We start from the raw sequence: 72,089 nt of genomic DNA on the forward strand, positions 1-72,089 counted from the left end.
AAGACTATAGTGACAAAGGAAATTTCCTCATATAAAAACTAGAAAGAAATTTTCTGAGAAACTGTTTTGAGATGTGTGAATTCATCTCACAGAGCTACACCTTTCTTTTTACACAGCAGTTTGCTAACGCTGCTTTCATGGAATCTGCAGTTGGATTTTCGTGAGCACGTTGAGTCATATGGTGAGTAATTAAATATCCTCAGATAAAAACTGGAAGGAAACTTACTGATAAACTGCTTTGTGTAGTGTGAATTCATCTCACAGAGTTACGCGTTTCTTTTTGTTGAGTATTTTGCTAACACTGTTTTCGTGCAATCTGCAATGGGACATTTGGGAGCACTTTGAGGCTTATAGTCAAGAAGGAAATATCCTCAGAAAAAAGCTATAAAGAAGCTTTTTGATAAACTGCTTTGTGATGTGTCAGCTCATCTCACAGAGTTACACCTTTCCTTTCCTTGAGCAGTTTGCTAACAGTTTTTGTAAAATTTCCAATGAATATTCAGGAGTGCATTGAGGCCTATGGTGAAAAAGGAAACATCCTCAGATGAGAAGTAGCAGGAAGTTTTCTGAGCAACATTTTTGTGATGTGTGAATTCTTCTCACAGGGAAACACCACTCTTTTCATGGCGCTGTTTGATAGCACTCTTTTTGTGGAATCTGAGAAGGGATATTTTGGATCTCCTTGAAACCTATGGTGACAAAGGAAATATCCTCACATAAAAAATAGAAAGAGATTTTCTGAGAAACTGCATAGTGATGTGTGAATTCATCTCAAAGAGTAACACCTTTCTTTTCATTGAGCAGTTTGCTAAAACTCTTTTCGTCAAATTTGCAATTGTACATTCAGGAGCGCATTGAGGCCTAGGGTGAAAAAGAAAATATTCTCAGATAAAAACTAGAAAGAAGCTTTATGAGAAACTGCTTTGTGATGTGTGAACTCATCTCAGAGAGTCACATCTTTCTTTTCACATAGCAGTCTGCTAGCATTGTTTTCATGGAATCTGCACTGAGATATTCTGGAGTGCTTTGAGGAATTTGGTGAAAAAGAAAATATCATCAGATAAAAACTAGAAGGAAGATTTGTGAGAAAGTGCTTTGAGTGTGAATTCATGTCACAGAGTTGCAAAATTATTTTCCTGGAGCAACTTAGTAGCACTGTTTTTGGGGAATCTGAGAAAGGATATTTTGGATTGCATTGAAGACTATGGTGACAAAATAAATATAAAACCGGAAAGAACTTTCTGAGAAAATGCTTTGTGATATGTGAAATCATCTCACAGAGTTACACTTTTCCTTTCATTGAGCAGTTTGTTAACACTGTGTTGTCAAAAGGAATATCCTCAGATAAAAACTAGAAAGAAATTTTCTGAGAAACTGCTTTGTGATGTGTGAATTCATCACACAGATTTACAACTTTCTTTGCACATTACAGTTTGCTATCATTGTTTTCATGGAATCGGCAATTTAGTAGTTGGGAGAGCTTTGAGGCCTTTGGTGAAAAAGGAAATATCCTTAGATAAAAACTAGAAGGAAGCTTTCTGAGAAACTGCTTAGTGATGTGTGAATTCATCTCACAGAGTTACACTGTTCTTTTAATTGAGCAGTTTTCTAACACTGTTTTTGAGGAATCTGCAATAGGATAGTCTGTAGTGCAATGAGGTCTACGGTGAAAAAGAAAATATCCTCAGATAATAATTAGAAAGAGGCTTTCTGAAAACAAGTTTTGTGATTTGTGAATACATCTCACAGAGTTACAATTTTCTTTTCATTGAGCAACTTACTAACACTGTTTTCATGGAATCTGCAATCGGATATTCAGGAGTGAATTGAGGCCTATGGTGAAAAAGAAAATATCTTCAGATAAAAGGTAGAAAGAAGCATTATGAGGAATTCCGTTTTGATGTTTGAGTTCTTCTCACAGAGATACAGCGATTTTTTCATTGAGCACTTTGCTAATACTGTTTTCGTGGAATCTGAAATGGGATATTCGGGAGTGAATTGAGGCCTATGGTGTAAAAAGACATATCCTCAGATGATAACAGTAAAGAAGCTTTCTGAAAAACCACTTTGAGATGTGTGAATTCATCTCACTGAGATACACCTTACTTTTCACGTAGTACTTTGCTAACACTGTTTCTGTTGGATCTGCAATAGGGTATTCGGTAGAGCTTTCAGGCCTGTGGTGAAAAAGGAATATCCTCAGATAAAAACTAGCGTTAGACTTTCTGAGAAACTGCTTTGTAGTGTGTGAATTCATCTCACAAAGCTACACCTTTCTTTTCTTTGAGCAGTTTGCTAACAACGGTTTCTTGGAATCTGCAATGGGATATTCTGGAGCACCTTGAGTACTAGGTTGAAAAAGCAAATATCTTTTTTTTTTAATTTATTTATTATTATTATACTTTAAGTTGTAGGGTACTTGTGCATAACGTGCAGGTTTGTTACATATGTATACTTGTGCCATGTTGCTGTGCTGCACCCATCAACTTGTCATTTACATCAGGTATAACTCCCAATGCAATCCTACCCCCCTACCCCCTCCCCATGACAGGCCCCTGTGTGTGATGTTCCCCTTCCTGAGTCCAAGTGATCTCATTGTTCAATTCCCACCTATGAGTGAGAACGTGCGGTGTTTGGTTTTCTGTTCTTGTGATAGATTGCTAAGAATGATGGTTTCCAGCTGCATCCATGTCCCTACAAAGGACACAAACTCATCCTTTTTGATGGCTGCATAGTATTCCATGGTGTATATGTGCCACATTTTCTTAATCCAATCTGTCACTGATGGACATTTGGGTTGATTCCAAGTCTTTGCTATTGTGAATAGTGCTGCAATAAACATACGAGTGCATGTGTCTTTATAGCAGCATAATTTATAATCCTTTGGGTATATACCCAGTAATGGGATGGCTGGGTCATATGGTACATCTAGTTCTAGATCCTTGAGGAATCGTCATACTGTTTTCCATAATGGTTGAACTAGTTTACAGTCCCACCAACAGTGTAAAAGTGTTCCTATTTCTCCACATCCTCTCCAGCACCTGTTGTTTCCTGACTTTTTAATGATCGCCATTCTAACTGGTGTGAGATGGTATCTCATTGTGGTTTTGATTTGCATTTCTCTGATGGCCAGTGATGATGAGCATTTTTTCATGTGTCTGTTGGCTGTATGAATGTCTTCTTTTGAGAAATCTCTGTTCATATCCTTTGCCCACTTTTTGATGGGGTTGTTTGTTTTTTTCTTGTAAATTTGTTTGAGTTCTTTGTAGGTACTGGATATTAGCCCTTTGTCAGATGAGTAGATTGAAAAAATTTTCTCCCATTCTGTAGGTTGCCTGTTCACTCTGATGGTAGTTTCTTTTGCTGTGCAGAAGCTCTTTAGTTTAATGAGATCCCATTTGTCAATTTTGGCTTTTGCTGCCGTTGCTTTTGGTGTTTTAGACATGAAGTCTTTGCCCATGCCTATGTCCTGAATGGTACTACCTAGGTTTTCCTCTAGGATTTTTATGGTATTAGGTCTAACATTTAAGTCTCTAATCCATCTTGAATTAATTTTTGTATAAGGAGTAAGGAAAGGATCCAGTTTCTGCTTTTTACTTATGGCTAGCCAATTTTCCCAGCACCATTTTTTAATAGGGAATCCTTTCCCCATTTCTTGTTTCTCTCAGGTTTGTCAAAGATCAGATGGCTGTAGATGTGTGGTATTATTTCTGAGGACTCTGTTCTGTTCCATTGGTCTATATCTCTGTTTTGGTACCAGTACCATGCTGTTTTGGTTACTGTAGCCTTGTAGTATAGTTTGAAGTCAGGTAGTGTGATGCCTCCAGCTTTGTTCTTTTGACTTAGGATTGTCTCGGAGATGCGGGCTCTTTTTTGGTTCCATATGAACTTTAAAGCAGTTTTTTCCAATTCTGTGAAGAAACTCATTGGTAGCTTGATGGGGATGGCATTGAATCTATAAATGACCTTGGGCAGTATGGCCATTTTCACGATATTGATTCTTCCTATCCATGAGCATGGTATGTTCTTCCATTTGTTTGTGTCCTCTTTGATTTCACTGAGCAGTGGTTTGTAGTTCTCCTTGAAGAGGTCCTTTACATCCCTTGTAAGTTGGATTCCTAGGTATTTGATTCTCTTTGAAGCAATTGTGAATGGAAGTTCATTCCTGATTTGGCTCTCTGTTTGTCTGTTACTGGTGTATAAGAATGCTTGTGATTTTTGCACATTAATTTTGTATCCTGAGACTTTGCTGAAGTTGCTTATCAGCTTAAGGAGATTTTGGGCTGAGACAATGGGGTTTTCTAAATATACAATCATGTCATCTGCAAACAGGGACAGTTCGACTTCTTCTTTTCCTAACTGAATACCCTTGATTTCTTTCTCTTGCCTAATTGCCCTAGCCAGAACTTCCAACACTATGTTGAATAGGAGTGGTGAGAGAGGGCATCCCTGTCTTGTGCCAGTTTTCAAAGGGAATTTTTCCAGTTTTTGCCCATTCAGTATGATATTGGCTGTCGGTTTGTCATAAATAGCTGTTACTATTTTGAGGTACGTTCCATCAATACCGAATTTATTGAGCGTTTTTAGCATGAAGGGCTGTTGAATTTTGTCAAAAGCCTTTTCTGCATCTATTGAGATAATCATGTGGTTCTTGTCTTTGGTTCTGTTTATATGCTGGATTATGTTTATTGATTTGCGAATGTTGAACCAGCCTTGCATCCCAGGGATGAAGCCCACTTGATCATGTTGGATAAGCTTTTTGATGTGTTGCTGAATCCGGTTTGCCAGTATTTTATGGAGGATTTTTGCATCGATGTTCATCAGGGATATTGGTCTAAAATTCTCTTTTTTTGTTGTGTCTCTGCCAGGCTTTGGTATCAGGATGATGTTGGCCTCATAAAATGAGTTAGGGAGGATTCCCTCTTTTTCTATTGATTGGAATAGTTTCAGAAGGAATGGTACCAACTCCTCCTTGTACCTCTGGTAGAATTCAGCTGTGAATCCATCTGGTCCTGGACTTTTTTTGGTTGGTAGGCTATTAATTATTGCCTCAATTTCAGAGCCTGCTATTGGTCTATTCAGGGATTCAACTTCTTCCTGGTTTAGTCTTGGAAGAGTGTAAGTGTCCAGGAAATTATCCATTTCTTCTAGATTTTCCAGTTTATTTGCGTAGAGGTGTTTATAGAATTCTCTGATGGTAGTTTGTATTTCTGTGGGGTCGGTGGTGATATCCTCTTTATCATTTTTAATTGCATCGATTTGATTCTTCTCTCTTTTCTTCTTTATGAGTCTTGCTAGTGGTCTGTCAATTTTGTTGATCTTTTCAAAAAACCAACTCCTGGATTCATTGATTTTTTGGAGAGTTTTTTGTGTCTCTATCTCCTTCAGTTCTGCTCTGATCGTAGTTATTTCTAGCCTTCTGCTAGCTTTCGAATGTGTTTGCTCTTGCTTCTCTAGTTCTTTTAATTGCGATGTTAGAGTGTCAATTTTAGATCTTTCCTGCTTTCTCTTGTGGGCATTTAGTGCTATAAATTTCCCTCTACACACTGCTTTCAATGTGTCCCAGAGATTCTGGTATGTTGTATCTTTGTTCTCATTGGTTTCAAAGAACATCTTTATTTCTGCCTTCATTTCGTTCTGTACACAGTAGTCATTCATGAGCAGGTTGTTCAGTTTCCATGTAGTTGAGAGGTTTTGATGGAGTTTCTTAGTCCTGAGTTCTAGTTTGATTGCACTGTGGTCTGAGAGACAGTTTGTTATAATTTCTGTTCTTGTAAATTTGCTGAGGAGTGCTTTACTTCCAATTACGTGATCGATTTTGGAGTAAGTAAGATGTGGTGCTGAGAAGAATGTATATTCTGTTGATTTGGGGTGGAGAGTTCTATAGATGTCTATTAGGTCTGCTTGCTGCAGAGATGAGTTCAATTCCTGGATATCCTTGTTAACTTTCTGTCTCGTTGATCTGTCTAATGTTGACAATGGAGTGTTGAAGTCTCCCATTATGATTGTATGGGAGTCTAAGTCTCTTTGTAAGTCTCTAAGGACTTGCTTGATGAATCTGGGTGCTCCTGTATTGGGTGCATATATATTTAGGATAGTTAGCTCTTCCTGTTGAATTGATCCCTTTACCATTATGTAATGGCCTTCTTTGTCTCTTTTGATCTTTGATGGTTTAAAGTCTGTTTTATCAGAGACTAGGATTGCAACCCCCGCTTTTTTTTGTTCTCCATTTGCTTGGTAAATCTTCCTCCATCCCTTTATTTTGAGCCTATGTATGTCTCTGCGTGTGAGATGGGTCTCCTGAATACAGCAGACTGATGGGTCTTGACTCTTTATCCAGTTTGCCAGTCTGTGTCTTTTAATTGGAGCATTTAGTCCATTTACATTTAAGGTTAAGATTGTTATGTGTGAACTTGATCCTGCCATTATGATATTAACTGGTTATTTTGCTCGTTAGTTGATGCAGTTTCTTCCTAGCCTCGATGGTCTTTACATTTTGGCATGTTTTTGCAATGGCTGGTACCGGTTGTTCCTTTCCATGTTTAGTGCTTCCTTCAGGGTCTCTTGTAAGGCAGGCCTAGTGGTGACAAAATCTCTAAGCATTTGCTTATCTGTAAAGGATTGTATTTCTCCTTCACTTATGAAACTTAGTTTGGCTGGATATGAAATTCTGGGTTTACAATTCTTTTCTTTAAGAAGGTTGAATATTGGCCCCCATTCTCTTCTGGCTTGGAGAGTTTCTGCCGAGAGATCTGCTGTTAGTCTGATGGGCTTCCCTTTGTGGGTAACCCGACCTTTCTCTCTGGCTGCCCTTAAGATTTTTTCCTTCATTTCAACTTTGGTGAATCTGGCAATTATGTGTCTTGGAGTTGCTCTTCTTGAGGAGTATCTTTGTGGCGTTCTCTGTATTTCCTGGATTTGAATGTTGGCATGCCCTACTAGGTTGGGGAAGTTCTCCTGGATGATATCCTGAAGGGTGTTTTCCAACTTGGTTCCATCTTCCCCCTCACTTTCAGGCACCCCAGTCAGATGTAGATATGCTCTTTTTACATAATCCCATACTTCTTGCAGGCTTTGTTCATTTATTTTTCTTCTTTGTTCTTTTGGTTTCTCTTCTCGCTTCATTTCATTCATTTGATCCTCAATCGCAGATACTCTTTCTTCCAGTTGATCGAGTCGGTTACTGAAGCTTGTGCATTTGTCACGTATTTCTCGTGTCATGGTTTTCATCTCTTTCATTTCGTTTATGACCTTCTCTGCATTAAGTACTCTAGCCATCAATTCTTCCACTTTTTTTTCAAGATTTTTAGTTTCTTTGCTCTGGGTACGTAATTCCTCCTTTAGCTCTGAGAAATTTGATGGACTGAAGCCTTCTTCTCTCATCTCGTCAAAGTCATTCTCCGTCCAGCTTTGATCCATTGCTGGCGATGAGCTGCGCTCCTTTGCCGGGGGAGATGCGCTCTGATTTTTTGAATTTCCAGCTTTTCTGCCCTGCTTTTTCCCCATCTTTGGGGTCTTATCTGCCTCTGGTCTTTGATGATGGTGATGTACTGATGGGGTTTTGGTGTAGGTGTCCTTCCTGTTTGATAGTTTTCCTTCTAACAGTCAGGACCCTCAGCTGTAGGTCTGTTGGAGATTGCTTTAGGTCCACTCCAGACCCTGTTTGCCTGGGTATCAGCAGCAGAGGCAGCAGAAGATAGAATATTTCTGAACAGCGAGTGTACCTGTCTGATTCTTGCTTTGGAAGCTTCCTCTCAGGGGTGTACTCCACCCTGTGAGGTGTGGGGTGTCAGACTGCCCCTAGTGGGGGATGTCTCCCAGTTAGGCTACTCAGGGGTCAGGGACCCACTTGAGCAGGGAGTCTGTCCCTTCTCAGATCTCAACCTCCGTGTTGGGAGATCCACTGCTCTCTTCAAAGCTGTCAGACAGAGTCATTTGCGTCTGCAGAGGTTTCGGCTGTGTTTGTTATTGCCCTGTCCCCAGAGGTGGAGTCTACAGAGACAGGCAGGTTTCCTTGAGCTGCTGTGAGCTCCACCCAGTTCGAGCTTCCCAGCAGCTTTGTTCACCTACTTAAGCCTCAGCAATGGCGGGCGCCCCTCCCCCAGCCTCGCTGCTGCCTTGCCAGTAGATCACAGACTGCTGTGCTAGCAATGAGGGAGGCTCCGTGGGTGTGGGACCCTCCCGGCCAGGTGTGGGATATGATCTCCTGGTGTGCCTGTTTGCTTAAAGTGCAGTATTGGGGTGGGAGTTACCCGATTTTCCAGTTGTTGTGTGTCTCAGTTCCCCTGGCTAGGAAAAGGGATTCCCTTCCCCCTTGCACTTCCCAGGTGAGGCAATGCCTCGCACTGCTTCAGCTCTCGCTGGTTGGGCTGCAGCAGCTGACCAGCACCGATCGTCTGGCACTCCCCAGTGAGATGAACCCAGTACCTCAGTTGAAAATGCAGAAATCACCAGTCTTCTGTGTCACTCGCGCTGTGAGTTGGAGACTGGAGCTGTTCCTATTTGGCCATCTTTCTCCGCCCCTCTCGAAAAAGCAAATATCTTGAAATAAAAACTAGAAAGAAGTTTTCTGAGAAACTGCTTTGTGATGTGTGAATTCATCCCACAGAGTTACACTGTTCTTTTCATGGAGCAGTTTCGTAGCACTGTTTTTGGGGAATCTGAGAAAGGATATTTTGGATTGCATAGAAGTCTATGGTGACAAAGGAATTATAAAACTAGAAATAACTTTCTCCGAAAATGCTTTGTGATGTGTGAAATTATCTGAGAGAGTTACACCTTTCCTTTCATTGAGAAGTTTGTTAACACTGTGTTAATGAAATCTGCAAAGGGATATTTGGGAGTGCATTGAGGCCTATGGCAAAAATGGAAAGAAGCTTTCTGAAAACCTGCTTTGTTTTGTGTGAATTCATCTCACAGAGTTACACCTTTCTTTTCATTTAGCAATTTGCTAACACTCTTATCGTGGAATCTGCAATGGGATATTTGGGAGCGCATAGAGGCCTAAGGTGAAAACAAAATATCCTCAGATGAAAACGAGAAAGAAGCTTTCTGATAAACTGCTTTGTGATGTGTGACTTCATCTCACAGAGTTACATCTTCCTTTTCACATAGCAGTTTGCTAACACTGTATTCGTGGAATCTGCAATGGGATATTCGGAAGTGTATTGAGGTCTATGGTGATAAAGGAACTATCCTCAGATAAAAACTAGAAAGATGCTTTCTGAGAAACAGCTTTATAATGTGTGAATTGATCTCACATAGTTACACCTTACTTTTCATTGAGTAGTTTGCTAACACTGTTTTTGTGGAATCCACAATGGACTATTCAGGATTGCATTTATGCCTATGATGACAAAGGAAATATCCTCAGATAAAAACTAGAAAGAAGTTTTCTGAGAAACTGCTTTGCATTGTGTGAATTCTTCTCACAGAGTTACACCTTTCTTTTCACATAGCATCTTGCTAACACTGTTTTTGTGGAACCTGCAATGGAATATACTGGAACAAATTGAGGCTTCGGTGGGGGAAAAGGAAATATCCACAGAAGAAAACCAGAAAGAAGCTTTCTGAGGAATGACTTTGTGATGTGTGAATTCATCTCACAGAAGTACACCGTTCTTTTCATGCAGCAATTTGGTAGCACTGTTTTTGTGGAGTCTGCAATGGAAAATGTGGGAGTACATTGAAGTCCATGGTGAAAGAGGAAATATTCTCAGATAAAAATGAGAAAGAAGCTTTCTGAGAAACTGCTTTGTGATGAGTGAATTCATCTCACAGAGTTACACTTCTGTTTTCAAGGATTAGTTTGGTAGCCCTGTTTTTGGGGAATCTGAGAAGAGTTACTTTGGGTCGCACTAAAGCTTATGGTGACAAAAGAAATATCCTCAGATAAAAACTGGAAAGAATCTTTTTTAGTAACTGTATTGTGATGTGTTAGTTCATCTCACAGACTTACACACATCTTTTCATTGAGAAGTTTGCTAACACTGTTTTCCTGGAATCTGCTTTGTGATGTGTGAATTCATCCCAAAGAGTTACACCTGTCTTTTCTGTGCGCTGTTTTCTAAAACTGTTTTCATGGAATCTGCAATGGGATATTCGGGGTGGAATTAAGACATATGGTGAAAAAGGAAATATCCTCCAATGAAAAAGACAAAGAAGCCTTCTGAGAAACTGCTTTGTGATGTGTGAATTCATCTCACAGAGTTAAAGCATTCTTTTCATTAAGCAGTTTGCTAACATTGTTTTCGTGGAATCTGCAATGTGATATTTGGGAGCACTTTGACTCCTATTTTAAAATTGGAAATATCCTCATATTAAAACTAGAAAGAAGCTTTCTGAGAAACTGCTTTGTGATGTGTGACTTCATGTCACAGAGTTACAACAGTGTTGTCATTTAGCAGCTTACTAACACTGTTTCCTTGGAATCTACAATGGGATATTGGGTTGAGCTTTGAGGTCTATGGTGTAAATGGAAATATTCTTAGATAAAAAATAGAAAGCTACACCTCAGAGTTACACCATCAATTTCATGGATTAATTTGTTAGCACTGTTTATGGAGAACCTGAGAAGGGATATATTTGATCGCACTGAAGCCTAAGTAGAAAAAGGAAATATCCTCAGATAAAAAGTAGAAAGAAGCTTTCTGAGAAACTGCTTTGTGATGCTTTAATTCATCTCACAGAGTTACACCTTTCTTTTCATTTATCAGTTTGCTAACACTGTGTTCATGGAAACTTTAAAGGGATGTTTGGGAACACACTGAGGCCGATGGTGAAAAAGGAAATATGTCCAGATAAAACTAGAAGGAAGCTTTCTGAGAAACTGCTTTGTGATTTTTGAACTCACTCCACAGAGTTACACTACTCTTTTCTTCGATCAGTTTGGTAGTGCTGTTTTTGGGGAATCTGAGAAGGGATATTTTGGATTGCATTGAAGCCAATGGTGACAAAGGAAACATTCTCAGATAAAAACTAGAAATAAGCTTCTGAGAAACTGCTTTGTGGTGTGTTAAATCATCTCACAGAAGTACACCTTTCTTTTCATTGAGTAGTTTCCTAACACTGTGTTCATGGAACACGCAAAGCGATGTTTGGGAGGTCATTGAGGACTATGGTTAAAAAGGAAGTATCCTCAGATAAAAACTAGAAAGAAGCTCTCTGAAAAACTGATTTTTCATGTGTGAATTCATTCCACTGAGTTATACTCTTCTTTTCATGGAGCAGTTTGCTTGCACTGCTTTTGTGGAATCTGAGAAGGGATATTGTGGATCACATTGAAACTTATGCTGACAAAGAAAATATCCTAAGATAAAAACTATAAAGAAGCTGTCTGAAAAACTGCTTTGTAATGTGTGGATTCATCACAAAGAGTTACATCTTTCCTTTCAATGATCTGTTTTCTAAACTGTTTTCATGGAATCTGCAATGGGATATTTGGGAGTACCTTGAAGCATATGTCAAAAAATGAAATATCCTCAGACAAAAACTACGAAGAAGCTTTCCAAGACACTTATTTATGATGTGGGAATTCATCTCAGAGAGTTACACCATTCTTTTCTTGGAGCAGTGTGATAGCATTATTTTTGGGGAATCTGATCCATTGAAGCCTATGGTGACAAAGGAAATAACCTCAGATAAAAACTAGATAGAAACTTTCTGAGAAACTGCTTTGTAATGTGTAAATAAATCTCATAGACTTGCAACTTTCTTTTTATTGAGCAGTTTGCTAACACTGCTTTCGTGGAATCAGCTGTTGGATACTTGGGCATCCAAGTTATACTTGGATACTGCAAAGTGATATTTGAGAGCACATTGAGGCCTATGGTGAAAAAGGAAATATGTTCAGATAAAACCTGGAAAGAAGCCATTTTTTTAATTGAGCAGTTTGTTAACACTGTTTTGTAGGATCTGCAATGGGATATTTGGGAGTGCCTTGAGTCCTTTGTTGAGAAAGGAAATATCCTCAGATAAAAACTAGAAGTAAGCTTTCTCAGAAACTGCTTGGTGATATGTGAATTCATCCCACACAGTGGCACTATTCTTTCCATGGATCAGTTCGGTAGTACTGTTTTTGTGATATCTGAGAACGGATATTTTGGATCCCATTGAAGCCATTGGTGACAAAGGAAATATCCTCAGGTTAAAACTAGAAATAATCTTTCTGAGAAACTGCTTCCTGATTTATAAATTCATCTCACAGAGGTACACCAGTCTTTTGAACTAGCAATTTGGTAGCAATGTTGTTGTGGAATCTGAGAAGAGGTATTTTTTATCACATTTAAGCCTATGGTAACAAGGCAAATATCCTCAGATAAAAACTAGAAAGAAGCTTTCTGAGAAACTACTTTGTGATTTGTGAGTTCATCTCACAGAGGTACATCTTCCTTTTCATTCAGCAATTTACTAACACTGTTTTCACTTAACCTGAAATGGGATATTCGGGAGCTCATTGAGGCCTATGGTGAAAAAGGGTATATCCTCAGATAAGGACTACAAAGAAGTTTTGTGATAAACTGCTTTGTGATGCATGAATTCATCTCAGAGAGTTACACCATTCTTTTCTTGGATCAGTTTGGTAGCACTGTTTTTGGGGAATCTGAGAGGGTATATTTTGGATCACATTGAAGCTTATAATGGCAAAGGAAATATCCTCAGATAAAAGCTATTAAGAAGTTTTCTGAGAAACTGCTTTGTGATGCATTAATTCATCTCACTGAGTTACACCTTGCTTTTCTTTTTTTTTTTTTTTTTTTTTTTTTTGAGACGGAGTCTCGCTCTGCTGCCCAGGCTGGAGTGCAGTGGCCGGATCTCAGCTCACTGCAAGCTCCGCCTCCCGGGTTCACGCCATTCTCCTGCCTCAGCCTCCCGGTAGCTGGGACTACAGGCGCCCGCCACCGCGCCCGGCTAGTTTTTTGTATTTTTTAGTAGAGACGGGGTTTCACCGTGTTAGCCAGGATGGTCTCGATCTCCTGACCTCGTGATCCGCCCGTCTCGGCCTCCCAAAGTGCTGGGATTACAGGCTTGAGCCACCGCGCCCGGCTACACCTTGCTTTTCTATGATCAGTTTGCTAACACTGTATTCATGCAATCTGCAAAGGGATGTTTTGGAGTGCACGGGGGCCTAGGGTGAAAATGGAAATACTCTCAGATAAAAACTAAATAGAAGGTCTCTGAGAAACTGCTTTGCGATGGGTGAATTCAACTTGCAGAGGTACACCATTCTTTTCATGGAGCAGTTTGGTAGCACTGTTTTTGTGGTATCTCAGAAGGGATATTTTGGATCTCATTGAAGACTATGGTGACAAATGAAAAATCCTCAGATAAAAACTAGAAAGAAGCTCTCTGAGAAACTACTTTGTGATGTATCAATTCATCTCACAGAGTTACACCTTTCTTTTAATTGAGCAGTTTGCTAACAACGGTATCTTGGAATCTGCAAAAGGATTCTCATTAGCGCATAGAGGCCTATGATGAAACAGGAAACATCTTCTAATAAAAACTGGAGGGAATGCTTCTGAGAAACTGCTTTGTGATGTGACAATTCATTTCACAGAATTATACCATACTTTCCATGAAGCAGTTTGGTAGCATTATTTTTGGGAAATCTCAGAAGGAATATTTTGGATTTAATTGAAGCCTATGGTGGCAAAGGAAATATCAGATCAAAACTAGAAAGAAGCTCTCTGAGAAACTGTTTTGTGATATGTGAATTTATCTCAAAGAGTTACACCTTTCTTTTAATTTACCAGACAGCTAACAACTGTTTCTTGGAATTTGCAATGGGATACTTGGGAGCGCATCAATGCCTATGGTGAAAAAAGAAATATCCTCAGAAAAAACTGGAGAGAAGCTTTCTGAGAAACTGCTTTGTGATATGTGAAATTATGTCTCACAGTTAAATGGTTCTTTTCATTGAGCAGTTAGCTAACACTGTTTTTGAAGAATCTGCAATGGGATATTCTGGAGCACTTTGAGTCGTATGTTGAAAAAGGAAATATCCTCAGATAAAAACTAGAAAGAAGTTTTCTGAGAGACTGTTTTGGGATGTATGCATTCATCTCAGAGAGTTACACAATTCTTTTCATGGAGCACTTTGGTAGCACTGTTTTTGGGGAATCTGAGATGGGATATTTTGGATTGCCTTGAAGTTTATGGTGATAAAGGAAATACCTTCACATAAAAACTAGAAAGAAGCTTTCTGAGAAACCGCTTTGTGATGTGTGAATTCATCTCACAGAGATACACCATTCTTTTCATGCAGCAGTTTGGTAGCACTGTTTTTGTGGTATCTGAGAAGGGATATTTTGCATCTTATTGAAGCCTATGCTGTTAAAGAAAAAATCCTTAGTTAAAAACTGGAAAGAAACTCTCTGAGAATGTGCTTTGTGATGTGTCAATTCATCTCTCAGAGTTACACTTTTCTTTTAATTGATCAGTTTGCTAACAACAGTTTCTTGGAATCCACAATGGGATATTTTGGAGCACATAAAGGCCTATGGTGAAAAAGGAAATATCTTGCAATAAAAACTGGAGAGAAGACTTCTGAGAAACTTTTTGTGATTTGTGAGTTCATCTCACAGAGTTATAGCCTTATCTTAATGGAGCAGTTTGGTAACACTGGTTTTGTGGAATATGAGAAGGGATATTTTGCATCTCATTGAAGGTTCTTTCTAGTTTTTACCTGAGGATATTTCCGTTGTCTCAATCAGCTTCAATGAGATCCAAAATATCCCTTCTCAGATACCCCAAAAACAGTGTTATCAATCTGCTCCATTAAGACAAGGCTATAACTCTGTGAGATGAACTCACAAAACACAAAGCAGTTTCTCAGAAAACCTCTTTCTAGTTTTTATCTGATGATATTTCCCTTGTCACCATAGCCCTCAATGTGCTCCCACATCCCAAAGCAGTCTCAGAAAGCTTCTTTCTTGATTTTATCTGAGGATATTTCCTTTGTCACCGTAGGCTTCCTTGCACTAAGAAATCTCCCATTGCAGATTTCAAGAAAACAGTGTTGGCAAACTGATGAATGAAAAGAAAAGTGTAACTCTGTGGGTTACATCCACACATCACAATGCAGTTTCTCAGAACGCTTCTTTCCAGTTTTCATCTGAGGATATATCCTTTTTCAATATAGCCCTCAATATGCTCTCAAATATCGCTTTTCAGATTCCATGAAAACAGTGTTAGCAAACTGCATCATGAAGAGGAACGTGTAACTCTGTGAGATGAATTCACACATCACAAAGAAGTTTCTCAGAAAGCTTCTTTCTCGTTTTTATCTGAGAATATTTCAGTTATCAAAGCACTCCCATATATCTCATTGCAGATTCTGTGAAAACAGTGTAAGAAAACATCTCAATGAAGGCAATAGTGTAACTACATGAGGTGAATTTACACACCACAGAGCAGTTATTGAGAAGGCTTCTTCCCAGGTTTTATCTGTGGCTACTTCATTATTCACCATGGGATTCAAAGATATCCAAAACATCACTTCTGAGATTCCTCAAAAATAGAGATAGCAAACCACTCCATGAGAGAGTGGTGTAACATTGTGAGATTCATTCTTGCATCATAAAGCAGTTTCTCAAAAAGCTTCTTTCTGGTTTTTATGAGGATATTTCCTTTGTCTGAGGAGTCTTCATAGCGATCCAAAATATCACTTCTCAGATTGCATAAAAAGAGTGCTACCAAACTGCTCCATGAAAAGAATGGTGTAACTCTATGAAATCAATTCACACATCACAAGGTAGCTTCTCAAGAAGTTTCTTCTCGTTCTATCTGGGGATATTTCCTTCTTAACCATAGGTCTCAAAGCACTCCTGACTATCGTATTGCAGATTCCACGTAAACAGTGTTAACAAACTGTTAAGTGAAAAGAAAGGTGTAACTCTGTGAGGTGAATTCACACATCAGAAAGCAGTTTCTCAGAAAGCTTCCTGCTTGTTTTTATCTGAGGGTATTTTGGTTTTGGTCATAGGACTCAATGCGTTCCCGAATATCTCTTTGGAGATTCCACAAAAACAGTGCCAGCAAACTGCTCAATGAAAAGATAGGCATAACTCTGTGAGATGAATTCACAAGTCCCAAAGCAGTTTCTCAGAGACCTTTCTTCTAGTTTTTATCTGACAATATTTCATATGTCACCATAGGCTTCAATACAATCCAAAATATCCCTTCTCACGTTCCATACACACAGTGCTATCAAACTGCTCCATGAAAGGAATGGTGTAAAATTGTGAGATGAATTCACACATCACAAAGCAGTTTATCCCAAAGTGTATTCCCAGTTTTTATCTGAGGATATTTCCTTTATCACCATAGGCCTGAAAGCACCCTGAATATCTTTGTGCAGATTCTGTGCAAACAGTGTAAGCAAACTGCTGAATGAAAAGAAAGGTGTAACACTGTGAGATGAATTCACACATCACAAAACAGTTTCTCAGATAGCTTCTTTCTGGTTTTTATCTGATGATATTTCCTTCTTCATTATAGGCCTTATTGCATTCTGGAATATCCCATTGAAGATTCTACAAAAACAGTGGTAGAAAACAGCTCTATGGAAAGAAAGGTGTAACTCTGTGAGATGAATTCTTACATGACCAAACAGTTTCACAGAAAGCTTCTTTCTAGTTATTATCTGAGAATATATCCTTTTTCACCATATGCCTCAATGGAATCCTAAACATCTGTTTGCAGATTCCACGAACACAATTTTAGCAAAGTGCTAAGAGAAAAGAAACACTTAACTCTGTGAGATAAATTCACAGATCACAAAGAAGTTTCTCAGAAAGCATCTTCTGGTTTTTATCTGAAGATATTTCCTTTGTCACCATAAGTTTCTTTGCAATCCCAAATATAACTTCTCAGATTCCCCAAAAACAGTACTACCAAACAGCTCCATGAAAAGAACAGTGTATCTCTGTGAGATGAATTCACACATAACAAAGCAGTTTCTCAGAAAGTTTCTTGCTGATTTTTATCTGAAGACATTTCCTTTTACACCATGGGGCTCAATGTGCACTCGAATATCCCTCGAATATCTTTTTACAGATTCTACAAAAAGAGTGTTAGCAAACTTCTCAATGAAAAGAGTGGTGTAACTCTGTGAAATGAATTCACACATCAGAAAGCAGTTTACCACAATGCTTCTTTCTAGTTTTTATCTGAGGATATTTCATTTTTGACCATAGGCCTGAAAACACTCCAAATATCATATTGCAAATTCCACGAAAACAGTTTTAGCAAACTGCTCAATGAAAAAGAAACGTGTAACTCTATGTGATGAATTCACACATCACATAGCAGTTTCTCAGAGAGCTTCTTTCTGCCTTTTAACTGAGGATATTTCCTTTGTCACCATAGAATTCAAGGTGATCCAAAATATCCCTTCTCAGATAACACAAAAAGAGTGCTACCAAACTTCTTCATGATAATAATCATGTACTTCTGTGAGATGAATTCACTCATCACAAAGCAGTTTTTTCAGAAAGCTTCTTTCTTGTTTTTATCTGAAGATATTTCCTTTTTCACCATAAGCCTCAATGCGACCCCGAAAATCCCATTGCAGATTCCATGAAAACAGTGTTAGCAAACTGCTCAATGAAAAGAAAGATGTAACTCTCTGAGAGGAATTCACGCATCCCAAGGCAGTTTCTCAGAAAGCTTCTTTCTAGTTTTTATCTGAAAATATTTCCTTTTTCACCATAGGCCTCAAAGCACTCCTGAATATCATATTGCAGATTAAATGAAAAAAGTGTTAGCAATCAGCTCAATGAAAAGAAAGGTGTAACTCTGTGAGATGAATTCACGCATCACAAAGCAGCTTTTTAGAGAGCTTCTTTATACCTTTTACCTGAGGATATTTCCTTTGTCACCATAGAATACAATGTGATCCAAAATATCCCTTCTCAGGTAACACAGAAAGAGTGCTACCAAACTGCTCCATGATAATAATCATGTATCTCTGTGAGATGAAATCACACATCACAAAGAAGTTTCCCAGAAAGCTTCTTTTTTGTTTTTTTCTGAGTATATTTTCTTTTTTACCATAAGCCTCAATGCGACCCCGAATAATTCATTGCAAATTCCACAAAAACAGTGTTAGCAAACTGCTCTATGAAAAGAAAGATGTAATTCTCTGAGATGAATTCACACATCATAAAGACGTTTCTCAGAAAACTTCTTTCTACTTTTTGTCTGAGAATATTTCCTTTTTCACCATAGGGCTCAAAGCACTCCTGAATATCATATTGCAGATTAAATGAAAACAGTGTTAGCAAACAGCTCATTGAAAAGAAAGGTGTAACTCTGTGAGATGAATTCACGTATCACAGAGCAGTTTTTAAGAGCTTCTTTATAGTTTTTATCTGAGGATATTTTCTTTGTCATCTTAGAGTTCAATGCGATTCAAAATATCCCGTCTCAGATTCCACAAAAACAGTGTTTCCAAACTGCTCCTTGAAAAGAATTGTGTAACACTGTGAGATGAATTCACACATCACAAAGCAGTTTATCACAAACCTTCGTTCTAGTTTTTTTCAGAGGATATTTCCTTTTTCACAATAGGCCTGAAAGTGCTCTGAATATCCCATTGCAGATTCCACAAAAACAGTGTTAGCAAACTGCAGTATGAAAATAAAGGTGTAACTCTGTGAAATTAATTCACACATCACAAAGCAGTTTCTCAGAAATCTTCTTTCTAGATTTTATTTGAGGATATTTATTTCTCACCATAGGCCTCAATGTGCTCCGGAATATCACATTGTAGATTCCACGAAAACTGTGTTAGCGATCTGCTCCTTGAAAGGAAAGGTGTAACTCTGTGAGGTGAATTCACACATCACAGAGCAGTTTCTCAGAGTGCTTCTTTCTAGAATTTTTCTGAGGATATTTTCTTCATCCCGATGGGATTCAATGCATTCTAAAATATTGGTTCTCACATTCCCCAAAAACAGTGCTACTAAATTGCTCCATGAAAAGAATGCTATAGCTCTGTCAGATGAATTTACACATTGCAAAGAAGTTTCTCACAAAGCTTCTTTCTAGTTTTTATCTGAGGATATTTCCCTTTTCACAATATTCCTGAAAGCGCTCTGAATATCCCAATGCATATTCCATGAACAGTGCTAGAAAACTGATATATAAAAAGAAAGGTGTAACTGTGTGAGTTTAATTCACACATCATAAAGCAGTTTCTCAGAAAGCTTCTTTCTATTTTGTATCTGAGAATATTTCCTTTGTCACCACAGGCTTCAATGCCATTCAATATATCCTTTCTCAGGTAACACAAACACAGTGATATCAATCTGCTCCATGAAAAGAATGGTGGATTTCTGTGAGATGAATTCACACATCAACAAGCAGTTTCACAGAAATCTTATTTCTAGTTTTTATCTGAGAATATTTCCTTTTTCCCCATATGCCTCAATGAGCTCCAAAACAACCCTTTGACGTTTCCAGGAGCACAGTGTTAGCAAAGTGCTCAATGAAAAATAAAGTTGTAACTCTGTGATATGAATTCACACATCACAAAGAAGTTTCTCAGAAAGCTCTTTCTAGATTTTCTGAGGATATTTCCTTTGTCACCACAGGCTTCAATGTGATACAAAATATCCCATCTCATATTGTCCAAAAACAGTGCTAACCAAACTCCTCCATGAAAAGAATGATGTACCTCTGTGAGATGAATTGACATTTCACAAAGCAGTTTATCACAAAGCTGCTTTCTAGTTTTTATCTGAGGATATTTCCTTTTTCTCCATAGGCCTCAATGCGCTCTCGGATATCCCATTGCAGATTCCACGAAAGCAGGGTTAGCAAACTGCTATATGAAAAGAAAGGTGTAACTCTGTAAGATGCATTCACACATCACAAAGTTGTTTCTCTGAAAGCTTCATTCTAGGTTTTATCTGAGGAAAATTAATTTTTCACCATAGGCCTCAATGTTCTCCCAAATATCACATTGCAGATTCCATGAAAATAGTGTTTAAAAAACTGCTCTATGAAAAGAAAGGTGTAACTCCACGAGATGAATTCACATATCACATAGCGTTTTCTCAGAAAGCTTCTTTCTAGTTTTATATTACAATATTTCCTTTTCACCATAGGCCTGAAAGTGCTCCATATATCAAATTGCAGATTGCACTAAAACTTCCTGGTCAATGAACAGAAAGCTGTATCTCTGTGAGATAAATTTTCACATCACAAAGCAGAAAAGCAGATTCCATGAAAATAGTGTTAGAAAACTGTTCTATTAAAGTTGTAACTCCATGAGATGAATTCACACACCACAAAGCAGTTTCTAAGAAAGGTTCTTTCTACTTTTTATCTGAGGATATTTCCTTTTCACCATAGGCCTGAAAGCGCTCCATATAACAAATTGCAGATTACACTGAAAAAGTGTTAGTAAACGGCTATGTGAAAAAAAGATATAACACTGTGTATTGAGTTCACACATCCCAAATCAATTTCTCAGAAAGCTTCTTTCTAATTTTTATCTGAGGATATTTTGTTTTTCACTGTAGACCTCAAGGCATTCCTGAATATCAAAGTACAGATTCCACAAAAACTGTGGTAGCAAACTGCTCAAGAACAGAAAGGTGTAACTCTGTGACATGAATTCACACATCACAAAGCAGTTTCTCAGAGAGCTTCTTTCTACCTTTGAATTGAGGATATTTCCTTTGTCATCACAGGCTTCAATGAAATCCAAAATATCCCTTCTCATATTCTACAAAAACACTGCAACCACACTGATCCACGAAAAGGATGGTGTAACTCTGTGAGTTGAATTCACACATCACAAAACAATTTATCACAAAACTTCTTTCTATTTTTTATCTGAGGATATTTCCTTTTTCACCACAGCCCTCAATGCTCTGCCAAATATCCCTTTGCAGATTCCATGAAAACAGTGTTATCAAACTGCTATGTGAAAAGAAAAGTGAAACTCTCTGAGATGAATTCAAACAACACAAAGCAGTTTCTCAGAGAACTTTCTTCTACTATTTATCTCAGGATATTTCCTTTGTCACCATAGGCTTCCATGTGATGCAAAATATCCCATCTCAGATTCCACAAAAACAGTGCTACCAAACTGTTCCATGAAAAGAATGGTGTATCTCTGTGGGATGAATTCAGAAATCACAAATAAGATTCTCACAATGTTTCTTTCTAGTTTTTATCTGAGGATAATTCCTTTTTCACCATAGGACTGAAACCTCTCAAAATGTCCCATTGCAGATTCCATGAAAAGAGTGCTAACACACTGCTATTTGAAAAGAAAAGCGTAACTCTTGAGATGAATTGATCCATCAAAATCAGTTTCTCAGAAAATTTCTTTCTAGTTTTTACCTTTGTCACATAGGCATCAATGTGATTAAATACATCCCTTCTCAGTAACACGAAAACACTGTTACCAAACCACTAAATGAAAACAATGGTGTACTTCTGTGAGATGAATTCACACATCACCAAACAGTTTATCAGAAATATTTCTAGTGTTAATCTGAGAATATTTTCTTATTCACTATATGCCTCAATGTGCTCCCACATATCACTTTGAAGATTCCATGAGCACAGTGTTAGCAAACTGCTCAATAAACAGAATTGTGTAACTCAATGAGATGAATTCACACATCACAAAACAGTCTTGCAGAGATCTTCTTTCTAGCTTTTACCTCAGGATATTTCCTTTGTCACCATAGGCTTCAGTCTGATCCAAAATATCCCTTCACAGATTCCCGAAAAACAGTGCTACCAAACTGCTCCATGGAAAGACTGGTGTAACTCTGTGAGATGAATTCACACATCACAAAGCAATTTATCACAAGGCTTCTTTCCAGTATTTATCTGAGGATGCTTCTTTTTCACCATGGCCCTGAAAGCACTCCAAATATCCATTGCATATTGCACTAAAACAGTGTTAGCAAACTGATATGTGAAAAGAAACATGGAACTCTGTGAGATGAATTCACACATCACTAAGCAGTTTCTCACAAAGGTTCTTTCAAGTTTTTATCAGAGAATCTTTCCTTTTTAACCTTAGGCCTCAAAGTGCTCTCGAATATCCCATTGCAGATTCCATGTAAACACTGTTAACCAACTGGTATATGAAAAGAAACGTGTAACTCTATGAGATGAATTCACATATCACAAAAAAGTTTTTCAGAAAACTTCTTTCTAGTTTTTATCTGAGGATATTTCCTTTTTCAACCTAGGCCTCAATGTGCCCCCAAATATCCAAGTGCAGATTCCATGACAACAGTGTTAGCAAACTGCTCAATGAAAAGATAGGTGTAACTCTGTGAGATTAATTCACACATCACAAAATAGTTTCTCAGAAAGCTTCTTTCTAGTTTGTATCTGAGAATATTTCCTTTTTCACCATAGGCCTCCATGTGCTCCCAAACATCCCTTTGCAGATTCCTCGAATAAAGTGATAGTAAACTGCTCAAAGAAAAGAAAGGTGTAACCCTAAGATGAATTCGCACATCACAGAGAAGTTTCTCCAAAAGCTTCTTTCTAGTTTTCATCTGAGGATATTTCTTCTGTCACCACAGGCTTCAATGTGATCCAGAATATCCCTTCACAGATTCCCCAAAAACAGGGCTACCAAACTCCTCCATGAAAAGAATCGTGTAACTCTTTGAGATGAATTCACACATCCCAAAGCAAACTCTCAAAAAGCTTCTTTCTAGTGTTTATCTGAGTAGATTTCCTTTGTCACCATAGACTTCAATGTGATCCAAAATATCCCTTCTCAGATTAAACAAAAAGAGTGCTATCAAAATGCTCCATGAAAGGAATGGTGTACCTCTCTGAGAAGAGTTCACTCATCACAAAGCAGTTTCTCAGACAGCATCATTCTAGTTTTTATCTGTCGATATTTCCTTTTTCACCATAGGCCTCATTGCACTGGTGAATGTCCCATTGCAGACTCCATGAAAACAGTGTTAGCATACTGCTCATAAAAAAGAAAGGAGTAACTCTGTGAGATGAATTCACACATCATGAAGCAGTTTCTCAGAGAACTTCTTTCTAATATTTTTCCGAGGATACTTCCTTTGTCACTGTAGGCTTCAATGTGATCCAAAATATCCCTTCTCAGATTCCACAAAAGCAGTGCTTCCAAACTGCTCCAGGAAAAGAATGGTGTATCTCTGTTAGATGTATTCAAACATCATCAAGCAGTTTCTCACAAAGTTTCTTTCTAGTATTTATCTAAGGATATTTTCTTTTTCAGTATAGGCCTCAAAGCTCTCCCTAATATAACATTGAAGATTCCACAAAAACAGTGTTAGCAAACTGCTATGTGAAAGGAAGGAGTAACTCTGTGAAAGGAGTTCACACAACACAAAGTCGTTTGTCAGACAGCTTCGTTCTAGTTTTTATCTGAGGATATTTCCTCTTTCATCATAGGTTTCACTGCAATCCAAAATATCCCTTTTCAGATTCCACAAAAACAATGCCACCAAACGGTTCCAGGAAAAGAATCCTGTAATTCTGTGAGGTGAATTTACACATCACAAAACAGTTTATCACAAAGCTTCTCTCTAGTTTTTATCTGAGGATATTTCCTTTTTCACCATATGCCTCCATGCACTCCCAAGCATCCTCCCTTTGCAGATTCCACAAACACAGTGATACCAAAGTGTTGAAAGAGAAGAAAGGTGTAACTCTGAGATAAATTCACATATCATAAAGAAGTGTCTCAGGAAGCTTCTTTCTAATTTTTGTCTGAGGATATTTCCTCTGTCATCATATGTTTAATGCGATAGAAAATATCTCTTCTCAGATCCCCCAAAAACAATACTACCAAACTGCTCCAAGAAAAGAATTGTGTATCTCTGTGAGATGAATTCACTCATCACAAGTCAGTTTCTCAGAAAACTTCTTTTTACTTTTTATCTGAGGAGAGTTCCTTTGTCACCATAGGCCTCAAGGTGCTCCCGAATATTCCACTTCAGATTACACAAAAACAGTGTTACCAAACTGCTCAATGAATAAAAAACTGTAACTCTGTGAGATGAATTCACACATCACAAAGCAGTTTTTCTAAAAGTTTCTTTATAGTTTTTATCTGAGGATATTTCCTTTTTCACTACAGGCCTCAAAGTGCTCTTGAATACTCCACTGCAGATTCCATGAAAACAGTGTTAACAAATTGCTATGTGAAAAGAAAGTTTTAACACTGTGACATGAACTCACACATCACAAGGCTGTTTCTCAGAAAGCTTCTTTCTACTTTTTATCTGAGGATATTTCCATTTTCACCATAGGCCTCAATGAACTCTTGTATATCCAACTACAGATTCCACAAAAACAGAGTTATCAAACTGCTCAATGAATAGAAAGGTGTAACTCTTTGAGATGAATTCACAAGTCAAAGTAGGTTCTGAGAAAGCTTCTATCTAGTTTTTATATTAGTATATTTCCTTTTGCAGCATAGGCCTCAAAGCGCTCTGGAATATCCCATTGAATATTCCTCAAAAACAGTGTTAGCAAACTGCTATGTGAAAAGAAAGATGTATTTCTGTAAGATGAATTAACATATCACCAAGCAGTTTCTCAGAATGCTTATTTCCAGTTTTTATCTGAGGCTGTTTCCTTTGTCACCAAAGGCCACAATGCACCTCCGAATATCACAATGCAGATTCCACAAAAACAATTTTAGCAAACTTATCGATGAAAACAAAGATGTAACTCTGTGAGATGAATTCACACATCACAAAGCAGTTTCTCAGAGAGCTTTTTTCTAGTTTTTATCTGACGTTATTTCCTTTGTCACCATAGGTTTCAATGTCATCCAAAATATCCCCTCTCAGATTCCACAAAAACACACGACCAAACTGCTCCACGATAAGTATGGTGTATTTCTGTGAGATGAATTCACACATCACCAAGCAATTTCTCAGGAAGCTTATTTCTAGTTTTTATCTCAGAATATTTCCTTTTTCAGCACATGCCTCAAAGCGCTCCCAAACATCCCTTTACATATTAAAGGAACACAGTGTTAGCAAACTGCTCAATGAAAAGAAAGGTGTATATCTGTGAGACGAGTTCACACATCATAAAGCAGTTTCTCAGAAAACTTCTTTCCCATTTTTATCTGAGGATATTTTCTTTTTCACCATAGGCCTCAATGAGCTCCCGAATATCCCATTGGAGTTTCCACGAAAACAGTGTTAGTAAACTTCTCAATGAAAGCGAAGGCGTAATTCTGTGATATGAATTCACACATCGAAAACCACTTTGTCAAAAAGCTTCTTTCTAGTTTTTATCTGAGAATATTTCTGTTTTCACCATAGGCCTCAATGCACTGTGGAATACCATTGAAGATTCCACAAAAACAGTGTTAGCAAACTGCTATGTGAAAGGAAAAGGAGTAACTCTGTGAGAAGAGTTCACACATCACAAAACAGTTTCTCAGACAGCTTCTTTCTAGTTTTTATCTGAAGGTATTTACTTTTTCACCACAGGCGTCAATGGACTCCAGAATATCCCACTGCAGATTCCGTAAAAACAGTGTTAGCAAACTGCTCAATGAAAAAAGAGCTGTAACTCTGTAAGATGAATTCATACATCACAAAAGAGTTTTTCAGAAAGCTTCTTTCTAGTTTTATCTGAGGATATTTCCTTTTTCACCATAGGCCTCAATGAGCTCCCAAATATCCCATCAGAGATTCCATGAAAACAGAGTTAGGAAACTGCTCAATGGAGAGAAAGGTGTAACTCTTTGAGATGAATTCACACATCACAAAGCAGTTTACCAGAGTGCTTCTTTCTAGTTTTTATCTGAGCATATTTTCTTGTCACCATACACCTCAATGCGATTCAAAGTATCCCTTCTGAGATTTCACAAAAACAGTGCTAATAAACTGCTCCATGAAAAGAATAGTGTAACTGTGTGAGATGAATTCACACATCACAAAGAAGTTATCTGAAAGCTTCTTTCTACTATTTATCTGAGGATAATTCCTTTTTTGCATTAGGCCTGAAAGCATGTCGAATACCCATTGCAGATTCCACTAAAACAGTGTTAGCAAACTGCTGTGTGAAAAGAATGGTGTATCTCTGTGAGATGAATTCACATATTACAAAGCAGTTTTTTAGAAAGCTTCCTTCTAGTTTTTATCTGAGGATATTTCTTTTTTCACCATAGGCCTCAATGCGCTCCCAAATATCCAAGTGCAGATTCCACAAAAGCAGAGTTAGCAAACTGCTCAATGAATAGAAAGGTGTAACTCTTTGAGAGGAATTCACACATCACAAGCAGTTTCTCAGAAAGCTTCTTTCCAGTTTTTATCTGAGAATATTTCCTTTGTCACCATATGCCTCTATGTGGTCCCAAACATCACTCTGCAGAATGCACAAACACAGTGGTGGCAAACTGCTCAAAGAAAAGAAGGTTGTAATGCTAAGATGAATTCACACATCACAAAGAAGTTTCACAGAAAGCTTCTTTCCAGATTTTATCTGAGGATGTTTTCTCAGTCACTATAGGCTTCAATGAGAGCCAGAATATCCCTTCTCTGATTCCCCAAAACAGGTCTACCAAACTGCTCCATGAAAAGAATCGTGTATCTCTGTGAGAAGAGTTCACATGTCACAAAGAAGACTCTCAGACAGCTTCTTTCTAGGTTTTATCTGAGTTTATTTCCTTTGTCACGATAGGCCTCAATGCTTTCCTGAATATCCCATTGCAGATTCCACGAAAACAGAGTTCGAAGCTGCTCAATGAAAAGAAAGGAGTAACTCTGTGAGATGAATTCACATATCACAAAGGAGTTTCTCAGAGAGATTCTTTGTAGTTTTTAATCTAAGGATACTTCCATTGTCACCATAGGATTCAATGCGATCAAAAATATCCTTTCTCAGATTCCACAAAAACAGCACTACAAAACTGCTCCAGGTAAAGAATGGTGTATCTCTGTGAGATGTATTCAAACATCACAAATCAGTTTCTCAGAAAGCTTCTTTCTAGTTTTTAACTGAGAGTATTTCCTTTTTCACCATAGGCCTCAAAGCACTCCTGAATATCCCATTGAAGATACCATGAACACTGTGTCAGCAAACTGCTCAATGAGAAAAAAGTATCTCTGTGAGATGAATTCACATATCACAATACAGTTTGTCACGAAGCTTCTTTCTAGTTTAAATCTGAGGATATTTTCTTTTTTACCTTTGGCCTGAATGTGCTCCGAATATCTCATTGCACATTCCATGAAAACAGTGCTAGCAAACTGCTATGTAAAAAGAAAGGTTTAAATATGTGAGATGAATTCACACATCACAAAATAGTTTCTGAGAAAGCTTCTGTCTAGTTTTTATTTGAAGATATTTCCTTTTTCACCATAGGACTCAATGCACTCCAGAATATGTCATGGCAGATTCCACAAAAACAGTGTAAGCAAACTGCTCAATGAGAAGAAAAGAGTAACTCTGTGAGATGAATTCACACATCACAAAGCAATTTCTCAGAAAGATTCTTTCTAGTTTTTATTTCAGGATATTTCCTTTCTCACCATAGACTTCAAAGCATTCCAAAATATCCATTCTCAGATTCCACAAATACAGTGCTACCAAACTGCTCCATGAAAAGATGGTGTAACTCTTTGAGATGAATTCACACATCACAAGGAAGTTTCCCAGACATCTCCTTTCTGATTTTTATCTGAGGATATTTCCTTTTTCACCATAGGTCTCAATGAGCTCTGGAATATCCCTTTGCAGATTCCACAAAAACTGTGTTAGCGAACTTCTGAATGAAAAGAATGGTGTAACTCTCTGAAGTGAATTCACACATAACAAAGCAGTTTCTTCGAATGCTTCTTTCTAGTTTTTATCTGAGAATATTTCCTTTTTCACCATAGACCTCAATGTGCTTCTGAATATCCCATAACAGATTCTATGATAACAGTGTTAGCAAACTGCCCAATGAATAGAAAAGTGTAACTCTGTGAGATGAATTCATTCATCACAAAGAAATTTCTCAGAGAGCTTCTTTCTAGTTTTTATCTGAGGAAATTTCCTTTGTCACCGTAGGCTTCAATGCGATCCCAAATATCCCTTCTCAGATTCCACCAAAACAGTGCTACCACGCTGCTCCATGAAAACAATGGTGTATCTCTGAGATGAATTCACACTACCCAAAGTAGTCTCTCAAATAGCTTCTTTCTGTTGGGGTCCGTGCTGAGGGTGGTGGAGAATGAAAGAACACACAAAATACAAAGACATACAGAGAACATGGCGGCCACACTCAGAGCCTCTGCCTCACTTTATTTATACTCTATAAACCCTACATCAGCAGAAAGAATGCAATGCAAAACAAACTTTCTTTTTCCACATGTAACCTTCTACTAAGTTCCTTGTTTCTATGCTCTTTCTTATCTGCTCGTCTTCTTGGCGCCTACGGGAGTTCATTAAAAGTTTAATTGGAGATACTGTCCTTGAGCCCTATCCTCAGCATACTGTTTTCAAAGGCCCCTGCATTTCCCCCTTTTTGTTTTGTTTTGTCTCAATCCTAAAAAGGTAGCCTATATTTGTTCCTGTGTTTTCTTTTGTTTTTGGAGGCGACGGAGGGAGCATTGGATCACCAAAAGAAGTAGACCCAATCCGAGTGCCCAAAACAATATACTTCTAGAGATTGTAGAAATCTATGTTTTCATCTGGGTCCATGGGTTAAAAGCAGCAAGGCGCTGACCCAGCTCTTGCAGGGTTACGGTTCCGGACAACACATGTAATTGTTGTTTAAATGCTTTAGAAATGTTCTGAGTGAGCTCTTGGATGTCCAAACTAATATTTTTATGGCTTACTAATAATTTTCGGATTACGGTCCAATTTTGAGAGATGTTAAAAGGCACAGGCGTTACACAAAATTGAGTGGAGTTCCAATCACATTGTAATGTTATCTGAGTACTGAGTACAGTGAGCTGATCTCCAAGCCATGTCAATGCTTGCTTCATGTCTTCCAGTCTTTCAGCAAGTTGAGAATCAATGTTTCGTTGTTGAAGCCATAACTGGTGAGATTGCTCGTGCCATTGCTGCACAAATTCAGCATTTTGTATGCTTTGATGAAGAGCGAGTCCTGCTACGGTCGCAGTGGAGGCGATGGCAACAAGACTTATCACTGAGGCAATTATAAATCCAAAGGCACGGCGGGTTCACTGGAGAGAAGTCCAAATATAAGTTTCAAGAGGTGATGCCCCCCACAGTCGTGTAAGGTTAACAGGTAGCCAAATTTTTTTATGAGCCCTGAGGATACAAATATCTCCAGTAAAGTTGTGCCACCAGGAATGATTGAGGCAAGACAAAAATGTACACGTATCTGTACAATTAACAATCCTCGTATCATTATTCCATGTCAAATTCTCTAATAATAGGTAGGGCTTATGGACACAAGCAATAATATATCAGGAGGTATTTCGATATAACTGAATATGAAAGGAGTTAGTTGGGTTAGAAAGATTAAGGGACATATTCTCCACAAAAGTGCTAATGGCATCACCTGCAGCTAACAACTTTTAAAGATGACTCTGTACTTCAGGCCTCCTTCACGCCATACCAAGGTTTCATTACTGTTAGTGGCAATACTTTTATTTACCCAGTGTCATTTCAAAGGTATGTGACTAAATTTTATTTGAAAATCACCGTGCACACTTCAATCTGTTATTTACATTCCATTGTATTCTAATAAAATCTGGGGTTTAGTTCCCCGACATTGTTGTCACTCCAGCACCTCAATATTAGGAGAAACCTCTAGAATAGGACAAAAAAGTAAAGAACTAGGAATAGTTTCATTACTATATACAGTATGATTATATTAAAAGCTTCTAGTTACAATAATAACAGTATTAGCAGCCACATGACTATGATTATAACGAACAGCCCAGGCTTCATGTGATTTTCAGAGACAATGAGAACTATTTCCCATACATATTGGAAGTCCTTCCACTCCAAATTAATATGTGTTGTTCATAATTCCCGTTTCCTGTTCTATATTGTCCTTGTCTATATAGGGGGATGGCATCCAAGTAGTGTCATTGGTGAAAACCTTAATTTCTGCCTCCCACCAGGCGACTCCCTGATACAAGGGCGGAAAGGGAATATAATTCCAATATTCATACAAAGCCTCACTAAGAGAAATAAGTCCCCCGCCGTGGCACATCTAACAAAGGAAGAAATGCATGCTGAATCCAGTTTTCTTTTCAACAGGGTTTCAATCATCTTGTAGGAAACTACTCAGGTCCGCTCCCTGTAAGGACAAGAGCATAGCCCCGTCCCTGTTTTAGAACTTGCCCTTGAACATACTTACCTTCTTTATTAGGATACCAAACCTTTAAATTGTTAGCGGGGACTATCCCCGAGGGAGGTGAGGAAAGATGGGTTACGGCAGTGGAATCTTGCAATTGTCTCCATTGATTCAAAAAAATTGAGGTAAAAAGAACCTTCAAAATCTGGTTTCTGGGGGCCTCATTTCCCCCTTTTTGTTTTGTTTTAATAGCTGAGTTTTTAAAGTTAAATTTGCGCGCTCAATGATGGCTTGACCTTGACTGGTGCCCGGGATACTGATGATATGTTGAATATTGTATTGCTGTAAGAAAACTTGTAATTTATGAGAGACATAGGCAGGGGCATTATTAGTTTTAAGTATAAGAGGAATGCCCATGATGGCAAAACTAGTTAAGAGATGAGTAATAACAGAAATGAGAAAAGGTATCAATGGTATGATGAACATACTTTAATCGTCTAAAAGAAGGGACACTTCGTGGATTAACCCCAGGATGGAAGGATGGAATGCTCAAAGGAGTACAGGAAGGACAAGCTCGAATAAGAGAACGAGCTTGTTTATAAGTTAAATGAAACCGTCATTGAAGGCCAGAACTATTAGTGTGATGTAGAGTATATTTTTGTTTTGCAGCACGTAGGTGGCTTATTAAAAGGGAATCAGTCTGAGTATTACCATGAACTAATGATCCAGGAAGTTGAGAATGAGAACGAAGATGAGTGATGAATAAAGGAGCTCGACGTTGGCTCAAAGTAGAAGATAACAAGGAAAAGAGTTTTTGAAGAGAAGAAGTAGCACAAAGAGGTAAAGTGGCCTGAGAAATATAAGTAACATAAATGGTGTATTGAGAATCACTAACAATGTTACAACCAGTAGTAGGGAAATTAAGTAAGATCATCAGAACAGCAAACAATTCTCCCTGTTGCACTGAGGGATAAGGATAAACTGTAACTCGAGATTGGTGAACATTCTAATATCTAGCCTTATCATTGCTACTAGCATTAGTAAAAAAAGGTAGGACCTTGAACAGGAAATACAGAAATTGGTGAGAAAGGCAACACAGAATGTTGCCTAAAAAATGAAAAGATCGGAGACTTAGGATATTGGGTAGAAAATTGTCCAACAAAAGAAGCGCAAGCAACTTGCCAAGAATCAGAAGTTGCAAGAAGATAAGTGATCTGGCTATGAGTGAATTGAGAGATAATTAAGGAAGGATCTCTTCCCCAAAGTTGTCAACAGTGATGCCGTCCTTTGATGATCAGTTCAGCTAAACGATCGATATAAATAGCCAAGCATTTAGATATTTTATTGGACAAAAAGATCCATTTTAGTGGTCGATTAGTTTGATGAATCATTTCTGTGGGAGAAGGTAAAGTATGAAATAAACAAAATGAAGGGCCTTTTGAAGTTGCTCTTCAACAAGCTGGAGTTCCTGTAAAGCTAAAGGAGTTAAATGGCGTGAGTTGTCCAAGTGACTGTCTCTTTCTAGAATAGAAAAAAGATGTTATAACTGATATGTTGGTATTCCTAAAACAGGATGCAGCTAATTAATGTCTCTTAGAAGCTTTTGAAAATCATGTAATGTTTTTAAACGATCACGTTGAATTTGAATTTTTTTGGGTCGAATATTTTGTGCCCCCAAGGTATAACCTAAATATTGAATAGGAAAATATAGTTAAATTTTTTTCTGTGGCAATATTAAGTGAGTAGAAAGAAAGCTGAGTTTGTAATGATACAAAAGCATCTTGCTGCTTTTCTCTGGTGGGTGTAGCAAGAGGAATGTCATCCATATAATGATATAAAAGAACAGAAGGATGACGCTTTCAAACAGGATCTAAGGCCCTATGGACAAATTCTTGACACAAGGTAGGGCTGTTTAACATACCTTGAGGTAAAACTTTCCATTGATATTGAGAAAGTGGCTGAGAATTATTAAAAACAGGGACAGAGAAGATCCATATAATGATAAATTAACACAGTTGGAAACTAATTTTTTATAGGATTTAAAGTCTTATGTAAGAATTTTTGACATACAGTAGGGCTATTAAGTATACCCTGAGGAAGAAGCTTCTACTGATATTTTTGAATAGGTTGTCTATTATTATTTTTTAGGAAAAAACAATTTTTGAGATCTATGACCATTAATTTTTAACTTTGTGGGATAAGGGCAGGATTAGGAAGACCAGGCTGTAAACTTTCCCTAGGTTTAATGTAAACATTTATAGTTTTAAGACAAGACAATGACGGGAATTCCATGCAGAAATACATGGCTTTATATTCCTCTCGGCCATTTGTTTTTTGACTTACTCTTTTAAAGTTCTAAGTATTTCTTTAGATGATGGTCACTGTTTCACCTAAATAGGAGTGGTGGCTATGAGTTTAAAGGATTGTAGCCCATTTTGAACATTATATTTTTGGCAGCTGAGGAAATATGAGGAATGTTTAAAAAAGTAGCAAATTGTTGTGAAAGATCTTGTTCCCAAAGATTAATATTGATAAAAAAAACACTTGACCTTGTTAACCTTTAGGACCAACACAGGTTAAAGGTTCTACGTTTTGATAAACCACAGAAGCAGCACCCAAGCCAGTGAGTATAACTGAAACTTGTCTTTTTTCCTATTGTATAGGCCACTAATTTAAACAAATGATAGACATATTTACCTCCGTATCAATTAACTTTTTAAAAACTATTCTATTAATGTGCAATGAACATAAGGGCTTTTGATTAGAAACTAAAGTTTCCCAAAAAACAGTTTTTTCTGTGCTATCAAACTCTCTCTATTGAGAATACATTCTCCTGCCTCTAGGCATATAAATTGTGAAACTTTTTTTTTTTTGAGACGGAGTCTCGCTCTGTCGCCCAGGCTGGAGTGCAGTGGCGTGATCTCAGCTCACTGCAAGCTCCACCTCCCGGGTTCCCGCCATTCTCCTGGCTCAGCCTCCCGAGTAGCTGGGACTACAGGCGCCTACAACTGCGCCCGGCTAATTTTTTGTATTTTTAGTAGAGACGGGGTTTCACTGTGGTCTCGATCTCCTGACCTTGTGATCCGCCCGTCTCGGCCTCCCAAAGTGCTGGGATTACAGGCGTGAGCCACCGCGCCTGGCCTGAAACTTGTACCATAATAAGAATTTTATTAGTAACATCAAGATCAATGATTTCTGGAATCATCATTAACTTCCGTATAGCACTGTTGTTTTGACCTAACAAAAGTCCTATATGTCCTTTTGGCAAAGGGTCACACACTCTAATAGCTAATTTATATACTCCTCTATTAGGAGACAAGGTATAAGGTTGAGTAATAACTAAGTCAGCAGCGGCACTCTACTTAGTTGCCGCATAAAGCTGAGAAGCTGGGGTAAGGTGTGGGATCCTTAAGGAGGACTTGAATTTATTCATTGATGTTGTAGGTCATTGCTCACTGGGTATTGTAGTAGACTTGTATTGTAATTGTTGGGGCCCCAAGCCTGTGGGGCCCGGCTCCCGTTTGCCAGGAGAGGAGACAGTAAATTTCCACTTTTATCAGTTTTGGAACGACATTTATTTGTCCAATGTCGACCTTTACCACAACATTTGTACACCTCTGAAGGCAGCTTTCTGCCTTGAGGGATAAAAGTGTTCAATTTTTATGACATTCTTTTTTGAAATGTCTAGGTTTACCACACTGAAAGCAAACACCTTGTTTGTTATTTCCTTTTAAGGCTTTAGACAAAGCTCCAGCAAATAATTGAGCATTATAAATAACCCCTCCAACACTAACACAAGTTTTAATATATTTATCTAAATTGGCCCCATTGGCTTTTAACGATTTTAACAATGTTTAACAGTCAGCATAAGCATTTTTAAAAGACAATGTTTGTAACAAAATTTTTGAAGCAAGGCCAGCACCTACAATTTTCAAGATAGTATTCTGAAGATGGCTACAAAATCTGGATATGGTTCATTTGTGCCCTGTAAAATCCTCACAGAGGAAAGGGAAGATTTTCCTGTTATCTCTATTTTATTTCAGGCCCTTAAAAACAAAGTTTTGATTTGAGTAAAGGTAACATCATCTAGACCAGCCTGAGCATTAAGAGTAGCATACTGGCCCGTGCCTGTGAGTTATTCCTCAGTGGGTCCAGGGGGATCACACATAACATTTTTCCTAGCCTGTACATGTGCCTTGTTCATTTACCAGCTGTGCAATTGTAACCACTGCGAACGATCAAGAAAAGCCTTCCCCAAAGTCTTCCAGTCTATAGGAATTATCAAATTTTTTGATGAAAAAATATCAAGAAGACCAAGGGTAGGGGTCCATAGTTAGAAATGGCAGCCTTCATTTCTTTTAAAAATTTAATTTGTAAGGCATTAAATTGGACATTATTGCCACCATTTGAAAACTGAGCATTAGGAGCAAAAGAAGCACAAATAATTGGAAATAGATCCAGCTCCTTAAAATTTTTTTTAATTAAAAGTATATATAATATATAATACTACTCATATCCCCAAATATAAAGAATCCCAACATATTAATAGGAAAAGGTAAATAACCCAACCAAAAGTAGCAGAACAAAGAAATGACAATAAACCTATATGTCTAACATCATTACTCACTAGGAAATATGTATATTAATACCAAATTGAGAATCATTACATACACAATACAATGGTTAAAATTTAAAAACACAGAAAATATCAAGAGGTAGTTAATGTGTTAAGCAACTCGAATACTCAACTTCTGTTTGGAGTGTAAATTGGTGGAACCTATGCACCCCTATAACATAACAATTTCTTAGCTGGGGTTATTAATACTATATTAATATTAATAGTTAATATTAATGTGCTTATTTATTGACTATTGAAATACTCATAATATTTTAACAAAAATAAGATATGCATATACACTGGTTTTGACATATTAAACAGGTGTTTAGTATAAATTTAAAGTATGTCTGATGTGAACAGGGCTTCAACTTTGCCAAACAAAGGTAAAGATAAGGAAGCCGGGGGGTTGGAGGCTCTGGAAAATCCTCTTTTAACAGGGCAGAAGGAAAAGAAACAGGGAAAGCTCGCAAAGGTGAATTAGAAGAATATATCTTTAATATTTGTTGAAGCATTTCCATAATACACTGCATGTCAGAATTTCCCTTAGAATAAGGAAGAGCTGGCTTTTTCTCTTCTCCCCCTTTTGCTACCCCCCCATCCTCTGTTATCCTGGCACAAATGGGCTCCATTTCAGATTTATTTTTTTTCCAAATCCTCAGATACCTTTCCTCCTGTGGCTACATTACCACACTTTGAATCAGTCTCAAGTAATGCTAATGTCTGAGTGATAGAGTTACACAAGGTCCACAATTTTAGAGGCATAATATCCCCTAACTGGAGAGCTCTAAGCAGAGCTTTTACTACCTGTAACCATTCTCTCCGATTCAGCTGCACTTTAGTCTGATACTGAAACCAGTAACAATGTTGTTCAACATGAGCAAACAATCGTTTCAAAGTCTTTTTCTTTTATTTCTACTCCTATAGACAGCAACAGTCCTTGAAACAGCCGTAAATATTTTGAGGCCAGAGAGATGGAATTCCCCATAATGAAAGCTTAAGAAGGTTCCCCTTAACAATATCCGGACCTTACCCGCCCCTAGGGGGTTCCCCTTCTTGTTCTCCCCTACTCACCCGTGCTACCCTGCTCGCTGCACCACTTGTTGGGGTCCGTGCCAGGGGTAGTGGAGAATGAAAGAACACACAAAAGACAAAGACACACAGAGAACATGGCGGCCGCACTCAGAGCCTCCGCCTCACTTTATTTATACTCTATAAACCCCACGTCAGCAGAAAGAATGCAATGCAAAACAAACTTTCTTTTTCCACATGTAACCTTCTACTCAGTTCCTTGTTTCTATGCTCTTTATTATCTGCCCACCATCTTGGCGCCTACGGGAGTTCATTAAAAGTTTAATTGGAGATACTGTCCTTGAGCCCTATCTATTCTCAGCATACTGTTTTCAAAGGCCCCTGCATCTTTCTGTTTTTAATCTGAGGATATTTCCTTTTCTCAGTAGGCCTCAATACGCAATGGAACATTTCATTGCAGATTCCACAAAAACAGTGTTAGCAAACTGCTATGTGAAAAGAATGGTGCAACTCTGCAAGCAGAATTGTAACATCACAAAGAAATTTTTCAGAAAGCTTCTTTCTGGTTTTTATCCGATGATATTTCGTTTGTAACCATAGGCTTCAATGCGATCCAAAATATCCCTTAACAGATTCCACAAAAACAATGGCACCAAACTGCTCCATGAAAAGAATGGTGTACCTCTGTGAGAGGAATTCACATGTCATCAGGCAGTTTTTCAGAAAGCGTCTTTCTACTTTATATCTGAGGATATTTCCTTTTTCACCACGTGCCTCTGTGCACTCCCAAACATCTCTTTGTAGATCGCAGCAACATGGTGTTAGCAAACTGCTCAAAGAAAAGAAAGGTGTAACTCTGAGATGAATTCACACATCACAAAGAAGTTTCTCAGAAAGCTTCTTTCTAGTTTTTATCTGAGGATATTTCCTCTGTCACCTTAGGTTTCATTGTGATCCAAAATATCCCTTCTCAAAATTCCCAAAAACAGAGCTACCAAACTGCTCCATGAAAAGAATCATATGTTTCTGTGAGATGAATTCACACATCACAAAGCAGTTTCTCAGAAAACTTCTTTCTAGTTTTCACCTGAGAATACTTTCTTTTTCACCATAGGCTTCAAAGTGCTGCTGATTATCTAATTGCAGATTCCACACAAACTGTGTTAGCAAACTGCTAAATGAAAAGAAAGGTGTAACTCTGTCAGATGAATTAACACATCGCAAAGCAGTTTCTCAGAGTTTCTTTCTACCTTTAATCTGAGGATATTTCGTTTGTCACCATAGGCTTCAATGCGATACAAAATATCCCTTCTCAGATTCCCCAAAAACAGTTCTACCAAACATCTCCTTGAAATGAATGGTGTAACTCTTTCACATGAATTCGTACATCACCAACAAGTTTCTCACAAAGCTTCTTTCTACTTTTTTCTGAGGATATTTACTTTTTCACCATAGGCCTCAAAACGCTCCCGAATATCCCATTGAAGATTCCATGAAAACAGTGTTAGAAAGTTGCTCCATGAAAAGATCAGTGTAACTCTGTGAGATGAATTCACACATCACAAAGGAGTTTCTCAGAAATCTTCTTTCTGTTTTTCATCTGAGGATATTTTCTTTTTCACTGTATGCCTCAATGCGCTCCGCAATATCCCTTTGCAGATTCCATGAAAGCTGTGTTAGCGAACTGCTGAATGAAAGGAAAGTTATAACTCTGTAAGGTGAATTCACAAATCACAAAGTAGTTTCTCAGAGAGCTTCTTTCTAGGTATTATCTGAGGATATTTCCTTTGTCATTGTAGGCTTCAATGTGATCCAATATATCCCTTCTCAGGTTCCCCAAAGCAGTGCTACCAAACTGCTCCATGAAAAGAATGGTGTCCCTCTATGAGATGAATTCACACATTGCAAAGGCTTTTACCTCAAAGCTTCTTTCTAGTTTTCATCTGAGGATATTTCCTTTTTCACCATAGGCGTGAAAGAGCTAGGAATATCTCATTGCAGATTCCATGAAAACAGTGTTTGCAAACTGCTATGTGAAATAAATGGTGTAACTCTGTGAGATGAATTCACGCATCACAAAGAAGTTTCTCATAAAACTTCTTTCTCGTTTTTATCTGAGGATATTTCCTTTGTCCACCATAGACTTCAGTGAGATTAGAAATATCCCATATCATATTCAACAAGAAGGGTTCTAACAAACTCCTCCATGAAAAGAATGGTGTAACTGTGAGATGAATTTACACATCCCCAAGTGGTTACTCATAAAACTTCTTTCTACTTTTTATGTGAGAATATTTACTTTTTCACCCTAGGCCTCAAAGTGCTCCTGAATGTCCCATTGAAGATTCCACGAAAAGAGTGCTGGCAAATTGCTCAATGAATAGAGCAGTGTAACTCTTTGAGATGAAGTCACACATCACAAAGCAGTTTATCAAAGAGCTTCTTTCCAGATTTTATCTGAGAATATTTCCTTTGTCATCATAGATCTGAAACTGCCATGAATACCCTATGCACATTCCACTAAAATACTGTTAGCAAACTGCTATGTGAAAAGAAAGGAGTACCTCCGTGAAATGAATTCACATATCACAAAGAAGTTTCTTAGAAAGCTTCTTTCTAGTTTTTTCTGAAGATATTTCCTTTTTCACCATTGGCCTCAATGATCTCCCGAATATCCCGTTGCAGATTTCATGAACACAGTGTTGGCATGCAGCTCAATGAAAATAATGGTGTAACACTGTGAGATGAATTCACACATAACAAAGCAGTTTCTCAGAATTTTTTTTTCTCGTTTTTATCTGAGGATATTTCCTTTGTCACCATAGGCTTCAGTGAGACACAAAATATCCCTTCACAGATTCAACAAAAACAGTTCTACCAAATTGCTCCATGAAAAGAAAAGTCTAACTCTGTGAGATGAATTCACACTTCACACGTCAGTTTCTCAGAAAGCTTCTTTCTAGTTTCTCTCTGAGGATATTTCGTTTTTCACCATAGGCCTCAATGTGCTCCCAAATATCCCATTGCAGATTCTCTGAAAAAGTGTTAGGAAATTACTCAATGAAAAGAAAGGTGTGAATCTGTGAGATGAATTCACAAATCAGAAAGCAGTTTCACAGAAAGTTCTTTTTGGTTTTTATCTGAGGATATTTCCTTTTAAAAATAAGCTTCAATATGACCCAAAATATCCCTTCTCAGATTCCACAAAAACAGTTCTACTAAACTGCCCCATGAAAAGAATGGTGTAACGCTGTGAGATGAATTCATACATCACCAAGTAGTTTCTCAGAAACCTTCTTTGTAGTTTTTATCTGAGGATATTTCTTTTTTCACCATAGGCCTCAATGTGCTCTGAAATATCCCATTGCAGATTCCAAGAAAGCAGAGTTAGCAAACTGCTCCATGAAAAGAACAGTGTAACTCTGTGAGTTGATTTCACCCATCACAAAGTAGTTTCTCAGAAAGCTTCTTTCTAGTTTTTATCTGAGGATATATCCATTGTGACCGTAGGCTTCAATGCAATCCAAAGTATCCCTTCTCAGATACCCGAAAACAGAGCTACCAAATTGCTCCTTGAAAAGAATGGTGTAACTCTGTGAGATGAATTGACACATCACAAAGCAGTTTCTCAGAGACTTTCTTTCTAGTTTTCATCTGATGATTTGTCCTTTGTCACCATATTCTTCAATGCCACTCAAAATATCCCTTCTCAGATTCGACAAAAACAGTGCTACCAAATTGCTCCAGGAAAAGAATGGTGCACTTCCGTTACATGAATTCACACGTCACTAAGCAGTTTCTCAGAAAGTTTGTTTCTAGTTTTTAGCTGAGAATATTTTCTCTTTCACCATATGGATCAATACACTCCCAAATATCCCTTTGCAGATTCCACAAAAACAGTGTTAGCAAACTGGTGTGTGAAAAGAAAGGTATAAGTCTGTGAGATGAATTTACACATCACAAAGAAGTTTCTCAGAAAGCTTCTTTCAAGTTTTTGTCTGAGAATATTTCCTTTTTCACCAAAGGCCTCAAAGTACTCCCGAATGTCCCAATAGAGATTCCACAAAAACAATGTTAGCAAACCGCTGTGAGAAAAGAAAGGTATAATTCACTCAGATATATTCACAAATCACAAAGCAGTTTCTCAGAAGCTACTTTCTAGTTTTTATCTGAGTATTTTTCGTTTTTCACTGTTGGTTTCAATGAGCTCCTGAATATCCCATTGCAGATTCTCCAAAAACAGTGTTAGCAAACTGCTCAACGACAAGAAAGGTGTGACTCTGTGGGATGAATTCACACATCACAAAGCAGTTTCACAGAAAGTTCTTTTAGGTTTTTTTCTGATGATATTTCCTTTGTAACGATAAGCTTCAATGCAATCCAAAATATCCCTTCCCAGATTCCACAAAAACGGTTCTACCAAACTGCTCCATGAAAAGAGTGTTGTAACTCTGTGAGATGAATTCACACATCACAAAGCAGTTTCTCACTAAGCTTCTTTCTAGTTTTTATCTGAGGTTGCTTCCTTTTTCACCATAGTCCCCAAAGCGATCCCAAATATTCCATTGAAGATTCCACGAAAACAGTATTAGCAAACTACTCAATGAAAAGAAAGGTGTACCTCTGTCAGATGAATTCACACATCACAAAGCAGTTATTCACAAAGGTTCTTTCTAGTTTTTATCTGAGGATATTTCCTTTTTCACAATAGGCCTCAATGCGCAACCGAATATCCCATTGCAGATTCCATGAAAACAGTGTTAGTAAACTGCTATGTGAAAAGGAATGTGTAACTCTGTGAGATGAATTCACACATCACAAAGCAGTTTATCACTAAGCTTCTTTAAATTTTTTACCTGAGGATATTTCGTTTTTCTTTTTTTTTTTTTTTTTTTAAGTTTACTTTAAGTTCCAGGCTACATGTGCACAACGTGCAGTTTTGTTACATATGTATACAAGTGCCATGATAGTGTACTGCACCCATCAATTCGTCAGTACCCTTCAACTCGTCATTTACATCAGTTATAGCTCCCAATATCCCTCCCACCTCCCCCTCCTCACAATAGGCCCCAGTGTGTGTTGTTCCCCTTCCCATGTCCAAGTGATCTCATTGTTCAATTTCCACCTATGAGTGAGAACATGTGGTGTTTGGTTTTCTGCTCTTGCAATAGTTTGCTGAGAATAATGGTTTCCAGCTGCACTCATGTCCCTACAATGGATACGAACTCATCATTTTTTATGGCTGCATATTATTGCATGGTGTATATGTGCCACATTTTCTTAATCCAGTCTGTCACTGATGGACATTTGGGTTGATTCTAAGTTTTTGCTTTTGTGAATACTGCCACAATAAACATACATGTGCACGTGTCTTTATAGCAGCATTATTTATAATCCTTTTGGTATATACCCAGTAATGTGATGGCTGGGTCATATGGTATTTCTATTTCTAGATCCTTGAGGAATCGCCATACTGTTTTCCACAATGGTTGAAATAGTTTACAATCCCACCAACAGTGTAAAAGTGTTCCTATTACTCCACATCCTGTCCAGCACTTGTTGTTTCCTGAGTTTTTAATGATTGCCATTCTAACTGGTGTGAGATGGTATCTCATTGTTGTTTTGATTTGCATTTGTCTGATGGCCAGTGATGACGAACATTTTTTCATGTGTCTGTTGGCTGTGTGAATGTCTTCTTTTGAGAAATGTCTGTTCATATCTTTTGCCCGCCTTCTGGTGGGGTTGTTTGCTTTTTTTCTTGTAAATTCGTTTAAGTTCTTGTAGGTTCTGGATATTAGCCCTTTGTCAGATGAGTAGATTGCAAAAATTTTCTGCCATTCTGTAGGTTGCCTGTTCACTCTGATGGTAGTTTCTTTTGCTGTGCAGAAGCTCTTTAGTTTAATTAGATCCCCTTTGTCAATTTTGGCTTCTGTTGCCATTGCTTTTGGTGTTTTAGATATTAAGTCCTTACCCATGCCTATGTCCTGAATGGTGTTACCTAGGTTTTCTTCTAGGTTTTCATGGTATTAGCTCTAACATTTAAATCTAATCCATCTTGAATTAATTTTCGTATAAGGGGTAAGGAAAGGATCCAATTTCGGCTTTCTGCTTATGTGAGACAGAAAGTTAACAAGGACATCCAGGAATTGAACTCAACTCTACACCAAGCTAATCTAATAGACATCTACAGAACTCTCCACCCCAAATCAACAGAATATACAATATTCTCAGCACCACATCACACTTAGATCCAAAATTGACCACATAGTTGGAAGTAAAGCACTCCTCAGCAAATGTAAAAGAACAGAAATTATAACAAACTGTCTGTCAAACCACACTGCAATCAAACTAGGACTCAGGACTAAGAATCTCAATCAAAACCGCTCAACTACATGGAAACTGAACAACCTGCTCCTGAGTGGCTACTGGACTACATTTCGTTATGACTCCTGACTACATAATGAAATGAAGGCAGAAATAAAGATGTTCTTTGAAACCAATGAGAACAAAGACACAACACACGAGAATCTCTGGGACACATTTAAAGCACTGTGTAGAGGGAAATTTATAGCACTAAATGCCCACAAGAGAAAGCAGGAAAGATCTAAAATTGACACTCTAACATCACAATTAAAAGAACAAGAGACGCAAGAGCAAACACATTCAAAACTAGCAGAAGGGAAGAAATAACTAAGATCAGAGCAGAACTGAAGGAGATAGAGACACAAAAAACCCTCCAAAAAATCAATGAATCTAGGAGACGGTTTTTTGAAAAGATCAACAAAATTGATAGACCATTAGCAAAACTAATAAAGAAGAGAGAAGAATCAAATAGATGAAATAAAAAATGAAAAAGGGGATATCACCAGCAAACCCACAGAAATACAAACTACCATCAGAAAATACTATAAACACCTCTACACAAATAAACTAGAAAACCTAGAAGAAATGGATAATTTCCTGTACACTTACACTCTCCCACGACTAAACCAGGAAGAAGTTGAATCCCTGAATAGACCAATAGCAGGCTCTGAAATTGAGGCAATAATTAGTAGTCTACCAACCAAAAAAGGTCCAGGACCAGATGGATTCACAGCCGAATTCTAGCAGAGGTACAAGGAGGAGCTGGTACCATTCCTTCTGAAACTATTCCAATGAATAGAAAAAGAGGAAATCCTCCCTAACTCATTTTATGAGGACAACATCATCCTGATACCAAAACCTGGCAGAGACACAACAAAAAAAGAGAATTTTAGACCAATATCCCTGATGAACATCGGTGCAAAAATCCTCATTAAAATACTGGCAAACCAAATCCAGCAGCACATCAAAAAGCTTATCCACCATGATCAATGGGCTTCCTCCCTGGGATGCATGCCTGGTTCAACACATGCAAATCAATAAATGTAATCCAGCATATAAACAGAACCAAAGACAAAAACCACATGATTATCTCAATAGATGCAGAAAAGGTCTTTGACAAAATTCAACAGCCCTTCAGTCAAAAGAACAAAGCTGGAGGCATCACGCTACCTGACTTCAAACTATACTACAAGGCTACAGTAACCAAAACAGCATGGTACTGGTACCAAAGCAGAGATATAGACCAATGGAACAGAACCCAGCCCTCATAAATAATACCACACATCTACAGCTATCTGAACTTTGACAAACCTGAGAAAAACAAGAAATGGGAATGGATTCCCTATTGGATATTTCATTTTTCACCAAAGACCTCAAAGTGATCCCAAATATCCCATTGCAGATTCCAAGAAAACACTGTTAGCAAACTACTGTGTGAAAAGAAAGGTGGACCTCTGTGAGATGAATTCACGCATCACAAAGCAGTTTCTCAGAGATCTTCTTTCTAGTTTGTATCTGTGGATATTTCCTTTGTCACCATAGGGTTCAATGCGATTCAAAATATCCCTTCTAAGATTTCTTAAGAGCAGTGCCACCAAACTGCTACATAAAAAGGGTGGTGCACATCTGTGAGATGAATTCAAATATCACAAGACAGTTTCTCAGAAAGCTTCTTTCTAGTTTTTATCTGAGGATATATAATTTGTCATGATAGGCTTCAAAGAGATCTAAATTATCCCTTCTCAGATTCCCTAAAAACAGTGCTACCTAACTGCTCCATGAAAACAATGGTGTAACTCTGTGAGATGAATTCATACATCACCAAGCAGTTTCTCAGAAAACTTATTTCCAGTATTTATCTGAGGATATTTCCTTTTTCACCATAGACCTCAAAGTGCTCCTGAATATCCCATTGAAGATTACACGAAAACAGTATTAGCAAACTGGGCTATGTGAAAAGAAAGGTGTAACTCTGTGAGATGAATTCATACATCACCAACCACTTTTCTGGAAAGCTTCTTTCTAGCTTTTAACTGAGAATATCTCCTTTTTCACCATAGGCCTCAATGCGCTCCCAAATATTCCATTGCAGTTTCCATGAAAGCAGTTTTAGGAAACTGCTCAATGAAATGAAAGGTGTAACTCTGTGAGATGAATTCACACATCACAGAAGTTTCTCAGAAATCTTCTTACAAGTTTTTATCAGAGGATATTTCCTTTGTCACCTTAGGCTTCAATGCGTTTCAAAATATCCTTTCTCATATTCACCCAAAACAGAGTTATCAAACTGCTCCATGAAGAGAATGGTGTAACTCTGTGATATGAATTCATATATCAGCAAGCAGTTTCTCCCAAAGCTTCTTTCTAGTTTTCATCTGAGGATATTTCCTTTTTTACCAAAGGCCTCAAAGTGATCATGAATGTCCCAATGATATTCCATCAAAACAGTATTAGCAAACTGCTCAATGAAAACAAAGGTGTAACTCTGTGAGATGAATTTACACAACACAAAGCAGTTTTTAGAAAGTTTCTTTCTAGTGTTTATCTGAGGATATTTCCTTTTTCACAATATGCCTCAATGCTCAAGAGAATATCACTTTGTAGACTCCACTAAAACAGTGCTAGAAAACTGCTGAATGAAAAAAAATGTGTAACTCTGGTGATGAATTCACACATCACAAAGTAGTTTCTCAGAAAGCTTTTTTCTAGTTTTTATCTGAGGATATTTCCTTTTTCTCAGTAGGCCTCAATACGCAATGGAACATTTCATTGCAGATTCCATGAAAACAGTGTTAGCAAACTGCTCAATGAAAAAGAAGTTTGAACTCTGTGAGATGAATTCAAACATCACAATGCAATTTATCAGAAAGCTTCTTTCTAGTTTTTATCTGAGGAGGTTTCATTGTCACCATAGGCTTCAATATTCCAAAATATCCCCTCTCACTTTCCCAAAAAACAGTACTAACAAACTACTCCTTGAAAAGAATGGTGTAACTCTGTGAGATGAATTCACACATCACAAATCAGTTTCTCAGATAGCTTCTTTGTAGTTTTTCTCTGAGGAATTCCTTTTTCACCATAGGCCTCAATGCACTCCCGAATATCCCTTTGCAGATTCCATGAAAGCAGTGCTAGGAAACTGTTCAATGAAGAGGATGGTGTAACTCTGTGAGATGAATTCGCGCATCACATCAGTTTCTCAGAAATCTTCTTACAAGTTTTTATCAAAGGATATTTCCTTTGTCACCTTAGGCTTCAATGCAATCCAAAATATACCTTCTCAGATCCCCCTAAAGCAGAGCTACAAAACTGATTTATGAAAAGAATTGTGTAACTCTGTTAGATGAATTCACACATCACAAAGTAGTTTGTCACAGGGCTTCTTTCTAGTTTTTATCTGAGTATAATTCCTATTTCACCATAGGCCTCAACATGATCCAGAATATCCCATTAAAGTTTAAACAAAAACAGTATTAGCAAACTGCTCAACGAAGGGAAAGGTTAACTCTGTGAGACGAATTCACACATCACAAAGCAGTTTATCAGAAAACTTCTTTCCAGTGCTTATCTGAGGATATTTCCTTTTTCAACAGTGGTCTCAAGGTGCTCCTGAATATCCCATTGCAGATTCCACGAAAACGGCGTTAGCAAACTGCTCAATGAAAAGAAAGGTGTAACTCTGTGAGAGGAGCTCAAACATCACAAAGCAGTTTCTAAGAAACTTCTTCCTACTTTTTATCTGAGGATATTTATTTTGTCACCATTGGCTTCAATGCGATCCAAAGTATTCCTTCACAGATTCCCCAAAAACTGTAGTACCAAACTGCTCCATGAAGAGAATTCTGTAACTCTGTGAGATGAACTCACACATTGACATAGAGTTTCTCACAAAGATTCTTATTTCTTTTTGTCTGAGAATAATTCCTTTTTCACCATAGGCCTCAAAGTGACCCTGAATATCCCACTGAAATTTTACCAAAAGAGTATTAGCAAACTGCTCAATGAATACAAAGGTGCAACTCTGTGAGATGAATTCACACATCACAAAGCAGTTTTTCAGAAACCTTTTTATTGTTTATCTGAGGATAATTCCTTTTTCACAATATGCCTCAATGTGCAACCAAACATCCCATTGCAGATTCCATGAAAACAGTGTTAGCAAAATGCTGAATGAAAAGAAAGGAGTAACTCTGTGTGATGAATTCACACATCACTAAGCAGTTTCACAGAAAGCTTCTTTCTAGTTTTCTTCTGAGGATATTTCCGTTTGCACGATAGGCCTCAATATGTTCCTGACAATCCCATTGCAAAATCTATGAAAACAGTGTTAGCAAACTGCTGAATGAAAAGAAAGGTGTAACTCTGTGAGATGATTTCACACATCACAAAATAGTTTCTCAGAAGGCTTCTTTCTAGTTCTTATCTGAGGGTATTTCTTTTTTCACCAGAGGCCTCAATGCTCTCCCGAATATTCCACTGCAGATTCCATGAAAACAGTGTTAGCAAACTGCTCCATGAAAAGAATGGTGTAACTCTGTGAGATGAATTCACACATAACAAATCAGTTTCTCAGAAAATGTCTTTCTAGTGTATATCTGAGAATATTTCCTTTTTCACAATAGGCCTCAAAGTGATCCCGAATATCTCACTGCAGATTCCATGAAAAAAGTATTAGGAAACTGCTCACTGAAAATAAAGGTGTAACACTGTGAGATGAATTCACACATCACAAAGCAGTTTCTCAGAAAACTTCTTTCTAGTTTTCCTCTGAGGATATTTCCATTTTCTCAAGAGGCCTCAGTGTGTTCCTGACAATCCCATTTCAAAATCCATGAAAACAGTGTTAGTAGACTGCTGAATGAAAAGAAAGGTGTAACTCTGTGAGATGAATTCACACATCACAAATCAGGTTTTCAGAAAATGTCTTTCTAGTGTATATCTGACAATATTTCCTTTTTCACAACAGACCTCAATGTGCAAAAGAGTATCGCATTGCAGATTCCATGAAAACAGTGTTAGCAAACAGCTCAATGAAAAGAAAAGTGTAGCTCTGTGAGATGAATTCGCACATCACCAAGCAGCTTTTCAGAAAGCATCTTTCTAGTTTTTATCTGAGGATATTTCCCTGGTCACCATAAGCTTCGAAGCAAACCAAAGTATCCCTTCTCAGATTCCCCAAAAACAGTGCTACCAAATTGCTCCATGAAAAGAGTGGAGTAAATCTGTGAGATGAATTCACACATCACAAAGGAGTTTTTCAGAATGCTTATTTCTAGTTTTCATCTGAGGATGTTTCCTTTTTCACCAAAGGCCTGAAAGTGCTCCGAATATCCCATTGCATATTCCATGAAAACAGTTTTAGCAAACTGCTCAAAGAAAGGAAAGTTGTAACTCTCTGGGATGAATTCACACATCACAAAGCAATTTCTCAAAATGCTTCTTTCTATTTTTTATCCTAGGATATTTCCTTTTTCAACTTAGGCCTCAATATGCTCCTGAATATCTCGTTGCTGATTCCATGAAAACAGTGTTAGTAAATTGCTCTATGAAAAGAAAGGTGCAGCTCCGTGAGATTAATCCACACATCACAGAGAAGTTTCTCAGAAAGCTTCCTTCTAGTTTTATCTGAGAATTTTTCCTTTTTCACCATAGGCTACTATGCACTCCCGACTATCCAGTTGCAGATTCCATAAAAATAGAGTTAGTAATCTGCTCAGTGAAAATAATGGTGCAACTCTGTGAGATGAATTCACATATCACAAAGCAGTTTCTACAAAAGCTTATTTCTATTTTTTATCTGAAGATATTTAAGTTGTCACCATTGGCTTCAATGCATTCCATATCCCTTCTCATATTCCCCAAAAACAGTGCTACCAAATTGCTCCATGAACAGAATTTTATAACTCTGTGAGACAAATTCACACATCAACAAGAAGTTTCTCACAAGGCTTCTTTCTAGTTTTTTGTGAGGATAGTTCCTTTTTCACCATAGGTCTCAAAGCAATCCCGATACCCCAATGCAGATTCCATGAAACAGTATTAGCAAACTGTTTGATGAAACCAAAGGTGTAACTCTGTGACATGAAATCACATATAACTAGCAGTTTTTCAGAAATATTCTTTCTAGTGTTAATCTGAGGATATTTACTTCTTCCCAATAGGCCTGAAAGAGCAAACAAACATACCATTGCAGGTTCCACAAAAACAGTGTTAGGAAACACCTCAAAGAAAAGAAAGGTGTAACTCTGTGAGATGAATTCACACATCACAAAATAGTTTCTCAGAAAACATCTTTCTTGTTTTTATCTGAGGATGGTTCCTTTTTCACCAAAGGTCTCAAAGCAATCCCAAATATTCCATTGCAGATTCCATGAAAACAGTGTTAGCAAATTGCTCAATGAAAAGAAAGGTGTAACTCTGTGAAATGAATTCACACATCACAAAGCCGTTTCTAAGAAAGATTTTTTCTGTTTTTATCTGAGGATATTTTCTCTGTCACCATTGGCTTCAGTGCATTACATAAAATCCCTTCTCAGATTCCCCAAAAAGAGTGCTATCGAACTGTTCCATGAAAGGAAATTGTAACTCTGTGAGATGAATTCACAAATAAGAAAGTAGCTTCTCAGAAAGCTTCTTTCTATTTTTTTTTCCCTGAGGCTATTTCCTTTGTCACTGTAAGATTCAATGTGCTCAGAAACAGCCCATTGCAGATTCCAAGAAAACAGTGTTAGCAAACTTCTCAAAGAAAAGAACAGTGTAACTTTGTGAGATAAATTGACACATCACAAAGCAGTTTCTCAGAAGGCTTCTTTTCAGTTTTTATCTGAGGATAATTCCTGTGTCACCATAGGCTTTGATGGGCTGCCAAATATCCCTTGGCAGACTTCAGAAAAACAGTGTTAACAAACTGCTTCATGAAGAGAAGGTGTAACTCTGTGAGATGAATTCACACATCACTAAAAAGTTTCTCGGAAAGCTTCTTTCTAGTTTTTATCTCAGGATATTACCTTTGTCAGCATAGACTTCAATGCGATCCAAATATCCCTTCTTATATTTCCCAAAAACAGTACTAACCAACAGCTCCATGAAAAGAATCGTGTAACTCTGTTAGATGAAGTCACATAGCAAAGGAGTTTCTCGGGAAGCTTCTTTCTAGTTTTTACCTGAGGATATTTCCTCTCTCACCACAGGCTTTAAGGTGATCGAAAATATCCCTCATCAGATTCCCCAAAAACAGTAGTAACAAACAGCACCATGAATAAAGGTAGAACTCTGTGAGATGAATTCACACGTCACAAAGCAGTTTCTCTAAAAGCTTCTTTCTAGTATTTATCAGAGGATATTTCTTTTGTCACCAAGGCTTCAATGTGATCTAAATTATTCCTCCTCAGATTCCCCAAAACAATGCTACCAAACTGCTCCATGAAAATAAAGGTGTAACTCTGTGAGATGAATTCACACATTGCAAAGCAGTTTCTCAGAAAGCTTCTTAATAGTTTTATCTGAGGAAATTTCCTTTGTCAATATTGGCTTCAATGTGATCCAAAATATCACTCTCACATTCCCCAAAAGCAGTGCTACCGAACTGCTCCATGAAGAGAATGGTGTAACTCTGTGAGATGAATTCACACATCACAAAGCAGTTTTTCAGAAAGATTATGTCTAGTATTTATCTGAGGATATTGCCTTTTTCACCTTAGGCCTCAATTCGCTCCCAAATATTCCACTGTAGATCACATGACAACAGTGTTAGCTAACTGCTCAATGAAAAGAAAGTTGTAACTCTGTGAGATGAATTCACACAACACAAACCAATTTCCAACAAAACTTCTTTCTAATTTTTATTTGAGGATATTTCCTTTGTCATCATTGGCTTCAATGCAATACAAAATATCCCTTCTCAGATTCCCAAAAAAACCCATTCTACCAAACTGCTCCAGGAAACGATGATATAACTCTGTGAGATGAGTTCACACATCACAAAGAAGTTTCTCACAAAGATTCTTTCTAGTTTTTATCGGAGGACATTTCCTTTCCCACCATAGGCTTCAATGTGATCCAAAGTATCCCTTCTCAGATTCCCCAAAAAGAGTGTGAGGAGATTGCTCCATGAAAAGAATTGAGTAACTCTGTGAGATGAAATCACACAACACAAAGAAGTTTCTCAGAAATCTTTCTAGTTTTTATCTGAGGATATTTCCTTTTACACCATAGGCCTCAATGTGCTCCTGAATATCCAGTTGCAGATTCCACGAAAACGGTGTTACCAAACTGCTCAATGAATAGAATGCTATAACTCTGTGAGATGAATTCACACATCACAACACAGTTTCTAAGAAAGCTTCTTTCTAGTTTTTATCTGAGAATACTTTCTCTGTCACCTTTAGCTTCATTGCATTCCATGGTATCCCCTCTCAGACTCACCAAAAAGAGTGCTAACAAATGGCTTCATGAACAGAATTTTATAACTCTGTGAGATAAATTCACACTTTAGCAAGAAGTTTCTCACAAAGCTTCTTTTTAGTTTTTATCTGAGGATAGTTCCTTTTTCACCATAGGTCTCAAAGTGAACATGAATATCCCATGGCAGATTTCACAAAACAGTATTAGCAAACTTCTCGATGAAACTAAAGGTGTAGCTCTGCGAGATGAATCCACACATCACAAAGCAGTTTCTCAGAAGCCATCTTTCTCGTGTGTACTTGAGGATATTTCCTTTTTGACCATAGGCCTCAGTGCACTTCCGAATATCCCCTTGCAGATTCCATTAACACAGTGTTACCAAACTGCTCAATGAAAAGGATGGAGTGTCTCTTTAAGAAGAATTCACACATCACAAAGCAATTTCTCAGAAAGCTTCTTTCTACTTTTTATCTGAGGATATTTCCTTTTCACCATACGCTTGAAAGTGCTCCAAAAATCTCTTTGCAGATTAATGAACACAGTGCTAACAAGCAGCTCCATGAAAAGATTCGTGTAACTCTGTGAGATGAATTCACACTTTACAAAGAAGTTTCTCAGAAAGCTTCTTTCTAGTTTTTACCTGAGGATATTCCCTTTGTCACCATAGGCTTCAAGGTGATCCAAAATATCCCTTCTCAGATTCTCCAAAAACAGTACTAACAAAATCTCCATGAAAGGAAAGGTGCAACTCTGTGAGATGAATTCACACATTAAAAAGGAGTTTCTCAGAAAGCTTCTTTCTAGTTTTTGTCTGAGGATATTTTCTTTGTCACCATAAGCTTCAATGTGCTCCAAAGTATCCCATTGCGGATTCCAAGAAAACAGTGTTAGAAAAGTACTCAATAAAAAGATCAGTGTAACTCTGTGAGATAAATTGACATATCACAAAGCAATTTCCCAGAAGGCTTCTTTTTTTTTTTTTGTCCGAGGATATTTCTTTTGTCACCATAGCCTTCAATGTGCTCCCAAATATCCTACTGCAGATTCCATGGAAACTATGTTAGCAGACTGCTCAATGAAAAGAATGGTGTAACTCAGTGAGATGAATTCATATCACAATGCAGTTTCTCTGAAAGCTTCTTTCCAGTTTTTATCTGAGGATATTTCCTTTTTCACTATAGGCCTCAAAGCACTCCCAAGTATCCCTTTGCAGACTCACAAAAACAGTGTTTGCAAACTGCTCCATGAAAAGAAAGGTGTGACTCTGTGACATGAATTCACACATCACAAAGAAGTTTCTCAGAAAGCTTCTTTCTAGTTTTTATCTGAGTATATTTCCATTTTCAGGAGAGGCCTCAGTGTGTTCCCGACAACCACATTTCAAAGTCTATGAAAACAGAGTTAGCCAACTGCTGAATGAAAAGAAAGGTGTAACGTTGTTAGATGAATTCACACATCACAAAATAGTTTCTCAGAAAATTTCTTTCTAGTGTATATGTGAAGATATTTCCTTTTTCACAATAGGCCTCAATGTGCAAAAGAGTATCCCATTGCAGATTCCAAGAAAACAGTGTTAGCAAACTGCTCAATGAAAAGAAAGGCATAACTCAGTGAGATGAATTCACACATAACCAAGCAGCTTTTCAGAAAGTGGCTTTCTAATTTTTATCTGAGGATATTTCCCTTGTCACCATAGGCTTCCATGCAATCCAAAGTATCCCTTCTCAAATTCCCCAAAAACAGTGCTACCAAATTTCTCCATGGAAAGAGATGACAAGAGTGGAGTAACCCTGTGAGATGAATTCAGGTATCACAAAGGAGTTTTTCAGAATGTTTCTTTCTAGTTTACATCTGAGGATATTTGCTTTTTCACCACAGGCCTGAAAGCACTCCGAATACCCCATTGCAGTTTCTATGAAAAGTTTTAGCAAACTGCTCAAAGAAAGGAGAGCTGTAACTTAGTGAGATGAATTGACACATCACAAAGCAGTTTCTCAAAATGCTTCTTTGTATTTTTTATGTGAGGATATTTCCTTTTTCACCTTAGGCCTCAATGCACTCCCGAATATCCCATTGCAGATTCCACAAAAACAGTATTAGCAAACTGCTCTATGTAAAGAAATGTGTAACTCTTTGTGATGAATCCACACATCATGAAGAAGTTTCTCAGAAACCTTCCTTCTAGTTTTTGTCTGAGGATATTTCCTTTTTCAACAGAGGTCTCAATGTGTTCCCGAATATCCACATGCAGTTTCCACAGAAACAGTGTAAGCAAACTGCTTAATGAAAAGAAAGGTGTAACTCTGTGAGGTGAATTCACACATCACCAAGCAGCTTTTCAGAGAGCATCTTTCTAGTTTTTATCTGAGGGTATTTTCCTTGTCACCATAGGCTTCAAAGCGATCCAAAGTATCCCTTCTTAAATTCCCCAAAAACAGTGCTACCAAATTGCTCCATGAAGAGAGATGACAAGAGTGTTGTAACCCTGTGAGATGAATTCATGTGTCACAAAGGAGTTTATCAGAATACTTCTAATTTTCATCTGAGGACATTTTCTTTTTCACCACAGGCTTGAAAGTGCTCTGAATATCCCATTGCAGATTTCATGAAAAGTTTTAGGAAACTGCTCAAAGAAAGGAAAGTTGTAACTGTGTGAGATGAATTGACACATCACAAAGTAGGTTATCAAAATGCTTCTTTGTATTTTTTATGTGAGGATATTTTCTTTTTTACCTTAGGCCTCAATGCGCACCCGAATATCCCATTGCAGATTCCACAAAAACAGTGTTAGCAAACTGCTCAATGAAAAGAAAGGTGTAACTCTGTGAGATCAATCCACACATCACAAAGAAGTTTCTCAGAAACCTTCTTTCTAGTTTTTATCTGAGGATATTTCCTTTTTCACCACAGGCCTCAATCCACTCCCTAATATCCAGTTGCAGATTCCACGAAAACAGTGTTAGTAAACTGTGCTATGAAAAGAAAGGTGTAACTCTGTGAGATGAATACACACATCACAAAGAAGTTTCTCAGAAAGCTTCCTTCTAATTTTTATCTAAGGATATTTCCTTTTTCAACAGAGGCCTCAACGCATTCCCAAATATCCAGTTGCAGATTCCATGAAAACAGTGTCAGCAATCTGCTCAATGAAAAGACAGTATAACTCTGTGAAATGAATTCACACACCACAAAGCGGTTTCTAGAAAGCTTATTTCTAATTTTTATCTGAGGATATTTAGTTTCTCAGTATAGGCATCCATGCGATCCAAAATATTCCTACTCAGATTCCTCAAAAATAATGCTACTAAACTACTCCATAAAGAGAATGGTGTAACTCTGTGAGAAAAATTCACACATCACAAAGTGATTTCTCACAAAGCTTCTTTCTAGTTTTTATCTGAGGAAATATCCTATTTCACCCTAGGACTCAAAGCAATACCGAATATTCAATTGAAGATTAAACAAAAACTGTGTTAGCAAACTGCTCAATGAAAAGAAAGGTGTAACTCTGTGAGATGAGTTCAAACTTCACAAAGCATTTTCTCAGAGAGCTTCTTTCCAGTTTATATATGAGGATAGTTCCTTTTCCACCATAGCCTTCAAAGCAATCTGGAATAATCCATTGCAGATTCCACGAAAACAATGTTAGCAAATTGCTCAATGAAAAGAGAGGTGTAACTCTGTGAAATGAATTCACACATCACAAAGCAGTTTTTAAGAAACCTTCTTTCTCCTTTTTGAGGTTATTTCCTCTGTCACCATTGGCTTCAGTGCATTTCATAATATCCCTTTTCAGATTCCCCAAAAACGGTGCTACCAAACTGCTCCATGAAAGGAAATTGTAAAACTCTGTGAGATGAATTCACAAATCAAAAAGCAGCTTCTCAGAAAGCATCTTTATATTTTTTTTCTGAGGCTATTTACTTTATCACCAAATGATTCATTGTGCTCAGAAACATCATATTGCAGATTCCAAGAAAACATTGTTACCAAACTTCTCAATGAAAAGAACAGTGTAACTCTGTGAAATAAATGGACACATCATGAAGCAGTTTCTCAGAAAGCTTCTTTTCGATTTTTATCTGAGAATAATTCCTGTGTCACCATAGGCCTCAATGGGCTGCCAAATATCCCTTTGCACACTCCACAAAAGCAGTATTAAGAAACTACTCCACGAAAAGTAAGGTGTAATTCTATAAGATGAATTCATGCATCACAAAAAATATTCTCGGAAAGCTTCTTCTGGTTTTTACCTGAGGATATTTCCTTTGTCATCATAGGCTTCAAGGCGATCAAAAATATCCCTTCTCAGATTCCCCAAAAACAGTACTAACAAGGAGTTCCAAGAAAAGAAAGGTGTAATTCTGTGAGATGAATTCACATGTCACAAAGTAGTTTCTCAAAAAGCTTCTTTCTAGTTTTTATCAGAGGAATATTTTTTGTCACCACAGGCTTCAATGCAATCCAAAATATTCCTTCGCAGATTTCCAAAACAATGCTATCAAACTTCTCCATGAAAAGAAAGGTGTAACTCTATGAGATGAATTCACACATCACAAAGCAGTTTCTTTGAAAGCTTCTTTATGGTTTTTATCAGAGGAAATTTCCTTTATCAACATTGGCTCCAATGCGATCCAAAATAACACTTCTCATATTCCCCAAAAACAGTGCTACCAAACTGCTCCATGAAGAGAATGGTGTAACTCTGTGAGATGAATTCACACATCACAAAGCAGTTTTTCAGAAAGATTCTGTCTAGTGTTTATCTGAGGATATTTCCTTTTTCACCCTAGGCCTCAATATGCTCCCAAATATCCCATTGTAGATAACATGTAAACAGTGTTAGCAAACTGCTCAGTGAAAAGAAAGTTGTAACTCTGAGATGAATTCACACAATACAAACCAATTTCTCAGAAAACTTCTTTCTAGTTTTTATCTGTGGATATTTCCTTTGTCACCATTGGCTTGAATGTGATACACAATATCCCTTCTCAGATTCCCTCAAAAGAGTTCTACCAAACTGCTCCAGGAAACGATGATGTAACTCTGTGAGATGAGTTCACACATCACAAAGAAGTTTCTCACAAGGATTCTTTCTAGTTTTTGTCAAAGGATTTTTCCTTTCTCACCATAGGCTTCAATGTAATCCAAAGTATCCCTTCTCAGATTCCCCAAAAAGAGTGTGAGGAGATTGCTCCATGAAAAGAATTGAGTAACTCTGTGAGATGAAATCACACAACACAAAGAAGTTTCTCAGAAATCTTTCTAGTTTTTATCTGAGGATATTTCCTTTTACATCATAAGCCTCAATGTGCTCCTGAATATCCAGTTGCAGATTCCATGAAAACGGTGTTACCAAACTGCTCAATGAATAGAATGCTATAACTCTGTGAGATGAATTCACACATCACAACACAGTTTCTAAGAAAGCTTCTTTCTAGTTTTTATCTGAGAATACTTTCTCTGTCACCTTTAGCTTCATTGCATTCCATGGCATCCCCTCTCAGATCCCCAAAGAGAGTGCTAACAAACGGCTCCGTGAACAGAATTTTATAACTCTGTGAGATAAATTCACACTTTAACAATAAGTTTCTCACAAATCTTCTTTCTAGTTTTTATCTGAGGATAGTTCCCTTTTCACCATAGGTCTCAAAGTGATCCTGAGTATCCCATTGAAATTTTACCAAAACAGTATTAGCAAACTGCTCAAAGAAAACAAAGGTGTAACTGTGCAAAATCAATTCACATATCACAAAGCAGTTTTTCAGAAAGTTTCTTTCTAGTGTTTATCTGAGGATATTTCCTTTATCATAATAGGCCTAAAAGTGATCCTTAATATACCATTGTGGATTCCATGAAAACAGTGTTAGGAAACTGCTCAGTGAAGAGAAAGGTGTAACACTGTGAGATGAATTCACACATCACAAAGCAGTTTCTCAGAAAGCTTCTTTCTGCTTTTTATCTGAGGATATTTCCTTTTCACCAAACGCTTGAAAGTGCTCCAAAAATTGCTTTACAGATTAACGAACACAGTGCTAACAAAAAGCTCCATGAAAAGAGTTGTGTAACTCTGTGAGATGAATTCACACATCACAAAGAAGTTTCTCAGAAAACTTCTTTCTATGTTGTACCTGAGGATATTTCCTTCATCAACATAGGCTTCAAAGTGATCTAAAGTATCCCTTCTCAGAATCCCCAAAAACAGTACTAACAAAATTCTCATGAAAAGAAAGGTGTAACTCTGTGAGATGAATTCACACATTAAAATCAGTTTCTCAGAAAGCTTATTTCTAGTTTTTATCTGAGGATACTTCCTTTGTCACCATAAGCTTCAATGCAGTCTGAAGTATCCCATTGCAGATTCCAACAAAACAGTGTTAGCAAACTGCTCAATGAAAAGATCAGTGTAACTCTGTGAGATAAATTGACAAATCATAAAGCAATTTCTCAGATAGCTTCTTTTTGTTTTTTATCTGAGGATATTTCTTTTGTCACCATAGCCTTCAATGCGCTCCCGAATATCCCACTGCAGATTCCATGAAAAAAAGTTAGCAGACTGCTTAATGAAAACAATGATGTAACTCAGTGAGATGAATTCACATTACATAGCAGTTTCTCAGAAAGCTTCTTTCAAGTTTTTATCTGAGTATGTTTCATTTGTCACCATAGAATTCAATGTGAACCAAAATATCCCTTCTCAGATTCCCCAAAAACAGTGCTAACAAACTGCTCGATGAAAAGTATCATGTAACCCTGTGAGATGAATTCACACATACCAAAGCAGTTTCTCAGGAAGTTTCTTTTTGGTTTTTATCTGAGGATGCATCTTTTGTCACCATAGGCTTCAGTGAGCTCCCAAACATCCTTTTGTAGATTCCATGAAAGCAGTGTTAACAGACTGCTCTATGAAAAGAAAGGTGTAATTCTGTGAGATGTATTCACACATCACAAAGCAGTTTCTAGAAAGCTTCTTTGTAGTTTTTATCTGAGGATATTTCCTTTCTCAAAATAGGCCTCAAAGTGCTCCCAAATATCCCTTTGCAGATTACATGAACACAGTGCTATCAAACTGCTGCATGAAGACAAAGGTATAACTCTCAGACATGAATTCAACTTCACAAAGAAGTTGCTCAGAGAGCTTCTTTCTAGCTTTTTTGTGAGGATATTTCCTTTGTTAGCATAGATGTCAATGAGATCCAGAATGTTCCTACTCAGATTCCCCAAAAACAGTGCTAACAAACTGCTCCACAAAAGGAAATTGTAACTCCGTGAGATGAATTCAAATATCAGAAAGCAGTTTCTCAGAAAGTTTCTTATTAGTTATTGTCTGAGGATATTTCCTTTGTCACCATAAGCTTCAATGCACTTCAAAATATCCCATTGCGGATTCCAAAAAAAAAACAGTATTAGCAAACTGTTCAATAAAAGGATCAGTGTAACTCTGTGAGTTGAATTCACACATAAAAAAGCAGTTTCTCAGAAAGTTTCTTTGTAATTTTTATCTGAGGATATTTCCGTTTTCTTCATAGTCCTCAATTCACTCCCAAATATCCCTTTGCAGATTCCACAAATACAGTGTTAGCAATCTGCTCCATGAAGAGAAAGGTATAACTCTGTGAGATGAATTCACGAATCAGAAAGCAGTTTCTCAGAAACCTGCTTTCTAGTTTTTCTCAGAGAACATTTCCATTGTCATCATAAGCTTCAATGCACTCCAAAATGTTCCCTCATGGATTCTAAGAAAATAGCATCAGCATACTGCTCAAAGAAAAGAACAGGGTAACCCTGTGAGATGAATTCACACATCACAAAGCAGTTTCTCAGAAAACATCTTTATGGTTATTTTCTGAGGATGTATCCATTGCCTACAATAAGCTTCAATGCGCTCTGAGTATCCCATTGCAGATTCAAAAAAAAAAAAAAAAAAACAGTGTGAGGAAACTGCTCAATTAAAAGAACAGTGTAACTCTGTGAGATAAATTGACACATCACAAAACAATTAATCAGAAAGCTTCCTTTCGGTTTTTATCTGAGGATATTTCTTTTGTCACCATAGGCTTCAACATGCTCCCAATATTCTATTGCAGATTCCATGAAACCAGTGTTAGTAGACTGCTCGTTGAAAAGAACAGTGATCTCTGAGAGATGACTTCACATCAAAAAGCTGTTTCTCAGAAAACTTCTTCAGAGTTTTTATCTGAGGATATTTCCTTTTTCACTATAGGCCTCAATGGGCACCCAAATATCCCTTTGCAGATTCCACAAAAACAGTGTTAGTGAACTGCTCCATGAAGAGAAAGGTGTAACTCTGTGAGATGAATTCACTGATCACAAGGAAGTTTCTCAAAAAGCTTCTTTCTACTTTTTATCTGAGGATATTTCCTTTGTCACCATAGGCTTCTATATGATCCATAATATCCCTTTCAGATTCCCCAAAAACAGTGCTACCAATGTGGTCCATGAAAAGAAAGGTGTAACTCTGTGAGATGAATTGGCACATCACAAAGGACTTTCTCACAAAGCTTCTTTTCGGTTTTTATCTGAGGATATTTCCATTGTCACCAGAGGCTTCAATGCACTCCCAAATATCCTATTGCACATTCCATGAAAACAGTGTTAGCAGACTTCTCAATGAAAAGAGCAGTGAGACTCTGTGAGATGAAATCACACATCACAACACAGTTACTCAGAAAGCTTCTTTCTACTTTTTATCTGAGGATATTACCTTTTTCACTATAGGCCTCAATGCACTCCAAAATATCCCTTTGCAGATTCCACAAAAACAGTGTTAGCAAACTGCTCTATGAAAAGAAAGGTGTGATTCTGTGAGATGTATTCACACATCATAAAAAACTCTCTCAGAAAGCTTCTTTCTAGTTTTTATCTGAGAATATTTGCTTGTCACCATATGCTTCAATGCAATCCAAAATATTCCTTCTGCAATTCCCCAAAAAGAGTGCTACCAAACTGTTCCATGAAAGAAAATCATAATTCTATGAAATGAATTCACAAATCACAAAGCAGTTTCTCACTTTCTTTCTAGTGTTTTCCTGAGGATATTTCCTTTGTCACCATAAGCTTCAATATGCTCTGCAATGTCCCATTACAGTTTCCTAGAAAACAATGTTAGCAAACTGCTCAATGAAAAGAACAGTGAAAATCTGTGAGAATAATCGACACATGACAAAGCAGTTTCTCAGAACGGTTCTTTGTGGTTTTGATCTGAGGATATTTCCTTTGTCACCATAGGCTTCAATGCACTCCAAATATCTTTTATTACTATTATTATTATTATTATTATTATACTTTAAGTTCTAGGGTACATGTGCATAACGTGCAGGTTTGTTACATATGTATACGTGTGCCATGTTGCTGTGCTGCACCCATCAACTCAAAGCACCCATCAACTCGTCATTTACATCAGGTATAACTCCCAATGCAATCCCTCCCCCCTCCCCCCTCCCCATGACAGGCCCCAGTGTGTGATGTTCCCCTTCCCGAGTCCAAGTGATCTCATTGTTCAGTTCCCACCTATGAATGAGAACTTGTGGTGTTTGGTTTTCTGTTCTTGTGATAGTTTGCAAAGAATGATGGTGTCCAGCTGCATCCATGTCCCTACAAAGGACACAAACTCATCCTTTTTGATGGCTGCATAGTATTCCATGGTGTATATGTGCCACATTTTCTTAATCCAGTCTGTCACTGATGGACATTTGGGTTGATTCCAAGTCTTTGCTATTGTGAATAGTGCCGCAATAAACATACGTGTGCATGTGTCTTTATAGCAGCATGATTTATAATCCTTTGGGTATATACCCAGTAATGGGATGGCTGGGTCATATGGTACATCTAGTTCTAGATCCTTGAGGAATCGCCATACTGTTTTCCATAATGGTTGAACTAGTTTACAATCCCACCAACAGTGTAAAAGTGTTCCTATTTCTCCACATCCTCTCCAGCACCTGTTGTTTCCTGACTTTTTAATGATCGCCATTCTAACTGGTGTGAGATGGTATCTCATTGTGGTTTTGATTTACATTTCTCTGATGGCCAGTGATGATGAGCATTTTTTCATGTGTCTGTTGGCTGTATGAATGTCTTCTTTTGAGAAATCTCTGTTCATATCCTTTGCCCACTTTTTGATGGGGCTGTTTGTTTTTTTCTTGTAAATTTGTTGGAGGTCTTTGTAGGTTCTCGATATTAGCCCTTTGTCTGATGAGTAGATTGCAAAAATTTTCTCCCATTCTGTAGGTTGCCTGTTCACTCTGATGGTAGTTTCTTTGGCTGTGCAGACGCTCTTTAGTTTAATGAGATCCCATTTGTCAATTTTGGCTTTTGCTGCCGTTGCTTTTGGTGTTTTAGACATGAAGTGTTTGCCCATGCCTATGTCCTGAATGGTACCACCTAGGTTTCCCTCTAGGGTTTTTATGATATAGGTCTAACATTTAAGTCTCTAATCCATCTTGAATTAATTTTTGTATAAGGAGTAAAGAAAGGATCCAGTTTCCGCTTTCTACTTATGGCTAGCCAATTTTCCCAGCACTATTTATTAAATAGGGAATCCTTTCCCCATTTCTTGTTTCTCTCAGGTTTGTCAAAGATCGGATGGCTGTAGATGTGTGGTATTATTTCTGAGGACTCAGTTCTGTTCCATTGGTCTATATCTCTGTTTTGGTACCAGTACCATGCTGTTTTGGTTACTGTAGCCTTGTAGTATAGTTTGAAGTCAGGTAGCGTGATGCCTCCAGCTTTGTTCTTTTGACTTAGGATTGTCTTGGAGATGCGGGCTCTTTTTTGGTTCCATATGAACTTTAAAGCAGTTTTTTTCCAATTCTGTGAAGAAACTCATTGGTAACTTGATCGGGATGGCATTGAATCTATAAATAACCTTGGGCAATATGGCCATTTTCACCATATTGATTCTTCCTATCCATGAGCATGGTATGTTCTTCCATTTGTTTGTGTTCTCTTTTATTTCACTGAGCAGTGGTTTGTAGTTCTCCTTGAAGAGGTCCTTTACATCCCTTGTAAGTTGGATTCCTAGGTATTTTATTCTCTTTGAAGCAATTGTGAATGGAAGTTCATTCCTGATTTGGCTCTCTGTTTGTCTGTTACTGGTGTATAAGAATGCTTGTGATTTTTGCACATTAATTTTGTATCCTGAGACTTTGCTGAAGTTGCTTATCAGCTTAAGGAGATTTTGGGCTGAGACAATGGGGTTTTCTAAATATACAATCATGTCATCTGCAAAGAGAGTCAATTTGACTTCTTCTTTTCCTAACTGAATACCCTTGATTTCTTTCTCTTGCCTGATTGCCCTAGCCAGAACTTCCAACACTATGTTGAATAGGAGTGGTGAGAGAGGGCATCCCTTTCTTGTGCCAGTTTTCAAAGGGAGTTTTTCCAGGTTTTGCCCATTCAGTATGATATTGGCTGTGGGTTTGACATAAATAGCTCTTATTATTTTGAGGTACGTTCCATCAATACCGAATTTATTGAGCGTTTTTAGCATGAAGGGCTGTTGAATTTTGTCAAAAGCCTTTTCTACATCTATTGAGACAATCATGTGATTGTTGTTTTTGGTTCTGTTTATATGCTGGATTATGTTTACTGATTTGCGAATGTTGAACCAGCCTTGCATCCCAGGGATGAAGCCCACTTGATCATGGTGGATAAGCTTTTTGATGTGTTGCTGAATCCGGTGTGCCAATATTTTATTGAGGATTTTTGCATCGATGTTCATCAGGGATATTGGTCTAAAATTCTCTTTTTTTGTTGTTGTTGTGCCTCTGCCAGGCTTTGGTATCAGGATGATGTTGGCCTCATAAAATGAGTTAGGAAGGATTCCCTCTTTTTCTATAGATTGGAATAGTTTCAGAAGGAATGGTACCAGCTCCTCCTTGAACCTCTGGTAGAATTCAGCTGTGAATCCATCTGGTCCTGGACTTTTTTTGGTTGGTAGGCTATTAATTATTGCCTCAATTTCAGAGCCTGCTATTGGTCTATTCAGGGATTCAACTTCTTCCTGGTTTAGTCTTGGAAGAGTGTAAGTGTCCAGGAAACTATCCATTTCTTCTAGATTTTCTAGTTTATTTGCGTAGAGGTGTTTATAGTATTCTCTGATGGTAGTTTGTATTTCTGTGGGGTCGGTGGTGATATCCCCTTTATCATTTTTTATTGCGTCGATTTGATTCTTCTCTCTTTTCTTCTTTATGAGTCTTGCTAGTGGTCTGTCAATTTTGTTGATCTTTTCAAAAAACCAACTCCTGGATTCATTGATTTTTTAGAGGGTTTTTTGTGTCTCTATCTCCTTCAGTTCTGCTCTGATCTTAGTTATTTCTTGCCTTCTGCTAGCTTTTGAGTGCGTTTGCTCTTGCTTCTCTAGTTATTTTAATTGTGATGTTAGAGTGTCAATTTTAGATCTTTCATGCTTTCTCTTGTGGGCATTTAGTGCTATAAATTTCCCTCTGCACACTGCTTTAAATGTGTCCCAGAGATTCTGGTATGTTGTATCTTTGTTCTCATGGGTTTCAAAGAACATCTTTATTTCTGCCTTCATTTCGTTCTGTACCCAGTAGTCATTCCGGAGCAGGTTGTTCAGTTTCCATGTAGTTGAGTGGTTTTGATTGAGTTTCTTAGTTCTGAGTTCTAGTTTGATTGCACTGTGGTCTGAGAGACACTTTGTTATAATTTCTATTCTTGTACATTTGCTGAGGAGTCTACTTCCAATTATGTGGTCAATTTTGGAATAAGTGTGATGTGGTGCTGAGAAGAATGTATATTCTGTTGATTTGGGGTGGAGAGTTCTATAGATGTCTATTAGGTCTGCTTGCTGCAGAGATGAGTTCAATTCCTGGATATCCTTGTTAACTTTCTGTCTCGTTGATCTGTCTAATGTTGACAGTGGAATGTTGAAGTCTCCCATTATGATTGTATGGGAGTCTAAGTCTCTTTGTAAGTCTCTAAGGACTTGCTTGATGAATCTGGGTGCTCCTGTATTGGGTGCATATATATTTAGGATAGTTAGCTCTTCCTGTTGAATTGATCCTTTTACCATTATGTAATGGCCTTCTTTGTCTCTTTTGATCTTTGATGGTTTAAAGTCTGTTTTATCAGAGACTAGTATTGCACCCTCTGCTTTTTTTTGTTCTCCATTTGCTTGGTAAATCTTCCTCCATCCCTTTATTTTGAGCCTATGTATGTCTCTGCGTGTGAGATGGGTCTCTTGAATACAGCAGACTGATGGGTCTTGACTCTTTATCCAGTTTGCCAGTCTGTGTCTTTTAATTGGGGCATTTAGTTCATTTACATTTAAGGTTAAGATTGTTATGTGTGAACTTGATCCTGCCATTATGATATTAACTGGTTATTTTGCTCGTTAGTTGATGCAGTTTCTTCCTAGCCTCAATGGTATTTACATTTTGGCATGTTTTTGCAATGGCTGGTACCAGTTGTTCCTTTCCATGTTTAGTGCTTCCTTCAACGTCTCTTGTAAGGCAGGCCTAATGTGACAAAATCTGTAAGCATTTGCTTATCTGTAAAGGATTTTATTTCTCCTTCACTTATGAAACTTAGTTTGGCTGGATATGAAATTCTGGGTTGAAAATTCTTTTTTTTAGGAATGTTAAATATTGGCCCCCACTCTCTTCTGGCTTGTAGAGTTTCTGCTGAGAGATCTGCTGTTAGTCTGATGGGCTTCCCTTTGTGGGTAACCCGACCTTTCTCTCTGGCTGCCCTTAAGATTTTTTCCTTCATTTCAACTTTGGTGAATCTGGCAATTATGCGTCTTGGAGTTGCTCTTCTCGAGGAGTATCTTTGTGGCGTTCTCTGTATTTCCTGGATTTGAATGTTGGCCTGATCTACTAGGTTGGGGAAGTTCTCCTGCATGATATCCTGAAGAGTGTTTTCCAACTTGCTTCCATTTTCCCCCTTACTTTCAGGCACCCCAATCAGATGTAGATTTGCTCTTTTTACATAATCTCATACTTCCTGCAGGCTTTGTTCATTTCTTTTTCTTCTTTTTTCTTTTGGTTTCTCTTCTCGCTTCATTTCGTTCTTTTGATCCTCAATCACTGATACTCTTTCTTCCAGTTGATCGAGTCGGTTACTGAAGCTCGTGCATTTGTCACGTATTTCTCGTGTCATGGTTTTCATCTCTTTCATTTCGTTTATGACCTTCTCTGCATTAATTACTCTAGCCATCAATTCTTCCACTTTTTTTCAAGATTTTTAGTTTCTTTGCACTGTGTACGTAATTCCTCCTTTAGCTCTGAGAAGTTTGATGGACTGAAGACTTCTTCTGTTATCTCGTCAAAGTCATTCTCCATCCAGCTTTGATCCGTTGCTGGCGATGAGCTGCGCTCCTTTGCTGGGGGAGATGTGCTCTGATTTTTTGAATTTCCAGCTTTTCTGCCCTGCTTTTTCCCCATCTTTGTGGTTTTATCTGCCTCTGGTCTTTGATGATGATGGTGACGTACTGATGGGGTTTTGGTGTAGGTATCTTCCCTGTTTGATAGTTTTCCTTCTAACAGTCAGTACCCTCAGCTGTAGGTCTGTTGGAGATTGCTTGAGGTCCACTCCAGACCCTGTTTGCCTGGGTGTCAGCAGCAGAAGCTGCAGAAGATAGAATATTGCTGAACAGCGAGTGTACCTGTCTGATTCTTGCTTTGGAGGCTTCCTCTCAGGGGTGTACTCCACCCTGTGAGGTGTGGGGTGTCAGACTGCCCATAGTGGGGGATGTCTCCCAGTTAGGCTACTCAGGGGTCAGGGACCCACTTGAGCAGGCAGTCTGTCTCTTCTCAGATCTCAACCTCCATGTTGGGAGATTCACTGCTCTCTTCAAAGCTGTCAGACAGAGTCGTTTGTGTCTGCAGAGGTTTCTGCTGCTTTTGTTGTTGTTTACTGTGCCCTGTCCCCAGAGGTGGAGAATACAGAAACAGGCAGGTTTCCTTGAGCTGCTGTGAGCTCCACCCAGTTTGAGCTTCCCAGCGGCTTTGTTTACCTACTTAAGCCTCAGCAATGGCGGGCGCCCGTCCCCCAGCCTCGCTGCTGCCTTGCCGTGATATCGCAGACTGCTGTGCTAGCAATGAGGGAGTCTCCATGGGTGTGGGACCCTCCCAGCCAGGTGTGGGATATAATCTCCTAGTGTGCCTGTTTGCTTAAAGCGCAGTATTGGGGTGGGAGTTACCCAATTTTCCATGTGTTGTGTGTCTCAGTTCCCCTGGCTAGGAAAAGGGATTCCCTTTCCCCTTGCACTTCCCAGGTGAGGCGATGCCTCGCCCTGCTTCAGCTCTTGGTGATCGGGCTGCAGCAGCTGACCAGCATCGATTGCCCGGCACTCCCTAGTGAGATTAACCCAGTACCTCAGTTGAAAATTCAGAAATCACTGGTCTTCTGTGTCACTCGTGCTGGGAGTTGGAGACTGGAGCTGTTCCTATTCGGCCATCTTGCTCCGCCCCCCCCACTCCAAATATCTTATTGCAGATTCCACAAAACAGTGTTAACAGACTGTTCAAAGAAAACAATGGTGTAATTCTGTGAGATTAATTCACATCCCATAACAGTTTCACAGAAAGTTTCTATCCAGTTTATATCTGAGTGTATTTCCTTTTTCACTTTAGACCCCCATGAGCTCCCGAATATTCCTTTGCAGGTTACACGAAATTGTGATTTCCAATCTGCTCCATGAAAAGAAAGATACAACTTTGTGAGAGGAACTAACATCACAAAGCAGTTTCTCAGAATGCTTCCTTCTAGTTTTTATCTGATGATATTTCCTTTGTCACCTTAGGCTTCAACGCAATCCAAAATATCCTGTTCAGATTCTCCTGCAGTGCTAAAAACAGCCCCTGAGAAGAATCGTGTACCTCTCTGAGATGAATTCACACATCAAAAAGAAGTTTCTCACAAAGCTTCTTTCTAGTTTTTATCCAAGGATATTAACTTTGTCACCATAGGCTTGAAGGCGATCCAATTTATCCCTTCTCAGATTCCCCAAAAAGAGTACTAAAAAATAATCCACGAAAAGAAATTTGTAACTCTGTGAGATGAATTCACAAATCATAAAGCAGTTTCTCAGAAACCTTCTTCCTCGGTTTTCATGGAGCCTATTTCCAGTGTCACCATAACTTCAATGTGCTCCAAAGTATCCCATTGTGGATTGCAAGAAAATAATGTTAGCAAACTGCTCAATGGAAAGAACAGTGTAACTCTGTGAGATGAAGTCACACATCACAAAGCAGTTTCTCAGAAGGCTTCCTTTTGGTTTTTGTCTGAGGGTATATCCTTTGTCACCATAGGCTTCAATGAGCTCCCAAACATCCTATTGCAGATTCCACCAAAACAGTGTTATCAAACTGCTCTATGATGACAACAGTGATACGTGAGATGATCTCACGTATCACAAAGCAGTTTCTCAGAATGCTTCTTTCTAGTTATTATCTGAGAATGTTACCTTTTTCACCATAGGCCTCAATGTGCTCCCAAATATCCCTTTACAGATTCCATGAAAACAGTGTTAGCAAACTGCTCCATGAAAAGAAAGGTGTAACTCAGTGAGATGAATTCACAAATCATGAAGAAGTTGCTTTGAAAGATTCTTTCTAGTTTTTATCTGAGGATATTTCCTTTGTCACCATGGGCTTCAATGCGATCCAAAGTATCCCATCTTAGATACCTCAAAAACAGTCTACCAAACTGCTCCATGAAAAGAAAGGTGTAACTCTGTGAGATGAATTCAAAATCACAAAGTTTTTGAAGTTTTTGCCTGAGGATATTTCCATTAATCTTCAATGCGCTCCAAAATATCCCATTGCAGATTCCAAGAAAACAGTGCTAGCAAACTGCTCAAAGAAAAGAACAGTGTAACTCTGTGAGATGAGTTCACACGTCACAAAGCAGTTTCTCAGAAGGATTCTTTTGGTTTTTATCTGAGGACATTTCCTTTCACAGCAAAGTCTTCAATGTGGTCCAATATATCCGTTCTCAGATTGTACAAAAAAACAGTGCTAACAAACTGCTCCATGAAAGGAAACTGTAACTCTGTAAGATGAATTCACAAATTAGAAAATGGTTTCTCAGAATGCTTCTTTCTAGTTTTTGCCTGAGTATATTTCCTTGGACACCATAAGCTTCACTGTGCTCTGAAGTATCCCATTGCAGTTTCCTAGAAAAGAGTGTTAGCAAACTGCTCTATGAAAAGAACAGTGTAACTCTGCAAGATAAATTTACAAATCACAATGCAATTTCTCAGAATGCTTCTTTCTGGTTTTTATCTGAGGATAAGTTCTTTTTCACTATAGGCCTCAATGCACTCCTAAATATCCCTTTGCAGATTCCACGAAAACAGTGTTAACAGACTGCTCAATGAAAAGAACGGTGTAACACTGTGAGATGAATTCACATCACAAAGCAGTTTCTCAGAAAGTTTCTTTCTAGTTTTTATCTGAGGATATTTCCTTTGTGACCACAATCTTCAAGGTGCCCCAAAGTATCCCATTTCAGATTCCAAGAATACAGTGTTAGCAAACTGCTTAGTGAAAAGGACAGTGCTACTCTGTGAACTAAATTGACCCATCCCAAAGCAATTTCCCAGAAATCTTCTTTTCGGTTTTTATCTGAAGATATTTATTTTGTCACCAAGGCTTCAGTGCAGTAACGAATATCCCTTTGCAGATTATGCAAAAACAGTGTTACCAAACTGGTTTAACTCTGCCCAAGAAATTCACACAAAACCAAGCACATTCTCAGAAAGCTTCTTTCTCGTTTTTATCTGAATATATTTCCTTTTTCACTACGTGCTTCAATGTTCTCCCAAATATCCCATCTCAGATTCCACAAAAACAGTGATTTCAAACAGCTCAATCAAAAGAAAGGTTTAACTTTCTGACATGAATGTTAACATCACAAAGCAGTTTCATAGACAGTTTTTTCTACTTACGCTGTGAAGATATTTCCTTGTTCACCATAGGTCTCAATGCGCCCCCAAGTGTCCCTTTGGGGATTCATCAAAGACACAGTCTACGAACGTTGAAGCACAAAGAAAGGTTTAACTCTGTGAGATGAATGCACCTTTCATAAAATAGTTTCTTCGAAAGCTTTCTGTTTCTTATCTGAGGATATTTCTTTTTCACTCTTGGGTTCAATGCGTTTCCAAATATCCCTTGTCAGATGACAGAAAAATATTGACTCTAGACTTCTTGATGAAAACAAAGGTCTAACTCTCAGATATGAATGAACACATGACAAAGCAGTATCTCAGAAAGCTTCCTTCTAGTTTTTATCTGAGAATATTTCCTGTTTCAACAAAGACTACTATGTGCTCTGAAATATACCTTCTGAGGTTTTATGCAGTGTTTCCACATTGTTCCGTGAAAAGAGAGGTATAACTCTGTGGGTGGAATTCACACATCATATAGCAGTTTCTCAGAAAGCTTCTCTCCCGTTTTAATCTGAAGATATTTACTTTTTCACCACAGGCCTCAATGTGCTCTGGAATATCCCTTTGCAGATTCCACAAAAACAGTGTTACCAAACTGCTCATTGAAAAGAAATTTTTAACTTTGTGAGATAGTTTCACACATCACAAAGCAATTTCTCAGAAAGCTGCTTTCTAGTTTTTAACTGAAGATATTTCGTTTTTCACCAAAAGGTTGAATGTGCTCCCAATATCCCTTCTCAGATTCCACAAAAACATTGATCTCAAACTGCTCCATCAAAAGAAAGTTTAACTCTATGAGATGAATGCAGACATCACAAAGCAGTTTCTTAGAAAGCTTCCTTCTCCTTTTCATCTGAAGATATTTCCTTGCTCACCATGGGGCTCAATGCACCCCCAAATGTCCCTTGACGGAATTGTCAAAGACAGAGTTTCCAAGCTGCAAAATGTAAATAAAGGTTTAACTCTGTGAGATGAATGCACATATGACAAAGCAGTTTCTTGGAAAGCTTCTTTCTAGTTTTTATCTGAGGATATTTCCTTTTACACCATAGGCTTCAATGTACTCTGAAATATCCCTTGGTAGATTTTACAAAAAAAGGTTTCCAAACTACTCAATGAAAAGAGACATATAATTCTGTGAGTGGAATACACACATCACAAAGCACTTTCTCAGAAAGATTCTCTCTAGTTTTTATCTGAAGGTATTCCCTTTTTCACCATAGGCCTCAATGTGCTCCTGAATGTCATTTTGCAGATTCCAGAAAAAGAGTGTTATGAAATCACTCAATGAAAAGATAGGTTTAACTCTGCAAGAGAAATTCACGCAACAAAAAGCAGTTTCTCGGAAAGCTTCTTTCTAGTCTTGATCTGAGAATATTTCCTTTTTCACTGTAGGTTTTAAATGGTTCCCAAATATCCCTTCTCAGATTCCACAAAAACAATGATTTCAAACAGCTCAATCAAAAGGAAGGTTTAACTCCATTATATGAATGCATGCATCATAAAGCAGCTTCACAGAACGCTTCTTTCTGGTTTTCATCTTAAAATATTTCCTGTTCACCATGTGCCCCCAAGTGTCTCTTCGCAGATAGGTCAAACACAGAGTTTCCGAACTGCACAATGTAAAGAAAGGTTTAACTCCATGAGGCGAATACACATATCACAAAGCAGTTTCTCGGAATGGTTCTTTCTTGTTTTTATCTGAGGATATTTCCTTTTTCACCAGTGGCTTCAATGTGCTCTGAAATATCCCTTGGTAGATTTTACAGAAACAGTGTTTCCACTCTGCTCAAAGAAAAGAGAGGAATAATTCTGTGAGTGTAATGCACACATCACAAAGCAGTTTCTCATAAAACTTCTCTCCATTTTTTATCTGAAGATATTTCCTTTTTCACCATAGGTCTCAATGCACTCCCAAATATCCCCCTGAGAATTCCACAAAAACAGTGTTACCAAACTGCTCAGTAAAAATTAAGGTTTAACTCTTTTAGAGGAATTATAACAACACAAAGCAGTTTCTTGCAAAGCATCTATCTAGTTTTTATTTGCAAATATTTCCTTTTTCACCGTGGACTTCAATGCTCTCCCAAATATCCCTTCTCAGATTCCATAAAAAGTGTGATTTTAAACTGCAGAATGAAAAGCAAGGTTTAACTCTACGAGATGAAAAACTCACATCAAAAAGTAGTTTATCAGCAAACTTCTTTCTAGGTTTCATCTGAAGATATTTCTTTGCTCACCATAGGCATCAATGCACTCCAGAATGTTTTCCCATGGTTTTGTCAAAGAAAGAGTTTTAAACTGTGCATAGTAAAGAAATTCTGTGAGATGAATGCACATATCACAAAACAGTTTATCAGAAAGCTTTGTTCTACTCTTTATCTGAGGATATTTTCTTTTTCATCATAGGCTTCAATATGCTCAGAAATATCCCTTCTTAGGTTTTACAAAAACAGTGTTTCCAAGCTACTCAATGATAGGAGAGGTAAAATTCTGTGAGTGGAATGCACACACCACAAAGCAGTTTCTCAGAAAGCTTCTCTCCAGTTTTTATCTGAAGATATTTCCTTTTTCACCATAGGCCTCAACATGCTCCCAAATATCCCCTTGCAGATTCCACAAAAACAGTATTACCAAACTGCTCCATGAAATCTAAGCTTTAACTATGTGAGTGGATTTCACACAACACAAAGTAGTTTATCAGAAAACTTCTTTCTTGTGTGTATTTGAGTATATTTCCATTTTTACCTTAGGCTTCAATGTTCTCAAAAATATCCCTTCTCAGATTTCAAAAAAACAGTGATTTCAAGCTGCTCTAAGAAAGGAAAGGTTTAAATCTATGACATGAATGCACACATCAGAAAGTAGTTTCTCAGAAAGCTTCTTTCTACTTTTCATCTGAAGATATTTCCTTGTGCACCATAGACCTCAATGAGCCCCCACTTGTCTCTTCACAGATTCCTCAAAGACAGATTCTTCAAACTGCAAAACATAACTAAATGTTTAATTTTGTGAGATGAATGCACAGATCACAAAGCAGTTTCTCGGAAAGCTTCTTTGTAGTTTTTATCTGAGGATATTTCCTTTTTCACCATAAGCTTCAATGCAATCCGAAATATGCCTTGGTAGATTTTACAAGAACAGTTTTTCCACACTGCTTAATGAAAAGAGAGGTATACCTCTGGAGGGGAATGCACTTATCACATAGCAGTTTCTCAGAAACCTTCTCTCCAGTTTTTATATTAAGATGTTTCCTTTTTCACCACAGATCTCAAGGTACTCACAAATATCCCTTTGCAGATTCCACAAAAACAGTGTTAGTAAATTGTGCAATGAAATATAAGGTTTAACTGTGTTAGGGGATTTCATGCAACACAAAATGATTTCTCTGAATGCTTCTTTCTAGTTTTTATTTGAGGATATTTCCTTTCTCACTAGAGGCTTCAATGCTCTCCCAAATATCCCTTCTCAGATTCCAA

This window comes from Macaca mulatta, chromosome 20, assembly GCF_049350105.2.
Source record: "Macaca mulatta isolate MMU2019108-1 chromosome 20, T2T-MMU8v2.0, whole genome shotgun sequence".
NCBI classification, from domain to species: Eukaryota; Metazoa; Chordata; class Mammalia; order Primates; family Cercopithecidae; genus Macaca; species Macaca mulatta.